We start from the raw sequence: 52,021 nt of genomic DNA, 5'->3' as shown, positions 1-52,021 counted from the left end.
TTGGGAAAAACTTTAACATATTACTTTCACTATAAGATACTCCGTAATTTTAAAATAGAGCCTTTTCCATTAATGTGTTGTTAACTAAATGGGACGAGAAGTCTACTAGGAAATTAGTGGCTTGTTATTATGAGGACTCTACTTCGAAAGTAACTGAATGAGAGGGGAAAAGAGGCTTATCCATAATGCGTACTATATCCCACAATTTGCTATCATCAACTTGTGAAAAAAAGTACCATAATATTGATAAGTATGATCAAGTGGACGTGGACCAAACTATATTGGACAAAAGCAATTATTGTTTGCAATTATACATAGTAATAATTACACAACAATATTTCAAAGGTTGCTAGTTGCTACTATGCCGTGTTACACAGTTTTTGGTTTGTCTAATTGTCTATCAACTGTCATTAGAGTCACAATCGATGAAGAAAATTCAACATACAAGACGAAGCAACAAACAACTTTCAAAACTTAAATCGACTGTAATTAGTACGTGGTCTACTTGTTGGAGAAAAAAGTGTGTAAATGCAGCACATGGCTAGATTGTATCTAGAACAAGTACTTTTCCGGTATGACACTGTAAAATAGGTTACCAACCGGTTTTGTTTCATTTTTGGCAAATACATGTGAAAGGTGGTGTTATTCTGGAATAACCCAAAGGTGGTGCTATTACTGGAAGACCGGCCAAATGTGGTGTTATTTTTGACAAATTTTCCTTAATATTTCTATCAATGAGTTTATCATTATTTTTTTTTTAAATTTTCTTCCAAAATTATTTCAATTGCCCCAGCTTGGTCCCTTCTAACGGCACAGCGTACGGTATGAATTGGAAAGCTGGCATATATATGAGGAAATTGGGGTCTCAATTATTTCATCCAACATTTTTTTTTCTCTTTTGAAATTAAATACCCACCAGGAGTTTTTATGAATATTAAGATAATGTCCTAGGCTCAAACAAGCCAAGAACCAAAAAGGGTAATCAGTGTATGTTTTGAGTAAAAATTGCGTTCAATTCATCATGATGTCCTTCATACTACTATTATTTTTCCTAATTAATTCCTCAAATTCATTTCCAATTTTAAACTACACGAGCTCAGATTGCTACAACTCATCAATATATCCTCTTAAAAGCTCGTATGACACCAATCTCAATAATTTGCTATCAAATTTGGTCTCAAAAATTTCTACTGCAAATGATGGTTTTATTACAATTAAGCAAGGCTTAGAAAATCAAGATCCTACTTATGGCCTTGCCTTGTGCCGAGGTGACATTGATCGTGACGATTGTAACGATTGTGTTAAGATGGCTAGCGAGGAGGTAACAAGTGATGAGTGTCCGAGGGCAAGTCAAGCAATAATTTGGAAGGAAAGATGCATGCTTCGTTACTCTAACATGTCCTTTTTTAATCTCCTACAAGAGAAACCCTACGTAGCGCTATACAACGTTAACAATGTCACGGACCATGTCGAAGATTGGACTAGATTGCTCCAGGATACATTGAGTAGTGTATCGTTTAAGGCGGCTTCCGTCAAGTCTGGTAACAAGTATGCCACAAAGGAGGAATGGTTTTCACCCATGAAAAAGTATTTGTACACTTTGGCTCAATGTGTTCCGAGCTTGACAATGGGGGATTGTAGCAAGTGCTTCGGCAAAGCTGTTGATCTTATTCCTAGATTGTTCGCGCATGGAGGGATTGTGCTAACGCCTAGTTGTACGCTAAGGTATGAAGTTTATCAGTTTTATAGCTTAATAAGTTTGAGGCCACCACCAAATTCGAGCATAGCGCCGGCTACTAACATTATTGCAAGAACAAATCCAGGTATATGTATGTTCTGTTATGATGTGACATATTTGGTCTTTCATTTCAAGAAAATTTATCAAAAACAACCTTTTTAATTGCATATTTGTGAAAAATCACTATAATTTTAAAAAGATAAGTGTTTTAATTTTTTTTTATTTTTTTTTTTATTTTTAAGTAGCAGCTAATGCCAAATTTTGGCATTAACTTTAGACATTGACCTCCCACGTGAGAGCTAGGCATGTGACGAGCAAAACACCATTTCAACTACATCTAAACCTCACCCAAACCCGCCCAAACTCCCACACAACTAGGCCAACCATCCACACATTTATGGAAATCCTCTAACCTAACCTCCACCCAAACAAAGATTCGCCTCTGATTATTAGTGTTAAATGTACTGTTTACGTGGCATAATAAGTTAAGATGTTTTATGACAAATTGACTAAACATTCACATTTTATCTTCATACCTACCCTAAATGGTTATTGCATATATACAAACTTTTCTTTAATCTTATATTAATTTGAGTTTGTTTAGTAGGGGTTAAAAGAAACTAACTCCGATGGTAAAGGGTGTATAGTTTGATGTGAGTGTTAGTTGGGTCTAACAATCAACGTAGGTAAAAATTAATGAAAATCTATCTTGGAAAAGTCAGAAGTATAAGAAAATATGGCTGATATACATCTTAATCTATACTATATATTAAAAGGCGTTCCTTTTAAAGGAACGGTGCCACGTGGCACTCTTCAACGTAGATGGAACCATGCCACAATGCCACGTCATTATTCAAAGTGTATGCGACACATAAGCTTGCAAGTTCATTTAACAAAACAAATAATTTATGGTTTGATCTAGATTCGAACCCGCAACCTCCAACAAATAAAGGTTGTACTCATACCATCTCAACCAACTTTTATTAGTGTTTTAAATTTTATATAATTAATATTATATATTCCTTTCAAATTAGAGGTTATTTAATTTATTTATTTTTCACAAGATTAGAAAATAATACATATGAGGTAAAAAAACCGTAACGCCCGAATCACACTCAGTTGAACATAATTATCAAATTTAAAAAGTACAAAGTACAAGATAGCACTCCGGGGCATCGCCCGGGACACACACTAGTTACAATTACATTGTTGCTATTTTAGCAATATTTCATTTCATTACCACCTACAATTGTTTCTATATTAGCAATTACTAATTACAATTTCTTTTTTTTTTTTTTTTTTTTTTTTTTTTTTGAATTTTACCACCTACGGAGTACTAATTTTGGCTCTCAACTCAAATGACATCCTATGGGGCCCACTAACTAACTTTTCCCTCCTTTTCTTTCTTTCTCACTTGATTTCTCATTCCCTTGTATTGTATTGTACTCCTCTCAAAATTGGAGAAAAACTCCAATTCATGAAATAATTAACATGAATATGTAATATAATTTGAAGTTTTCCCCAATTTTGAGAGGAGTATAATATAGGGAATTAGAAATTGAGAGAAAAAGAAAGAAAACAAGGGAAATAAAGTGAAACTGTAGTTAGTGGGCCCCACAGGACATCATGCTTCAGTTCATAGTCTAGTAGGTGGGAAGTTTTAATGTTTTAAAAACTAGTAGATGGTAATTTTTTTTTTTATAGGTAATATTTGTAAAAAAAAAAAAAAAAAAAAAAACTGTAGGTAATAAATGTTAAAACAACGGCAATTGTAGGTGGTAATTGTCAAATTTTCCTTGAATTAACATTGGAATTATAACTCACTAAGGGCTCAATTGAAGGGGTGACTTAGCTTGGAAGAAAATAAAAGAAAGGAAAATAAAATATGGAGTACTATATGTATATCATTTCCATGGGATTTTTTAGGTTAGAGAAGAAGTGAAGGAAAATTTATTTAAAAAAAACATTTGCATTCCATTCCTCCAAATTTAAAGAATTTGCGAGAAAATAAAAGGTAAAGTGAGTGTACGGAAGAATAGCGTTAACTCTGTCGTCTTAGGTGTTCAGCCAATCTTACGTGTTCAGCCAATATTAATGATAAACATGGGCATATGAACATGTCACTTATGTAAATTGACCAACGTATACCCAATATTAATGATAGAAATATCTAGAGTATCCCTAGATTGACATTTTAAAGCAATCAAAGAGATAAACAAGAAATTGCCGATTTTTCAATTTAAGTTAAGGATACTTAGCTTACTCTTTCAAAGACCTTTACATAATATATCATTATATAATTCTCCAGGAAAGCAGAAGGCAACTGCAAAGAAAGTAGCTGTGGCGACCATTGTGCCGTTAGCGGTTTTGGGATTGTTAATTACATGCATTTGTGTCTTTCGAAAGAAAGCAAAGAAGTACCCTTCTCCAGACGTTAAAAATGGTACTTGTCCAATTAATTCATAGTCTGAATTTCTATTGAGCTTTGAACAATACAATGAAGTTGGCTCATGCCCTTTTATGTTGTTGCTATATACAGTACTTGATGATTTGATAACTGCGGAGTCTTTGATGTTTGATTTGAGGACACTTGAAGTTGCCACGAATAACTTTTCAGATGACCACAAGCTTGGTCAAGGTGGATTTGGCAGTGTTTTTAAGGTAACCAATGGGTTATGAGTCATGACCTTCCTATATATGAATTCGAATATCAAATTAACTATCATATTTTCACATTACTTGTTTGAATCAAGATATACTCCATTTTTGTGAGTGGTTGGTGCACCCGGGTGCACCATGCGCATGATGCACCCGGAATGAACATTTAGGGTATTTAAAAGAACATGAGAGAATGTTGTTTTTGTAAAGATTTTATGTTCTTTGTAACACCTTTTTTTTTCTGTATTATCATGTTCTTTTTAAAAAGACATAATGTTGTTTGAAATGTTATTTGTTTGTTAAACACAAACATGTTTTTTTTTTTTTTTCAAACACAGGTATGTTCAGGAATGTTCTTTTTCAAACACTAATATATTATTTTATTTCTTCATGTTCTTTAAAATATATCTAACGTTCATTTCGGGTGTCATGTTCTTTGTAATGTCATGTTTTTTGTCAAATACAAACATGTTCTTTTGTCTAACACAAGTTTGTTCTTTTTCAAACACTAGTATGCATGTTCTTTTTCAAATACTAGCATGTTTTTTTTGTTTTAATGTAAAAAGATTGTCGTGGTGATAGACCTGTTCACTTCACCTTAAAACAATAATATTTAGTAAATATAATTCTAGTTTAGTAAAAATAATTTTATTTCAATAATTTTAAAGACTAATTATTACAGAGAATCTGTGAAAATAATTTCAGTTCAGCAAAATTAATTTCATTTTAGTATAATTAATTTCAGTTTGGTAAAAATAATTTAAGTTCAGCAAAAATAATTTCAATTTATTAAAAATAAAGTGAAGTGAACAAAGTCCAAGGCTATATATACAAGCACAAATAATGACGAGCGGTTTAAATGCGGTAATTTAAAAACAATAAGTACTATGAAAATTTTACAAAGTGTATATGAATGGCAATCAGTGGTTCGTGGAGGCGGATGTACCATACGCATGTTATATCCCTTCCAAATAAAAAAAAATAGATAGAACATTGTATAGAAATGTAAAGAACCTTTAGTTAAAGTGAAAAAAACATCAATAACTTTATACAAAAAGTGAAACCAGTGATGACACATGTCATTCACTGGTTAAAATTTTGCCCTCTAATTCATCTTTTTTTTTTTTTTTTTTTTTTTTGTTGCCTAATAATAGTCACCTTCTTATTTGGCGATTATATATTTTCCAAGCACAGTCAAACGAAATATTTCTACATGTATATATTTCACATTCAATTAAATTTATATTCAAATACCATAATTCTTTTTTTTTTTATAGAATTGTTAAATTAATGTTGTAGTTATATAATTTAGTAAAATTCGTGCATAGCACACGGGACTTTAACTAGTCTATATTATAATTGTAGAGTAAAGGTGCCTCCAAACGCCCAATGCTTAATTTTCATGCATTTAGTGTTTTTTTTTTATATATATATAAAAAAAAAATTCAAACAAACCATAACTACCCATTCATTGCTTTATTTATTTACTAGATTAGGCTCGTGCGATGCAGGATTTTAACAATAATTTACGATTTTAACAATTTTTTTTGCTTATTTGTGTGTAAATAATTTAAGAAAAATCTAATAGATTGATAAATCAATAAAGAATGGACACCCCAATTCATATAATTTGTATAAAATATACGGAGTAGGAGAAAAAAAATAATGTTTATAAGAACCCGACCTTCCTTTATTTCTTCAATGGAATTTGCATAATTAGTCAATTCAAATATAAAATCTATTAGAAAAATATATAATTAATTTAGAATTTTCAAATTTTTATTTATATTTGAAAAAAAAATAATGATGTCATTATTAATTTTGGAGGGAAATTTTTTTATTAGAAGTTGACTTGTGGAAAGCAACGACATAAACGGTAATTACTTTAGTTATATTTATAGATTATATAATATTTAATTTAACTTTTTTAAAAATAACTACCCATCCCACAGATTTCTTTTTTTCATGGGACTACTAATAACATTTTTTTTGGGTTCAAAACACTACCTTCTTTTTTTTGAAAACACTACATTTTTTTTGTGTGATACTTATATATACATACATACATACATATATACATACATACATACATACATACATACATACATACGTAGTATAATATATGCAGTGAATTAGCACGGGTATACAATTTCTTTATCAACAATTCACCATAGCACTCAAATCCCCAACCCTTCAATTATATGCATTTTTTAGGGACACCTTCCAAACAACCACTTCTCTAATCATCAAAACAAAAACAAAATGTACATCACGCTTTTTTGCATGATTGACACCGAATAAATGCTTTCAAAAAACAAAGTAACTACCAAAGAATTGATGGAATAACCCCTATGACATTAACTGAGTAAGATCCTGTTCTTTTGAGCTCCGGAGCAAAGCAAAGAACATCAATAGGGGTGTTTGCGGTGCGGTTTGGTGCAGTGCGGTTTGTGGTTTAACCATATATTTTAAATTATAATTATTTTTTATTAAACAAAACTTTTATTTTAATTTGTCATTATTAATTTATAATTCAAATATTAAAGTTTTTTAAGTTTTAATCTTATTAAAGCTAATAATCAAGGATTATCTCATATATTTTAGTTCTTTTATAAATTTTATAATAGAAATATAGTATAAAAATCGCAAATTGCATTAAAGTGCGGTTTTTGGTGCGATTTGGTCTAAATTTTATTGGAGACCGTACCAAACCACAAACCGTGGTTTAGTCATTTTCAAAAACCGCACCACAATTTTCAAACTGCAAACCGAACTTTGTACAACCCTAAACATCATATTTCAGCAACGCGCAGTAGAGACCACAAGTCCACAACAGCTCAACTTAAAATAATAAGGTTTAAGTTACAACATCAATATCAACTTCCCGTATTTAAATATATATTTTTTCTTATAATATGTATTTAATATCTTTCTAATACAATAAAATTCTGTGCTTTTTGCACGGGTACACTCTAGTGTTATATAATTGCAAAGAGCATAACATGTTGTACAATAATGTTCTTTATCTTCATGTTCTTTGATTGTCTGTATAATGTACTTTTATTGGTGACATAATGTTAATTGTTTATTTTGAAATATTCATTGAATTTTGTCTTTAGATTATGGTGGTTGAATAAAAAATAATGTCTGTATAGTATATTATATATATACATACATACATATATACATACATACATATATACATATATATATATATATATATATATATATATATATGTATATATATATATATATATATATATATATATATATATATATATATATATATATATATATATATATATATATATATATGTATATATGTATATATGTATATATATATATATATATATATATATATATATATATATATATATATATATATATATATATATATATATATATGTGTATATACATATATTTATATTTAGAACATAAAGCTGGATGTTTTTTGACAAAATAGCTACATGTTCTTAACAAAGCAACTATATGTTCATTATAAAATAATTAAATGTGATGTTCTTTATAAAATAGCTATAAAAAATATAATAATCGGATTCACAGAGCATCGTGCATTCGCCTTCAGGAACAAATTCATATGAAGGATATTATTTTTTTAAGTGGAGACCAAAGAAACAATAAAATAAGTTGAGCAATGATTAAATTAAAGAAGGAGAAGAATATTTAATTCGTTCTTTAAATATTTCAACAATTACTTCTCTACCTTATCAAAAGTACAAGATTACTCTTATGAATAGTGTGATGTCAACTCTATCCTTCAAAAAGCTGAAAATGTTTAATTACCTTTATACCCCAATTAATGTTGTATGAGTAGTTTATGAATAATCAATGTATTGTTTTATTGCAGGAAATACAAGTTACTCATCCTGAGTAACAACAAATGTAACTCAGGGGGCACGGATGTAATTTCGTGCTTTTAAGTTGGGGGTAAAAACGTCCACATGAGGTTTTTTTAAAAAAAACAAAAAAATTAATAATAAAAAAAACTTGTGTAAAATTACAATATATGCCACTTGAGTAACAAATTTCGTTACTCAGGATGAGTAACTGGGGCTTGCTCGTTTTATTGCTAATTTGTTATTATTGATCAATTTCACAACATGGGTTTTAAAAAAGTTCATGAAAGTTAAATCCGAAAGATTTATGAGTAGTTCTAACAAAAAATCAAAAAAAATAAATAGTAACAATAATAATAATAACAATAATAATAACAATAATAATAAACAATAATAATAACAATAATAATAAACAATAATAACATTAACAATAACAATAACAATAACAATAACAATTAGAATAATAACAATAATAATAATAATAATAATAATTACAATAATAATAATAATAATAATAATAATAACAATAATAATAATAATAATAATAATAACAATAATAATAATAACAATAACAATAATAATAACAATAACAATAACAATAAGTATAAAACATATTCCTGGGCCTCAACTATAAGCTTAAGCTTTTGGTTGAGATGGTCTTCTAACATGGTATCAGAGCCAGGTTCACGATTTGGGACCTCTAATGGCTTGTGTATATTGTCAGGCCCAAGTTTGGGACCTTTAATGACATTAAGTATTCTAGGCCAAATTGAATTGGATCAAGTGATCCTTAAGTTAAAAGGGCCCTTACATGTGAGGGGGAGTGTTGAAGTAAATCCCACCAAGTAACACATGTAAGAGTCCCACATTGATTAAAGAAGAGAGAGTTAAACACTTTATAAGGCTAAGGGCTACTCCTCCTATTGCCATATGGTTTTGGGATGGAACCTCCTTGGACTTGTGAAGTGGACTCTCTCTCTTGGTTTGCGGGTGTGGCCCAGACCCGCAGGTTTAGGCTTTTCCGATTTTCCACGTCTTTTTTCCGGCAAGATCACCGGCTAGGTGTCAGGTTTTGTGTCCGTCAATTTCTGGGCGTTTAACAAGCATTTTCCGGCGAAGTTACAGCGAGTTTCGTTGGTTGTTTGTGGGCTGTTTTTCGGTGGCTATTCAGGTTGTTTCTGGCTGCTTTTGGGTGCCATTCTAAGGCGCTTTTCGCGGTGGTTTTCAAGCGGAATTAAAGTGGCTACAAGGTGTTTTTTTTTGGCATTATGTTCCAGACAAGGAACAAATTTGGAGTTACGTGAAGGTATGCACTTTTTTTTTTAACGAATTCAAAAGCTGGCATAATTTATTGCTCCCTAATTTTGTTGTTTAATATTTTACTTAATACAGAAGAAATTCATTATCTCGGAAAATGGGAAAGATTGTGTTTTGTCATCTGAGGGAAAGCTTTGGCGTAGATATAAATGTAGTGTAAAGGCAACACACTTTACTCCGTACGACAATGATGGTGATAGGTTGGCAAATCCACCTAATACAATTCCAGAAGCACATTTCAAAGAGTTGCTAGAATTTTGGAATTTGGAACCAGTCCAGGTAAAGTTATGTTGTTTGTTTCCATTTATATTACAATTGCTTATTTCCCTCTCAAATTGAAATGTGTTAAACTATAAACCGTGTGGTATGCATGCATGCAGGAGGACAGCAAAAAGAAAAGGGAAATAAGTATAGATCAAAAAAATAGGCACACTATGGGTCCTATGACTTTCACGAGGAAACAACATAAATTGGTATGTTTTTATACCATTCTTCCTTCTTTATCTTTCTCACTATGATTATGTAAACAATATTTATTCAATTCTTATTTGGATGTGTTTTTTTATTTTAGCAACAACTAGATGTTGAAAACAAGCCACCATCCTTAGCACTCATGTACAAAGAAAGTCGTAAAAGGAAAGTAGATAATAAATACAAGACATCTTATGAGCCCACCCAAAGTAACATCGTAAGTCCTGTTGTCTGCATATTTTTTTGAATATGATTATTTGTCTAAAATCGGTTATATTTCCATTATAGGACAAGATGGAGGAGGTACAAATTCAAAATGAAATTGATGGAGATGTTGCATACTATGAAGTAATGAATAAACCAAATAACTTTGGCCATAGAAAAAAGCAACAAGGAATATGTTCACTAAGGGGAAAGAGCAGCAATCCAATAATTCCCGATGAGTTCTTAAAGCCCTATAAAGACCAAATTGTGAAAGAAACTGTAGCAGAATTAATGAAGACGCTCAAGCAAATTGATCCTGAAGTGTTGAATACTTTGACACGATCACTTGAAAATGAGTCATCCAATCCAGAACTTACAGATCATATTCCCATTGTACACTCTAATGAGCAACAGGGAAATGAGGTAGTGGTTAATGTATAATATTTTAAAAAGCACTAACTCTTATTATTGAATTATTTCATCTTTGTTCTAGTTGTTTGATACATGATGCTTTCACACATAGGATCAAATGGATGAAGATGAAGAATAGGGATAGCAACTGATGATCTACAAGAACTTAATTTTACCGCTTTTTTGTTGCTGCTACCGCTGTATTGCTGCTGTTTTTTTTGCTGTTACTGCTGTTTTTTGCTGCTACTGTTGTCTATGTTGCTGACTCTTGCTCATTCGGTTTGCTGCCACTGATGTGCTACTACTACTTGCTGCCAACTGATGTCTACTACTGCTAGTTGCTGCCAACTAATGTATGCTACTGCTGGAAGCTTCCACTATTGTCTGCTGTTGCTAGTTGCCGCTAAAGAATGCTGATGGCAGCATCTGTTACAATTTTATTTTTTTTTTGTCCTTACTTTTTCCAAGCTAGAGATAGAACTTAATATTCTTTGAGTTTGGATTATTATATTGTTTGGCCAAACATTAAAATTGGTGTTTATGGATTTTTTTTTGTGAGAATTATGAAAGTATTTCAATCCAAATTGTTTTCTATCATGTGTTGATTACTAATTCATATAGTTGTTATACATATAATTTTTTTTTCTTCTTATATTTAAAAAAAATATAGTAAATAATAATAATAATAATAATAATAATAATAACAAATGTTACCTATTAATCTATAAAGTGTTACATTACTTTGCAAAAAGTGATACATAATGTCAAATAAAGTGCTACTATATGTCGTAACATGATTGAAAAATGTTACTTAATAATCAACAAAGTGTTACATAAGTTCGAAAAAGTGATACATAATGTCGGATAAAGTGATACTATATGATTGAAAAATGTTACTAAAGATAAGTAAGTGTTACATAAGAAATAAATAGTAACACTTTAAAAATGATACTAATCATGTTAAAAGTGATACATAAAAGGGTTTATAATAACACTTTTGAAAGTGTTACCTAACGTTACCCAAAGTGTTACATTAGACCTTAGGTAACACGGGCGGATGTATCTAGGGCTGGCAAATGGATCAGGTCGGGTCGGGTTCGTGTTCGGGTCAGCTGATTTCGGGTCAGCTACCCCTCAACCCGAACCTGATCCATTTAAGTTTTCGAGTTGAGAACCCCAACCTGAACCTGATATTTTCGGGTTCGGGTCAACCCGAAAGTAACCTGAATTGACCTGATTTTTTTATTTGGGTTTAAATCAAGTCATTTTGACCTGAAATTGATCTGATAGTAGCCGGGTTCGGGTCAACCCGAATTTAACTTGATTTATAAATTAAGTTATTTAGCAAGTCTAATTAAAAATTAGATACAAAAATATAGTACACTAAATAAATTACAAACTAGAATTAATGTTTTTAATTTTTTTATAAGACTTTATACAAAGTAGTTCTCAAATAATGTACAATGTTGGAGACTTGAAGCAAGTTGAAGCAGGGGCTATGTATGTTTGTGGCGTGTGAGGATGAAAATCTGCCAAAATCAATAAAAGCAAACATCAATAATAAAGGACTCAATTCCTACAATACAATAATATAACAAACACAAACAACAAATAACAAAAAATACAATATCATATAAATTATGGTTTGAATAACAATTAAAACAGCAAACAACATCAAAATTAGGCTTTGAATAGCAAAGAAAACAACAACAACAAACGTGCAAGAATATTCAAACAAAAAAAAAATCGTATAAAAGCAAACTTCAAAATAGCAATTACTATACCTTAAAAGTTGAAGTGGTAATTCTTTAAACACTTAAATTATGAAGGAGAGGAAGATCTAAGGATTATAAAAACCGAGAATTGTTGATTTAGATCTGAAGTTTGAAGAGTTGAGAGTTGAAGAGAGAGAGAGAGAGAGAGAGAGAGAGAGGAGCCTAAACGGCTGATTGTGTGTGAGGAGGAGGCATTTAGGATTTTAGGGTTTTAGTCTTTTAGATACTAGTTACATATATTATTGGGCTTGGGCTGAATTTAATCAGTTTTGGTTTTTTTATATATTTTTTTAACCTTAAAATGTTCGGGTTATCAGGTCGGGTTCGGGTTGACCCGACCTGATTTTGACCTGAAATTTATTTCGGGTTAAGTGGGTTGTTTTCGGGTTGAGATTTTCAACCTTAACCTAACCCATTTAATTTCGGGTTCGGGTTCGTGTTGACCCATTTAAGTTTTCGGGTCGAAAAATTCAACCCTAACCCGCTTTTTTTGGGTCGAGTTCGGGTCGGGTTTTCGGGTCGGGTTAGTTTTTGCCAGCCCTAGATGTATCACCCAATAAAGTGTTACCTATTGTCTATAATAACACTTTTACCACTTTGTGTAACACTTTTAGGGTGTTACTTAAGGTTAATTATGTACTAGTGAAAATATAATTTAAATATACATACTTGATTTGTAGTTAATAAATTGTGAGTTATGAAATTAATATGTAATGTTATTATACGAGCGTAGAAATTTTAGGTGTCGATAAAAAATAATTTAAATATAAATTTTATTTAATTGAGTAGTGTAAGTATATATGTTAGCTTAAATTTTTAATTTTTTCATTATTAATTTGAATCCACTTGAAAAAGATGTTAGATCGGCCACTTGACATGTTGTTTTTATCACGCACGCACGTCTACTAATTTTTATAAGAATTATAGGGGTTGGACCCTTATAGCCCCAATGAAGATCATCCTCTATAACTCCTCCCGACTTTAATCTCTCAAATCTCGAGTTCCAAATTTTTTTTTTTTTTAAATCCTAACAAGGTTCGGACAATCAAGATCTTGTTTACGACCTTGTCTTGTGTATTGTTGAGGTGGTATGTATCTTGACGAGTGTCATAATTGTATTCAAATGGCAAGCAATTCAACCATATTATATAATATAAATGTGCAAGAGCAACACAAGCAATATTATGGAAGGGACCTTGTATGATTCAATGCTCTAATCAATCATTTTTCTCTGTTTTACAAGAACAACTTTTGCAAAAATTATTCAACTTAGATAACGTCACTAACTAAGTGATATTGAATAATTGGTATATGGTGCTCCGGAACTCATTGAATGAGGTAACATTAAACGCAGCTACTAACAAGTTTGGTAACATGTACAACGCAAATGAGGTGTGACTTTCACCTAAGAGAACATTGTACAATGTACTCTAGACTTGTCAATGAGCAATTGCCTCCAGTAGTGCTTCTGTACAACAATATCTCAAATAAATGAATATTTTCAATGGGGAGGAATAATGCTAATGCCTAGTTGTACTATTCGGTATGTGATTTACCAGTTTTTTCATAGTAATTTACCTAGTTGTACTATTTGGTAAGGGTTTAAGTGGGTGGATCCGGGTTAGGGTTTGGGTTATGGGTGGATCTGGTTTGTGGTGGTGGGTCGTTGAAGTTAGGGGTTGTGGGGATTTTTGGTGGTGGTGGTCGTTTGGTTAGGTGGGTCTTGTTTTGTGTTAGGTGGTGGATGATGTTTGTTGTGGTGGTCGTTTCGCTGATGACATGTTTATTTTTAATTTTTTTAAAAGAAATTTCCGACGGAAATTCTGTCGGAAATTTTTGACGGATTATTCTGAATTCGTCGAAAATTTACGACGGATTTTTCTGGTGCATGAAAATTTTGCAACGACGGAATTTTTCGTCGGAATTTCGTTGAAAAAGTGTTTCCGACGAAATTTCCATCGAAAAAGCTAAGGTCGTTTTTCCTACGTACCCTTTTGCGACAAACATTTCCGACGCAATTCTGTCGGAAATGGAGTTTTTGACGGAATTCAGGGTGTTTTCGACAGAAATTTCCCGTCGGATTTAGCATGTTTTCTTGTAGTGGGAAAAATGTCCCCTTCGACAGAATTCATTCGTAGGAAGAGATTTTCAGGCAACGAAAAAATCCGTCGGAAATTTCCGACGAACACAATTCCATCGAAAATTTGCGAGGGAAATTCCATCGTAAAAATTCATTTAAAAAACACCTACCAACAGTCCACACCACCAGCCACCACCTTACACCTCCAGCATCCCTAACCCGTACCCAGTCAACAGAACCCCTACCTACGTAACAGAACCAGACCCACCCCCTACAATCCTGCTAAGCTAGCACACAAGCTTGCGACACAAGGCTCTTCTGATTTCCTTGGCGCGCAAGTAGTGGGCGTGTGTGTATATGTGGGGTCCAGGTAGCGTGTGATAATGATTAATTGAATACTAATCCTATTAATTCCAAATAGGTTTATACTTTTAAGGTGGTGTTTTTTAGTTTAATATAAATACCAATGAATCATTAGATGATCATACAATTAATTAGAGGATGTAAAAGTATTGTGTAGAACGGACTCACGTGAGTCCAATTATGAAACAGAAAAATATCTAATTCCTAACGAAAATTAACTTATTCCTGACTAGAATGATTTTATTCATGATTAAAAATATCTAATTCCTGACGAAAATTAACTTATTCATGACTAACAAAATCTTATTTCTGATATAAAATACTAAAATTACTTAGTGATTTTTTCGGGTTTAAATTGTCAGAAATTAGATTATAATATTGATATATAAGTATCAGGTATTAGACAATATTGATCATACTAAAAAGATGAAAACAATAGTTGGAGAACAAAACTGGGAAATGAGCACGGAGCATGGAACCCGAGATCAAATTTGCAGGAAGGAAAAAAACAGCTAATGGAACCCATTACCACACCAATTTCAATGATAATATGCATAATCACCACACAAATTAAAATCATCCCAGTAAACTAAGTACTTGTATAACATTATACATACAGTAGCCCTCAAACATGATGCAAATATAAAGCAACTGTAATTTCAAAAGACAAATCAGTACTCCAACAACAAGCCTCAAGACTGGAAATGTACAAATTTTTAGCCCAACAACAAAAGAGAAGGGAATGAAACACTGAGAGGCGACACAACAACATTGGGAATATTTAATTCTTGGTTCTTTCCCTCAAAGAAATGAACCTTAGAGATAGGAATTCGGGTCTTTAATTGATGGGTTGTTCGGGTTTGAATTCGGGTTGCTAGGTTTTCTTGATGACAGAGAAGGGCATGAAACGATGGGGGCGAAGGTGGTGGTGGTGGTCAAGACGCCGGAGATCGGCCGAGACGACGATGAAATGGGAGGAGAGGGTGTATGCATTATAATTCGGACTCACGTGAAACGGTCTCACACAAAACCTTTTCTTAGAGGATTAACATTGCCTTTTAAAAATGAGAAAATAGATCTAAACACATAACCTTGAGAGATCTGGTTCGATATTCTATTCTAAGCCAAAACACTCAAGGCGGTTTTGATCGTTTGTGTATTGACTATCAATAGAGGGATTTGCACTTACAGTCCTTGGCTCCCTTCGTATTTACAATTAAGTTTCAAAGGTATAAACTTTAGAGTAGATTATGTGTTTTGATTAACTTTTTGAATTATACATGGATCCAGCCATATAGTTATTTCCGCGCTGGTAATTAAATTAGAGTAAAATCCGACAATTTCTTGATTGAGAGTGTATAATTTTGAAATTTAATGGTTGTGTCAAAATAAAGTTTAAAAAATACTCCCTCCGTTTTTTTTATTTGCATCACTTGAGATTGCACAAAGTTTTAGGAGAGTAATAAAATATTGTGAGTTGGTGAATAAATTATTATAGTAAAAGTAAGATGGTGACCATGAAAGAAAATATATGTGAGAGAAGATAAATATTTTTATTATTTAAGTGGGGATCATGGAAAAGAGAGAAATACTAAAATAATTTGAGTAGGTTTAAAGTAAGAGAGAGAAATGAAAAAATATAGTATAAAGTTACCAAATATAAAATACTCCGTATATGCATTTAAAAAAAACACCCACAAACGGAAAGTGATGCAAATAAAATAAAAATAGAGGGAGTATAAACTAGCTCCATTTTGATATAAGTTTAAAATTGGTTGGGAAAAACTTTAACAAATTACTTTCACTATAAGATACTCCGTAATTTCAAAATAGAGCCTTTTCCCTTAATGTGTTGTTAACTAAATTGGACGAGAAGAAATTCTACTAGGAAATTAGTGGCTTGTTATTATGAGGACTCTACTTCGAAAGTAAAATAAAAGAGAGGGGAAAAGAGGCTTATCCATAATGCGTACCATCTACTTAGAAAGAAAAGTACCATAATATTGATAAGTATAAGTGTATGACCAAGTGGACGTGGACCAAACTATATTGGACAAAAGCAATTATTGTTTGCAATTATACATAGTAATAATTACACAACAATTTTTGAAAGGTTGCTAGTTGCTACTACGCCGTGTTACACAGTTTTTGGTTTGTCTAATTGTCACAATCGATGAAGAAAATTCAACATACAAGACGAAGCAACACACAACTTTCAAAACTTAAATCGACTGTCATTAGTACGTTGTCTACTTTTTTTTTTATCTTTTTTTTTTTGTTTTTTTTTGACAAAGAGGTACGTTGTCTACTTGTTGGAGAAAAAAGTGTGTAAATGCAACACATGGCTAGAATGGTACAAGTATTGGGAACTTGTGTTTAAGGGCCGGTATGACACTCCTATGCCCCAGCCTAATCCTTTTTATATTATGTGAACTACTAATCAATCTAATCTAATATATATATATATATATATATATATATATTTCTGAAAATAATTACAAGTAACAATTATTTTTTTAAAAAATAAAAAAACAGATTCTTAATTAAATAATCGTCAAACAAATTTTGAAAGGTTTACCATCATAATTTTAATCATAATTAAAATAATCAAATATCCTGTCAAAAAAAAAATTCAAATATTGAAAAAGAATTTGTCACATATTTTTTCCCCAAATAATGCTCTCAAAATCTAACAAAAAGACAATGTATGTAAGTCTTTCAATTTTTATTTTTTATTTATTTTTTTTTCAACATAAACTAACTCTCAAGTTCATCAATGGTGGCTATTCAAAAAAAAAAAAAAAAGAGTTCATCAATGGTGTTATCTTCAACACTCAACAATGGCATATTATTCAAAAATCATATGACTAACAAAAATTAAACACGAATTCATACGACTAATAAAAATTAAACATGAAATCATAAGATAATACATGTTTTTTTAAACCATTTATGTATACATATAATTAAATTGATTTCAATCTCATTAACTAATTTTAATTGACGCATAAATTTGATGATTACACCATTAATATATTGATTTCATATATACTTTGGTAATTTAAGGATGCGTTATGGACAAAAAATGAAGGTTGAAGGTTGAAGATGGGGTGTGCCATTAAAAAGGTTGAAACTATCAATATAAGTATGAAGCTATTAAAATAGGAATGAAACTGTACAAATGCTATTAAAAATATATATATTTTGAACGACTATTATCAAATTTATGATTAAATTATTTGGATGATTGTTTTTCATATTATAATGTGGAAAAAAAAAAAAATTTACTCTCTAAAAGTAAGAAAACAAACAATAATTTGCTGACTAGTTGTTTATTGGGCGTGTGTTAAATGATGTGTAAATTAGATTTTTTAATTTTTTTAAAAATGTAATATTCAAAGGCTTAGATTAAGCAACATACAATATCAACGGTTCAGATTTAATATCTTATTGTAGTTGCCTGTAGTCATTTGTAGTCGTCCGTAGTCGACAACTACGCTAGAAGCTTCGTGTTTTTAAGATATTATTAAACCTCGTTTAATATTGGAGCTTGCCCATATAGAAAAAGAAGAATCTCATACTTTCAAATCTAGTTAATATCTTATGTTACATTGCCCACAATTACTAGTTTAGGAATTTTCTCTCTCGTTTCTAGTATAAGAATTTTCAAATGAACTTTTCGAGGAAATATCCACCACATTCACATCCATTTGAATTTTGAATTTTTCAAGGAAGTCTCATACAACATCTACCTTAAAAGTCATCTTTCATAAACATACAGTGAATCAAATCATAAAATGGCTAACTTTTTGTTCAATATTTCCAGTCACTTTTCAAACTTAACGCTTACTCCCTCCATCCCTTTTTAATAGTCCTTTACGGGCAAATTTTAGTTCCAAAATGTTCACCCCATTTGCTTTTTCTAACAACCATTAATATTAATTTTTTACCAAAATTCCCTCCAATTTGCAACAATACTTGTGCAAATTTAAATTTCCTATGTAAATTTTGATTTCTCATGTACTTTTATTACTTTCTCTCTCTACTTTTTTGCATACCTTATGTCAATTTACTTTTTTAATGTACATTAACTATTCTTATTTGTGTTTATTAATTTCCGTGAAAAGTGTCCATAAAGGTTCATCAAAAGGGGAGGGAGGGAGTAATATTTTTTACAAAAACTTTTGCATGCCCCCGGTTTACAATAATTTTATTGTATATCGAACATTTTGCAAAAGGTGACCATTTTTTCTTATAAAAGTGACCCTTTTTTTTTTTTTTACAAAACTGACCCATATTTTTATAAAAGTGACCCTTTTTCACTAAAAATGACCTTTTTTCATAAATAACCCTTTTATTTTTCACAATAGTGATCACTTTCATACATAAACGTTACCCTTTCTATCCACAAACGTTACCTTTCATACATAAACGTTACCCTTTTTACCCGTAAAAGTTATCCTTTTCATGTATAAAAGTCACCCTTTCTACCTATAAAAGGGTGAAGTAACTCTTTAATGCACGTACAAAAGTGACCAACCCCATAATATCACATAAGAACTTACAAATAATACTTGTAAATTTTTTTTTTGAGTAACACTGAAAAATTAATGAAACTAATTAAAAATATACGAATAAAATGATTATAAAAAAAAATCAAATCGGAAATAAATTCAAACAAAATAAGTTCAATTTCGTCGTTTAGATTAGTAGAATTGTCATCTTCTTCATAAGCTTAACATTTACCATATTAATCTAAAACTGAAGAAGAAAAAAAATACTCAAATTTGGCTTTAGAAAAACGCAAAAAATTGAGATAACAAATTTGATGGAAGAAAAAGATTGCTTGAATCACCAAAAAAAAAAATGGAAGAAAGAAGTACAATAGTTCATCAATGGAGAGGAGGGAGGAAAAATACAGAATCTTTGAAAGTAGGGAAATGGGGTAAAAGAAGTACTGTGAGGGGATGAGAGAAAAAGAAAGGAGAGAGAAAATGGAACATTGAGTAAAAAATGAGTTACTTACAAACCCACACTTGCTTTATATGGTCTGATTTACAATAGTTTTATTGTAAACCGGTTTTTTTTAAAAGTTTGTGTATTTTTTATCCCATACATTGATTCTAGATGTAAAAATTAAAAAGAAGTGATGGAATACCAATACTCTGTGATAATATCTTTTGTATTTTAATATTGTATGGAGTACATGTATACAAATGGACATTGAATTTAAACAGCAGTTTATGCCTCGAAAAACATTGTCACTTCTTTGTGGAGTATCCCTACCTTATAAAAAGTACAAAACTACTCTTATGAATAGTGTTATACCAATTTTATCCTTTAAAATGTGTATTTACATTTATACCCTTATTAATTATGTACAAGTTTCTTAAATGAATAGTGATTGGACAATTATACCATCTAAAATATTAATTTACTTATTTGCCCTCATTAATGATAATTATCTCTTTATTTTATTTTATTATTTTATCTCTACCTTATAAAAAGTGGAAACTTACTCTTATGAATAGTGTAATGCCAATTATACCCTTTAAAATATGTATTTACATATATACCCTCATTAATATGTACAAGTTTTTTTAATGAATATTGTTTGGACAATTATACCCTCTGAAATATTTAATTACGTACTTATTTGCTTTCATGCATTAATGTTAGTTGCCTTGGATATTTATACTCATAAACATAGTTGTGTACATATTTTTTTGTCACTAATTTTGCAAATAACTAAATTTGTGATTTTAAGACCAAGTCGAAAGAGTAACTAGATAAGACTAGCTATGCGCGCGCATCGCGCGCGTTAGCTGCCCTAGTATCTATAAAAAGTACAAACTACTCTTATGAATAGTGTTATGTTATACCAATTCTACCCTTTAAATGTGTATTTACATTTATACCATCATTAATTATGTACAAGTTTCTTTAATGAATAGTGATTGGACAATTATACCATCTAAAATGTTAATTTACTTATTTGCCCTCATTAATGACAATTATCTCTTTATTTTATCTATTAAAAATAATGTGTGGACATTTATACCCTTAAAATATTTCTTTATATATTTTCTCTCATTATGCTGCTAATAACTAAAATTTTAATATAAGTTCAAAGGGAAATAGATTCCGGATATGACTAACTATACCGCTCGCATCGCGCGCGTTAGCTGCCCTAGTCTAAGAAACTTGGCACTTGGTGATTTTTTATGACACCTTTTTTTCCTCCAATGGCCATTATAATTTTCTCGTGCTCAAAAAAATTATCATGAATAGCATTTCCAGATTTAAACTAGTCAAGTATTGGTTTTCAAAAAAAAAAAAACTGCTCAACTATTGATGTATAGAATAAACTATGAAGTAAAAAAAAAATAAAAATAAATAAAATAAAAGAAAAGACTTATAGAAATTAAAACCGCGGCCATAAAATAAAACACAAACTATTGCGTCAGTCCGGACTGACGAGTCCGGAACTCTAGATTGACGAAATGCGGATTTTGATATCCTCAATTGGTTGAATATGATATCCTATATTGGCTGGATCATATCCTCTACTGCTTAGATGATATCCGTTAATTGGCCGTTATTGGCTATATATGATATTCTTTAAAGGATATCAAAAGGCCAATAGAGGATATCAAAAGGCCAATAAAGGATATCAAAAATCCGCTATTTCGTCAGTCCAAACAGACGTAATACCTTCTCAAAAGATATAAGATTATTTTAAATTTAAGACACATTGCATAGATGCATGTAACAAGACTGTATATGATACTTTTATTTGGTAAGAAATAGTCTAGTCTTAGGTTCAAACTTTTCAAACATTAGCGCAATGAATATGTCAAATTTTTACGTAAGATAATTAAAAAAGACAAAGTACACGTCAAATTTCAAGAAATTTAAATTGATCATACATAGTTTATCAATATAGTTATACACTGGATGATGATAATAATGATAATAATAATAATAATAATAATCTCTTCCAAGAACTAAACAATGTACCTTAGTTTTAAAATGTTAGGTTAAATTTTATTATTACTTCAAATCTTTCATATGTTCAAATAAAAATTTCATGGTTTTGTCACCTTCATATATCTCCACATATATAATTTAAATCAATATAAACGATAACTATATATATTTTGTACTCCATCTAACAAAATAAAATAAAGCACAAACTTAAATAAAGGATTAAAGGATCTTGCTAAAGAATACATCAAGGTGTTAGATTGGCATTTGAAATATTTTCTAAAGTGGTATTAATTTAAAAATGTATGTCAAAATCACACATCGATCGATGTAATTAATGTTATTTTAATTTAATATTTTTACTTTTAATTTTCTTATCGGATGCCCTCAGAGCATTTGTTAACTTGAAAAACAGAGGAGTAATAATGCAACTAGTTAATTACGTTGAATGTGTTTTTTATAGGTAAGGAAATTGTGGTATACTGATCGACATCATCTTTTACAAGTCAATCTTATCCAATTTACTTGTAAAAGTGAATGCCCCAAGAGAATGAAAAGATATTCATGTGAGATCTTTTGGTCCTTCCACATACTTCCTCCGTTTTTTTTTACTTGACCTGCTTTGACTTTTACACTATTCATTATCCCTCCTTTGACCGTCTTTTATGAATGATATGTGATGAAAAATATATTCATGTGGGATCTTTTGGATTCGTACTGTCATATTATATAACTTTTATAAATTTTCCTTATGAAGAATTAAGGTTATTGATCGTTAAAATTTTACATTGATAAACGTAATAAAAAAAATATGTCAAACAAAAAAGAACACATGAAGTATATATATATATATATATATATATATATATATATATATATATATATATATATATATATATATATATATATATATATATATATATATATATATATATATATATATATATATATATGTATGTATATATATATAAGTAGGAAGGATTGTATTTCAATACCTTGATTGCACAACTACTTTAAAGGTATGTTCCTTTATTTATTTATTTTAAATATAATTGACAGCGGTCCCAGTCTTTGAGGTCACAATAGGCTATAAATATAAGATCAACTTTTTTTTTTGAAACAAAATATAAGATCAACTTGTATCGCCCAAAACAAGTTGAATTGTAACTGTGAATTAAAATGGCTTCTTCAAAGGTCTTTGTTATTACCATTATATTTGCTGTTCTTTTTTTAGTCCCTAGCGAAATTTCAGCTCGTCAGCTAGCAGAACCTTTCTCAACTAAAAAGACGCGTAAGCTTATTATTCTTTGCAATGCCATGTTTTTTTTAGCTCACACTTCTCTATTAATATCTCTAATTATTAACATTGTAAAATTGTAAAAAGTAGATATTAGTAAAATATATATTATAACGATTCAAACAAGATCCTACATGAATATGTTTTATCGTATCTATAAACCACAAAAGCGAGTCAAAGTGTAAGGATTGCAATCTCATACATAATGCCTTTCTTTTTTTTTTTTTTTTTTTTTTTTTTTTTTTTTTTTTTTTTTTTTTTGGAAAGCTATATAATGCCTTCTTAATCAATTATTTATTTGTTTTTTTTTTTCCCGTTAAATCAAGTAAGAAAAAAATAATATTAGCTTGCGTTTACTTGAGGCTTTGTCCTTTTGGAGAGCTCCCTTTTTTTTTTTTTTTTTTTTTTTTTGACAACAAGAGAGCTCCCATTTGGATACTCTATAAACGTAGAGATACCTTGATTAACCTTCCATTAACTCCCACTTAATGGGATGTTTAAAGGGGGTAATTAACTCCTCTTAATATCTTATTTGAGGCTTTGTCCTTTTGGATTCTCCGACCTTTGATATTTTACTTGTTTGATTATATATTCCATGGTTTTGAAAATCAGTTTACATTTTCTAATACATGCACATGATTACATCCAAATACATTAAAGCTAAACATATTCCTTTCTTTGAGCATAAGTTTATATGACTTCAACCTCTCATCCAAAAGTGTCTTTGTATGAGCTAGAGTGCTGGTGTGTGAACCTTAGGAAACGTGCCGGCGAATACAGTTAGGTATCACGGTTACGCCGGAATTTCGTTTTCAAGTTATTAATTTGCATCAACACACACCATATTTATTCCATTGATCTCACGTCGTCAATTAAATTGTCTAAAATTATGTGCCGGTCAAATTGTAAAACTTGAAAAAAACACAAAGGAAATAAAAAGATGAAAAAAAATTAAAAGTACTGTAAGTAAAAAAAAAAAAGAAAAAAGAAGTGATATTCATTTACTTTAAAATTAATGAACTTTTAAGTTTGGATCATTCTGCATTTATAATTTCTGAACTTTTTCGGGGCGTTTGGAATGTGGGAATGGGAGTGTGGGGATTAAAATGTGGGAATGTGATTGGAAATTGATTGTTGGGAATATAGAAAAATATGACAATACTTTGTTTGGGTAGTGAATGGGAATAGATGAGGAATAAATAGCAAAAATACAAAATTATCTTTACTAATCTTTCTCCTCTATTTTTTTCATGAATGGAAAAAATGTCATTTTGCACTTATTCTCATTCCTACCTATTTATTACCTACCCTCCCTAGGTAATAAAATGGTGGGAATTCACCCCCATTTATTCTCAATCTCATTCTCTTTTTTAATCCCAATCTCATCTAACAAACAAGAGATTTTGTTTTATTGGGATTAAAATTCCCATTACCAACCTCAATTCTCATTTGCCAAACACCCCCTTCATGTTTTGACTAGTTTATTCTTTTTGTTTATTTTACAGATGCTGTGATGCGTGCTGGTAATCCTGTTGTGTACTATCCTAATCCACCGGTTCAAACAGTGCCTGGGTATCCAGCTATTCCGTGTCAAGGGTGTAATTGATGCAACCTAATGTTCTCGATTTAGAGATTTCCAATTTCATACATTTTATATTTTTTAGGGTAATGGTATAGATGCCCCTTAAACTACATATAAGTCTTAAATAAATTCCTAAATTTAAACAATATTATAGAGCATATTTAATGCTTAAATATATATAGTCCTAAAGGCAATATATAGTATTTATTTTTTTTTTTAATTACGCTTTTACTTTTTATTTTTCCGATTTCAGTGAACCATTTTCATCATACCCCACTTATCTCACAATAATTACACCATTCACTCAGTATTTCTTACACCCATCCACCTTTGTATTACATTCATCAATCTTTTTGCGGTATATCTCTTACATTATCAATATTTTGGAATGGAATTCGTACTAGAATGTAAAACAAATAAATAAGTAATACGTAATATTATACTATCATTTTAATTAATTAATTAATTAATATTTCTCCTTCAATGTTGTATGTCTTGGACTCTTGGGTGTATCATGTAGTGTTTCTCACTTCTATATATTGATATGAATGATATCTATCTTGTTTTTTGCATCATAAATAACATACAAGCTTCACTATTTATGCTAGTACATACACTTGTAGCATCAGTTGTATTAAGAAAAGGAATTTGTATATCGGTATATTAAAGAAAGTTTAACTTGTGGATCTATTGAACCTTCAAAAAAAGAATATATTATAACACTCTTCCCATGAATACCCTCGTACTACAGTTACAATTTGAGAAGACACGTTAAGGGGCCGTTTGGTTGGGGTTAATAATCAAAGGGAAAGAAAGAATATATTATAACACTCTTCCCATGAATACCCTCGTACTACAGTTACAATTTGAGAAGACACGTTAAGGGGCCGTTTGGTTGGGGTTAATAATCAAAGGGAAAGGGAATGAACATGCCTCAATCCCTTTGTTGCTGTTTGTTTGTCAATTTTTTCATTCCCTTTACCCATTTTTATTTTTAAGTTTACCCCAAATCCTTCTATCTTGATTCCCCACCCCCCTAGACTTTTCCATTCCCTTTCCTAAGCCACCACTACACACACCAGCCACCACCTTACCCACTTACCCCCACCGCACAACTACCTCGTCTGAGCTCACCTAGCCCTCGTCGGAACTCGCCGGAGCTCGCTCAGTCCTCGCCGGTAGGAACCGCACCTACCCTTCTCCAAATCGCAACCCATCGCACCTCCCATAGAAGAATTTTCACCTCGCCGAAAAAACTTAACTTGCCCACGAAAACCTAGCCTCGTCCCCTTAAAACCGCCGGCCGTCGCTGCCCTTACCCTCGAAACCCTAGCCGCTAGGGTATCGAGGGTAAGGGCAGTGACGACCGACGGTTTTAAGGGGACGAGGCTGGGTTTCTAGGGTTTTTCGTGGGCGGGGGAAGGTTGTCGTGGATGGGGGAAGGCTTCCCGGGGGAATGGACACTACTACAAAACTTGGAAAAATGACCCCCAATTAAAGACCCGTTATTTAATTAACGGATCTGTTTGATATAAGAGATCCAATATTAATTATAACGGGTCTCTTATGTGTATTAGGGAAAAAAGAAGAAGAGATAAGAGACCCGTTCTCTACTTTTGAGGGTCTTACCCTTGCTCCCCCGACCTTTTTATCCCGTACTTTTTTTTTATATTAATATATCCCTTATCAAGTCATTCACCCATTCTCTCCTCTGATCTTAAAAACCTCCGCCCAAACCAAGCCCAACCCCAAAATAAATCCCTCATCCTCTCACTCCGCCGTCACTTGCTCTTCCCTTCTCCATTAAATCAAAACATTGCAATGGTAAATAGGGGCTCTTTCTCTCCCCTCAATTTGCTTACTTTTCATCCTTACATTTTTCTGAAGTTCAAGAAATCATCTAGTTAACGGGAGATGTGGAAAAATAAACAACATAAACCATCATCAATCGCATTCAACTTTTTCCCAATATCGAACCCTATTCAACGTATACTTCAGTTTTTCAATGGCATAAAGAAGTTCAACCTCTTATGCTAATAGATCTGGAAATAGGAAGAATTGTTGTCTTAAATGATGAGCGGAATTCCTATCAAAATTGAGGTAATCGATCTATAGATTGATATTTTTTTTATTTTTATTATTATTATTGAATGTGTTTTCAAATAATTTTTCTAGTAGAATTCTTAATTACAACTACCCATTTTCGTTTTGGCTGAAGTCCCCTTTTCGGATCTCGCCTTTGGGTAATTTTGGTTGATTAATGGAGGTTCGGCCGAGATGATGTTGCGGGTAGTTCATTCACTTTAACAATGCGTAGTTGCAGGTGTTATTCTACATTGTCTTATTATGCTCATGGGTATATGTTGTTTATAAGTATAATAGAGTTTTGGTTGTAGTGTAGTGTTATCTCAATGAATAAATGTTACTCCGTACATAATTAATTAGCTTTTTTTATTTTTCTTATTTTTGTTGGATCAATATAATTATATGAGTACTATAGCTTTTATATAATTTCATTAAGAGCAATTTCACTTTTTTTAATTTTTTTTTGTCAGATTTGCGTGATTTCGTCTTAAGAAATGCTCAATCAAAAGGAGATGAAGATGGAGTATTCAAGTCTCTATTGATGTAACTATAATTGTAAATTTCAGTAAAATTCATTTTTTTTTCTTTTTTCTGTTTCAATTTTATGTTGGATAATTTCTTTTTGTATCACATCAATTATAATTTAATCTATTCATTCTATTGCTAATTTCTGTGGTCTTAAATTGTAACTTACAGTTTACATCATCTGATTTATTCGCCAATTTTTATGCATACAAACAAAATTTTCAAAATTCAAATGTGAACCTGCCAAACCACAACAAATAAAAAGCAAAATTATTTTTTTTTAAAAAAGTTGGAGAATAAAGAGACCCGTTATTTGACATACTAGGCCTGTTTGATACCACCAAACAGACCCTTGCCTCAAATAACAGGTTTGTTTTTCTTCTAAATTATTAATTTCGTACCATATATAACAGACCCGCTATCACTTACCACGGGTCTCTTTGTCCTCAAAAACAGACCCCTCTAACGAACGGGTCTCTTTATCAAACACACCCCTGAGATAGAGACCCGTTGTGATGCGGTCTCTCAGACATATTTTAACGGGTCTCTTTGCCAATTTTTGTAGTAGTGGAATGGGCGGCAAGAGGTGTGGAGGGTGCGCCGAGGGCTGACGAAGCCCGTCCACGTTGTGGGTGGCGGTGGGGTGGCTCGTGGTGGCTTGAAAATGTGAAGAAAGGGATGTGTGGTGGTGGTGGTGGTGATTCCCCTTAGTTTTTTGAAAACCAAACAACATATTACTTGGAAAGGGTTTCATTCCATTCTTCTACATTCCCTTTGTTCATTCCATTCCGATTCCCCCGCGCGAACCAAACGGTCCCTAAAAGTCTTAAAACCTTTGCCTGGAAAAGCCTACTGGGATACAAACCACGACCAAAAAGAAAAAGTGTAGATGCAAATACATTATTTTCCCACTATATTATACTCCGTAATTCTCATATATATGACGCATACCAATGTCATTTACTTCCTCCATTTTAAATTAGGTGAAACTTTTTTTTTTCTTTTTATTTTAAAAAAATAATTAAAAATCATATTTGTCAATATGTAATTTCAACTTTATTTTAAAAGAAATCTAAAAGAACATTAAATTTCATTAATTAAAGTCATACAACATCTACAATTGACAATTGACGATAATGAAAACGCATTCAACAAAATCAAACAAAAATTGACTGGGGAAGAGCAAAGAATCCTAATACATAAATATAACAATTTGCTACGTAATTTTGTGTGAAAGAAAATTCTTATGCTGATTTTGCGAAATCGAGCAATAATCAATCGTAAACCCTCACAACTAAAGACTGAATTAAACACTAATAAAACCTTATTTTGTGAAGGAGTTCGAAAAGCCTTATATTTCGAATGAGATGGAAAAGATCTTGCCTTTCGAGAGAGATAAACATTTTCTTTTTAGGAAGACGTTATTATAAGCTAAGAAACAAAAAACTGAAGAAAAATAAAGATTTGGGGCTTTTCCACCGGTAAATTCCGATGGAAACCCCTTTAAAATTAATAAAGGTGGCTAAACAAAGAGAGAAGAGAGAGAGAGGGGACTTGGTTTTTTTTAGATCACATTCGTAATTTAAGATTACGTAAATTAAACATTTGATATCTTGAAAATAGTACATTAGTCATCAATAACTTAATATTAAACCAGACACCGGGAGTGTCACGTGTCACATCCTGGTAGGGTTGTTTATAAATACTCGACCCAATTGTCCTGACTCGTTGACCCGACACGTTTTAAGCAGGTATTTTTTTTAATTTTTTTCAAAATTTTTGGGTCAGGTACCCGACTCGATTAAAAATAAGTATAGCGGGTCGGGTCATGGGCCGCCTTATGTAGCTAGATGGGTACCCGCTGACCCGTCAAGCCCCCTTATATATATATATATGTTATAATTTCTTTTTCTTTTGGTGTTAGAGAGCCACAAGTGCGGGCGTGAGAATCGATCCTAGGATCTCCTGGAACCGGGAGGGAAACTCTAACCACTTGAGCTATGCTTCACTCTCATATATTATAAATATATATGCTGCAAGTAGGATTTTATGTTCCTTCAAACCTCTGGCAGCCACCATCAGTCTCTCTCTCATTCCCTTTCTCAATTCTTACACTCTAAAAACTTAAAAAGCTCCTCTCATAATTTATCAAAAATAATCCTAAATCAACCACATAATCAAATCAAAATTTTGAATACCCCATAAAGAAAGAAAATGTAAGAACAAAACACACTCTTTATTGTTCGCCGCGGCAGAGTGGGAGATGGCACGGAAGCACGGCGAAGAAAATGGTGGCCCGACGATTGTGGTGCGACGGAGGAGAAGAAATAAATCTTGAGGGTAGCCGATGATTTAGGTTCTTGAAGATGGGTTTGAGATCTTTCATATAATTTTCCCATTATTTAGAATTAAAAGGAAAATTTAACTTTTACCACCTTCAAATAACAACATAATTGAATTTACCACCTCAAAAAAAAAAAAAAAAAAAAATTACTTTACCACCACAGAAAAAAATAAAAATTTAGTTTTACCACCAATCACCTCCAACTAACGGATTCCGTCCATAAATCCGTTAGTGGGGCCTACTTTGCACACGTGCCACCATATTATTGGGTATGTTTTAAAAAAAAAACAAAAATTTTTTTTTTAAAAAAATCCCCATCCATCAACCGGTGGTTGCTGCCACCGTCGGGACCCCCACCGCCGTACTAGCTACGACCAGCCCCACCACCTAACCGCTACGACCAGCCCCCGCTACCTTACCGCCACGACCAACCCCACCACCTAACCGCTACCACCGCACCGCACAGCCACAACCATCGCACCGATTTCGACCCCCTTTCCACCACTTTCCGACCTATAAACCCTAGCCACCACCTAACCGCTACGACCAACCCCACCACCTAACCGCTACTACCGCACCGCACAGCCACAGCCATCGCACCGATTTCGACCGCCTTTCCACCGATTTCGACCTCCTTTCCACCAATTTCCGACCTCAAAACCTTAGTCACCAAATTCCGACCACCCATAAAGCCCCTCCTAATTCCGACCACTCTTAAAACCCTAGCCACCACCAAATTCCACACTCCTAAAACCCTAGCCACCACCTTATTCCGACCACCTCCCTAACCCACACACCAAATTCCGGCCCCTCCTTAGTCCCACACGAAATTCAGACCAACCGAGGTGTTTGACATGGAAGATTGGGGAAGATGAAGAAGAAACGTCAAAAAGCTAGGTCGGCCTAACTAACGGATTCATGGACAAAATCCGTTAGTTGGTGGTAAAATCGATTTTTTGGAAATTTTGTTGGTGGTAAAGTAAATCTTTTGTTTATTTGTTTTTGGAGGTGGTAAATTTAATTAAGTGGTTATTTGAAGGTGGTAAAAGTCAAAATTTCCGAATTATAATTCTTGATTTTGGCCATTAAAGTTAAGAACTTGAATAGACAAAATTTTGAATGAAGGTATGGAAATTCATGCATTGTATGTAAAAATATGATAGATCGTTAAGCAACCAAAAAGAACTTTGCTCATAGAATCATAGATCTATCTTGTGATAATTAAAGTACTTGATTGTAAATTTTGGATTTTAGTATAGTTTGGTACTTGATAATTGTTGGTTAAAGTGGAAGATTGTAAATGGTTGATTCATTTTGTTTTGATTGATTAAATTTTTATTTAAAAAAAAATGTTGGAGCGAATAAATTCGGGTACCCATGTCTTGACCCCAACACGAGAAAATCGGGTACCCAAAACGCGTGTACCTTGGTTTCTCGGGTCAGGACATGGGCCGAGCTTTGAACTACTCGAAATTCTGGGTATCCGGATTTAACCAGCCCTATATTCCGGTGCTGTTTTTCCCCTCTAAAACTCCCCTTCTCTTTTTAAATTTTTTTTCCGTTAAAATTTGATTCTATAATAATAATTCCAAATATTTTATGTTATCTTTATTATGAAAACATTTGTTTTTGTCAATATTTGATTTTGATCCTATAATAATATCATTCAAATCAATCAATAACCTAAATACTAAAACAGACACCGGGAATGACACATGTCACATTTCGGTGCTGTTTTTTCTCTACAAAACTCTCCTTATCTTTTTAACCTTTTTTTTTTTATTAACATTTGATTCTATAATATATAATATAATTTCTTATATTATGTTGTCTTTATGACAACTTTTTTTGTTAATATTTGATTTTGATTCAATAATAATACCATTCTAAATATTTTATATATATTGTCTTTATGACAAATATAATTCTTATATTTTATTTGGTGTTCATAATTTTTTAATACACATTTATCTAAATAATTATTCCAAATCCTTTTTAATTGTCTTTCAAATGGAGTATTATTAAATTTTGTCAAAAAAGTAATAATAAATTGATTCATATAATAGATGTTAAAGAAATTATTTTAAAAAAAACACTTTTAAAATAATAAGAAATTTTGTTGCACCCCAACGAGTGTCAAGAATGCATTCAAATGGCAAGCAACCAAATAAAAACTATGTGTCCAAGGGCAACACAAGCAATACTATGGAAGGAACCTTGCATGATTCAATACTCTAACCAATCCTTTTTCTCTCTTTTACAAGAACAACCTTCGCAAGCATTATTCAATAGAAATAATGTCACAAACCAAGTACAAGATTGGATTACATTGATCAAGCATCAATTGGATGAGGTAACAGCGAACGCAGCTTCTAATACGTCGAGTAAGATGTACGACATGAATGAGGTATGGTATTCACCTATGACTACGAATGTATTCACTATGGCTCAATGTACTCCCGACTTATCAACGGAGAATTGCACCAAGTGCTTCAGTACAGCTAGAGCTCAACTAAATCAAATGAATCGCGTGGGAGGAATATTGCTGATGCCTAGTTGTATTCTTAGGTACGAGGCTTATCAGTTTACCCATATTTCAAATTCAACAAGTACCGTGACAAAAAATCGAGGTACGTTGTTCTTCAATTTTACACAGGCTAACTAGTTTGTTGGAGTGTTGTATAGGGCTTATTGTGCACCTATGGTTATGATCTACTCCTTTTATTTCAAAATAATTGATACAATCAAATTTAACATACCTGTCAATGTATTCTTTAACTATTGATACTCTTTTAATTCCGTCCTTCCTCCACTCACCCCTACCCCCGGACCCCCACCCAAGCCACCCACTGCACCTAATTGTTTGCCCCATATAGACGTACTTTACTTTATTAAGTTTTAAGTAAATGAAATCAATAAAAGAGAACAATGGTAGATAGGACTTAAACTAAAGTGGTGGTCCTCCTTGTGTACATTCGTAATATATAGCAATCTTTCTGGAAAGCTTCAAAAGCAAAATGGGCTACACAAAGAGGGACCATTGGACCAAGTAGTTAACATTATAAAACTTTTTATTAATAATTATTTAAAATATTTTATACTTTGTATGATACTACTTTTAATCTTGCAAGAATTAGTATATCCTCCATCTCATTATGCTATTCTTGTTTTGACTTTCATGTTTATTTATAATAATGTATTAAATTTTTTTATTAAAATTTAATATTTTAAAATTATATGTTGAGATGAATATAACAATATTTAACATGACTATATTTTTTTATTCCCTTATTAATTAATGAGAATATAAGGTAAAGTTTTCCATTAAATAAAGTCAAAATCTGAATTTAAAAAGAGACTGAAGTAGTATATGACTAGTGTAAAAAGTCAAAATGTTTCAAATTTTCCAAAGATGAGGAAGTACTATTTCTCAACTTTTGTAAAATCTTTGATTGCCATGCATATTAAACCAATTGAAATTACTGATGATTTTTATTTACTATACTTCTCAATCTGCAGAAAAGAAAGCATCATCAACAAAGAATATAGTGGTTGCAGTCATTGTACCAATTGTAGTTTTAGGAATAATAATTACCGCCGGCATTTGTTTCTTTAAAAAGAAAGCAAAGAAGCACTCTTCTCCCGATGTTAAAAATGGTAAGATCATTTTTAATCGTTTTCGTCACCATTCTTCTTATTTTCAAATTCATACTCACTCCATTCTAATTTTTTAAAAAAAAAACAAAATACTTCTTCTGTTTTTAAATACTTGCTCCATTTTTTTATTTTCTGCTGTTTTTAAATACTTATTTCATTTTTTTATTTAGAAAGCTTTTACAATATTTAAGTCATTTTTTTTAATCTAATAAACCCAATATAAATCATATTTTATTAATTTCATATTATATTTCCTTCAATTTTCTCAAATAGTTTTGCTTTAAACAATTTTGTTTTTTCCACCAACCCCACTACCTCTATATTTTATTAATTTCTCCAATTCTCCTAAAATATCACGAATGGAGAAATGAAGCAAGTATTTAAAAATAGAGTGAGTACAAGTATAACAAATAATGATAATTGCTTCTCCTTATTATTCGTTTCCATTCCATTTTCTTTCCTAGAGTCGTACCAAACATGTATATTCACTATGTTTCAAATAATCATTGCTTGTAATGAAGTATGTGAGATTTGTGTTATATATGTTGTTACAGTGCTAGGAGATTTGACAACTGTGGAATCCTTAATGTTCGATCTTAAGACACTTGAAGCTGCTACAAACAACTTTTCGAATAACCAAATACTTGGTCAAGGAGGCTTTGGTAGTGTCTATAAGGTAATCAATCGATTGTGACCTTCCTCTAAAACAAGTTTTCATTTTTCTTATTTTGTTAAAGTAACCATCAATTTGATCGAAATGAATACGAACGTACTTTATATATATATATATTTTTTTTGAGGAAAGTCCTGAAGATTAATGAAGCAGACAAGATTCAATAATAGTCGTCTCTGTTACTAGTCTTTTTTTTGTTAATTAATAAATTGTTGAGCCCATTAGCAAATCCGATCCACATGTGAGTGGAAGTGTTGTCTCATATTATTGAAAAAGTGTAAAAGTGTTGTAAAGTGTATCCTACATTAAAGGAAAGAGAAAGTTATGTTCACTTTATAAGCCTAATGGGATACTCCCTTCATTGTGATATGGTTTTGAGGTAGAACCTCCTTGTTCGTATAAAGTGGACATTTATGATAGGTGCAGCCCAAATTTGTTAATCACAAACCTAATATGTTTTTAAGAAGTAATTTTTTTTTATTTAGTTCCATTCGTAATAGTCTTTCTGTTACTTTGTGAGGTTTATTCTACTAGATTTTCAACAATAATAACTTATATTAAATCATCATTGTTCATATTTATACTGTGATACATTTTTATTTTGATATATGATTGCCTTTATCGTAGGGAACTTTGGCGAATGGACAAGAAATTGCAGTTAAAAGGCTATCAAAGATTTCAGGGCAAGGAGTGGAAGAATTTAAGAACGAAGTGGTGTTAATTGCCAATCTTCAACATAGAAATCTGGTTAAACTTTTGGGATTTTGCTTGGCAGGAGAAGAGAAGTTACTTGTGTATGAATTTGTTCCAAACAAAAGCTTAAACTACTTCCTATTTGGTAAGTTCACTTTTGATTAATTGGTTTTGATGATTACAGATTATAGAAACAAGCTAAAAAATTAACTGTTAAATACGGGTCTGGGCCTCACCCGCAAATCAAGAGATAGAGTCCATTTCACAAGAACAAAGGAGGTTCCATCCCAAAACCATATGACAATAGGAAGAGTAGCCCCTTCGCCTTATAAAGCGTTTAACTTTCTCTTCTTCAACCAACATGGGACACCTACATGTGTTATTTGGTAGGACATAATTCAACACTCTCCCTCACATGTAAGGTCTCTTTTAACTCAAGGATCACATGATCCAATTCAATTTGGCCCAGAATACTTAATGCAAGGTCCCAAACCATGAACCTGGCTCTGACAACATAATTAATGTTTTCCCCATTATTGCTAATTAGCAGATCTTTATTAGCCTGAATTTAAATTTTATTATCTTGTTGTGTAGCCAATTGTACGTACTATGTGATCTTTGAATGATCATAGTAACTATTCTATGGTTAAAACTTTACTTAGTCCTAATCTAATTAATAACACATTAATAATCATTACTCTATGGTTGAAACTTTACTTAGTACTAATAATTCTAGTTAACAACACATCAAAGATTATGTATCATTCTTGGTAGATGCGCAAAAGCAAGGAGAACTTAATTGGTCTACACGCTACGAAATTATAAGGGGCATTGCTAGGGGATTGCTTTACCTTCACGAAGACTCAAGGCCAAGAATCATCCATCGTGACCTAAAATCTGGAAATATTTTGCTCGATGCAAATATGAACCCAAAAATTGCAGATTTTGGTTTAGCAAGAATCTTCAAGGTTGAACAAACAGTGGAAGACACTAGCAGAGTTGTTGGAACATAGTAAGTCTTTTTGTTCTATGTCTTTTTTGTTCGCGTCTCCCTCTATCAATTTGATTGTAACCACATTATTTAAGTTTAATCAACAATGTATACAAAATAACATATTTTCTTGTAGTGGTTATATGGCTCCAGAATATGCAATGCATGGGCAATTTTCCGTAAAATCAGATGTATACAGCTTTGGTGTGTTGGTTTTGGAGATTGTAAGTGGCAAGAAGATTAGTACAAAATTCCACCAACAAGGCGATGGAGACCTCTTGTCCTATGTGAGTATGAACACGAGTTAATTTTGTTTCCTAAGTTTAGAGTAATTTATACTCATTTATTAGGTTCAAAAATAAAAAAACATTACATATATAATTTGCCCTAATATAGCCGCAATTTAAATGTGTATTAGGCTTGGAGAAGTTTGAAAGAAGGAAAACCCATCGATTTCATGGACACAACACTGAAGGATACTTACTCGAGTGTAGAAGTGTTGAGATGCATTCATCTAGGCTTATGGTGTGCACAAGAGAACACAAATGGGAGACCGACCATGTCAACTGTTGTTCATTTGCTCAACAACGATACATCCAGCAACACAATGCCAACACCTCCACACCCTCGAAATTTTTACAATAGTAGTAGTACTGAATCATCTCTTTTGTCAAGATTAAGTGTACAATCAACGACATCAACAAGCAATACAAGTGAGTCAAAACCATTATGTGATCAAAATCAAATCACCATTAGTGAGATGCTTCCCAGGTGATTTACTCTGGCTATTGAAGACACATGTTTGATAGTGAGATATGGGATGTAGTTAACTTTGATAGCCATTCACATGTTTGATTTGTTGTATAATTTCTCCTCTTTTTTTTTTTCTAGTATTTTAACTTTATACTCGAATAAGTTAAGAATGCATAATTGCATAAAGAGTATAATAACACATTTTTGGCAGAACTTTTTGGACATGCTGGTAATTTTTGGCGAGTTAAGTCACATTTAACTCATTGGATTCAACACAATGTTAAAATAATAAAATAGAGATGAGAGAAGGGAAAGAATAATAAAAGTTGTATTCAATCCATTTAAAATTGTACTATATTGCAACATATATATAATGCAAAAAAATATAACTAAAAATAAGGAACATAATCCCATGATCATTGATCATGCTAACATTAACCCCCACTAAACTAACCCACTACTATTATGATTTCACTAACATTAGGAGTTAACTAACCACTAACAATTTGAAGCAAATATTCCAACACACCCCCTTGCTTCAAATTGGATTACAATGACTATTCGATTTTCATGCTTGATCTCGACAAAATTTTCTTTTGCTTTTACAGCATTTTGTGATGCACATCTCATCACCCACACAATTTTGATGGTGCACATTATCACCAACATGATATTCTCGGAGCACTTCTCTCCGCACAACTAATCCTCGACATTTTTTTATTGATGCACTTCTCATCAATTACTTGATCTTGTTGATGCACATTATCATCAACTTATATTCAATGGAGCACATCTCCCCATTAACTCTTTTTGACATTTCGTCCAATTGACCATGTCATCTTGCATCATACCAAACATCTTTGGTATTATCTTGGAAACCGTCTCTACGTTGATTACGACTTCTACACTCGTAAACAATTTTGCCCTCTTTTTCACAAGATTAAAATCCTTTTTCATGGGCTAAAAGGGAACCCATCAACACACAAAACTAACCATTACTTCCATGGTTAAACACAAACACGCTCAGTTAAAAAATTCACTCGATTTTTTTAATTGCTCACAAACAATGAAATCAAACTGCGTTGCTTGTTTCCATACTCAAAATTTTTTTTGATACTCTCTTTCTCCCTCTTTTTTTTTCATCTCTTTCCCTTCCCTTTTTTTTTTTTTTTTTTTTTTCTCTTATCCCGGATCTAACCTGAAGCTCTTGATACCATGTTGAAATAATAAAATAGAGATAAGAGAAGGGAAAGAATAATAAAAGTTGTATTCAATCCATTTAAAATTGCGGAAAATTCAGGTTAATCCTTTGGATTGCTGTAATTCGCACATCTAAGGGCACAATAGTCTTTTCACATTTCATTTTTAAGGATGTTAAAGTCTTTTCCTCGTGCTGATTTGTAAAAAATATCCACGTACTATGCCAGGTAATTGACCCTGTTTGTTGCCCCATAAACGGTTTTCCTCCAAACAATCGTAAACGTCCTTACCGACATCAGTCGCCGTTAGGGTTTGTCATAAGTTCATATTGCCTTGGGTATACCTAAGTCGATTTCAAATTAAATCGATTTCAAATTAAATCGATTTCAAATTACATATCTAACTTTGATTTAATTTTTGTATATATCACCGTTTTGAAGGAATTGTTCTTTATAACACAGTTTTGAAGGATTTCTTGGTTATATCACCGAGGTATGGATCTGGTCCTGTGCCTATAATTTATGAATCGCACAATGTATTCAATTTGTATGTGATTGGTATGCATATAACTGATTATGTAATCTTGCTCATTCATGGACAGCATCACGATGGGTAAGCGATACCGATGCTAGAACGGAGGTGGTGAAGCAGAAGCCATTTCTGGCGGACAAAATTATGTGAATTCAGAGTCGGTGGACAATAGTGTATGTTTTCAATTGGTCACTCGAAAAATTGTGAAATCCTCTTTATATGTTGAGTGACCTAATTTTAATTCATTCATGGCCAATTTTCAAATTGTAGTTCAATAATCATTACAATCTGCTGATGTGATGAACTGTGAATAAAGTTGTATGATTAGTTTTGTTTACATTGTATTCATTGCTTAATTTATAGTCATTCTTTGTGTAAAATGAAAAATTGTGTAATCCTTTATATATGTTAAGATACCTAATTTTAATTCATGCTTGGTTTAATTTCATATAATAGTTCAGTAATCATTACAATCTGGTGATGTGAAGAACTATGATTAAAGTTGTAGGATTAGTTTTGTTTACATGGTATTCATTGCTTAATTTATAGTCAATCCTTTTGTATATCATGCATCTTGAATCGCATTATATTTTGTAGCTCAGTGGAGTTATTTTGTGCTTAATGTGATTAGTGTCTAATGCAGGTATCCCTTGAGGGATTGCATGATTTGAATCACAAATCAAAAGACTTATATCCCGCATTGTTTAAGGTAGTGTTATGTCATAGTAAATTCGTATTCTGTTCAGGTCTGATGCTGTGGCAAGTCTCAAACTAATTGATTAATGGGAAATATATATTGAACAGGATAATTCATTAAGTTTAGGTGGGTATGTCAAAGGCAGAGGACAAGTGATTCGTGAATATTCTTTAGCTAGTAGGAGGGTGAGTAATGATAGTATGAGTACATTGCAATCTGTATATGTATTAGAATGTGAGTATAATTGCATATATTTGGCTGAATTACTGAATACCATGTCATTTGCATATATCAGCCTCCAAATATGAATTGTCGGGTTGAGTCCTTTGGAAGAATATGCCAGAAATTTGATGAGAGGAGAATGAGATGGGTTTGTGAGATGGGTTTTGGGGGACTCCTCCATTTGTCATCGCAAATGCATCTACCACGACAATTAGCTTATTGGGTAATGACACGAATTGATCCAATACGTAAGTTGTTAATTGGTACAGATGGCAATGTTGTGCCGTTCTGCAAGAATCAAGTAAGGTGGATTTTAGGAATCCCAAATGGCAATAAGGAGGTGCCATCAACCAAAGAAATGTCTGTTGAGGTACGGGGAACTGTTCAAAGAATTCTTTTAAAATACGGGAGAACATGGGAGACTAAACTAAGCTAGCTACACCCTTTGGTAGAACCTACACATCATTAGGGATTCCTGTAACCGTTGAAATGATGGATAAGTTGGAGGGTCATTTTGAGGAGAATCAAGAAGAAGAATTCAAGACATTGTTCTTGATTACTGCGCTTCAAATGGTTTTATGTCCAACGCAATCATCCAGACTTGCACATGACCTATTACCTGCTGTGAGCTGTGCGATGGATTGCATTGACTATGATTGGTGTGAGTTGGTACTTACAAAATTCATGGACAATGTATCCAGCTTTGCTAGAAGATTCTATGCAAATGGATTTGCAGGAGGGTGTGGTGGATGCTCAATATTTGGGGTTGTAAGTACTTTATCTTTATTCAATGTTTTTGAATCATCAAAGATGTTGATTTAATTTAGTATATTAAAAATGGTTTTAATTTGTGCTTAGATATTCTACCTTGATCGACTCAATCTGAAACCCTTGAAATGGGATATATTCCCCAGAATTAAGGCCTGGGGAATGAAGCAGATAGGCGAAGTAGCTAAGCTAGACCGTTACAACTCCGGTGATTATGGGAAATTAGGGGTAAGTCACTAGTACATTGGTCATTGTATTGTCTCATCATAGTTTTTGTATTAATTGTCATAAATAACACGATACATAGTTGTTAGATGTTGCTTACGGTGAAAGACACCCTAAACAAGCTAGGGACACGGAAGGACCGTCCGAGCTGCCAATGTACAAAGTGAGTTTTCTTTTAAAGGGTATACCATATTTGCGACTTGATAAAATATAGTTTGTCCTGTTGTGTTATAGTAAAGGTCGTTATTGTCTTGTGTGTTTATTTATTGCAGGACGTTTCAAAACTGGTAGTGCATAGTCGTGATAGAAGAAGGCGGGCTGACTTGTGTACTTATCGTGGGATTTCAAAAACCGTACACTCGGAAAAGGCATCCATCGAGGAAGGAGATGGTCAGGAATTTGTGTAATTTGTCAAATCTGAACGAATAGTGTAACATTATATGTTTTTTTAATTATCAATTGCAAAACTCTGTTTATGGTGTTCGGGTGTATAATATAATTTCGATTCTACGAATTTTGTATTTTGGACGATGCAGACCTTATTCTGTGGTAATGGATTGTAAATGTACTAGAGGACCAACCTATAAAATTGGCAGGATAACATTCATGTTGATTTTTCTAAGATCGTGTATGGATCTTTATTATATAATTAAAGGTGTAAAATCGTCATAGTGTTAAGAAGTAAATGGAATTAATTCCTTAAATGGTAAGTTGAAGATGGGTTACAATTGTAGATTAGTGTTGAAATTAGTCCTTTGAAGTTTGATTAAATGAATCCTACATATAATTTCATTGAATTCAACTGTGTCGGGGGCCTTGAGGTTTTAGTTTGTTCAATTGGCCTTAAGGGTCTAGAAGTACTCAATTGCAGTTAATATATGATAGATTATTGAAAATGCATGGGCCTGGATCATGGGCCCATTTTATAATGTCAACTACACTAGGCCCACTATATTTCCTTTAGACTAACTCATAAGTATAGGGGAAAAGTCATTCAGACATTCACTAATTAGTCTATTGGGCATGCTGGTAATTAAAATAGCTGGAACAAAACAGATTCCATGATCTGATGTTGGTTTTGATATTGAACAAAATTAGTCTGGTGTTTATTATTTTTTTTGTTTGGTTTTAATATTGTACAAAATTTGAAAATGCTTAATTTATTATAGGGAATGTTTTTAAGGTACTAATTAACCTGGGTTATTAGTGTTTGGAATTTACAATAGTTCCATAACGTTAATTGCAGCACAATTTTGGAAGACCAACAAGAATTAAGCTTTTAAAAATATGCAAGTGTACGTGTGAATAAAGGTTGAGGGATTTGATCTGAACCCCTTTATAGTTATGTTTATAAAGGTAGTGATGTAGCATTGTATGAGTGATTATTTGGTTTCCTTGGATGATAGGTAGATGACGGTGCAAAAAAAGGGACTACGTATCACACACGTTATTTTGCAGAGTCGTCTATTTTAATAGTATTTCCCATAATAAACCATAAAACATTATGCAATGCACCCTTTTAGTATTGCGTTTAAGTTTCTTAGGACTTACAATCTCACCGGGTAGATGATATTAAGTTTTCAATTTATCGTCGTTTTCCGTTATACTGAATAGCATGTACCACTCTTCCAAGAAATTTTCTGTATGTAATTACATAATATTTACAACAAATAATTCAATAGGAGTTGAATAAGGATTTTAAAATATCTTACATTGTTTTGTAGTTTGAATGTAAAATTCATTACTTACATGGTTGTATCAAATATTAAAGTGAATTCGGAAAATACGGAAAAAATTACGACCATGTTTGGGAGAAAGCTTATTGGGGGAATATAAGCTTAGCTTATATGAATAACTTTAGCTGATTGACTAATCAAAGTAAACAGGCTAATTCAATTTTTTGGGTAGTAAGCTTATTGAAAATACTTATTCCACTAAATTTTCTCATTTCGAAAAAGCTAATTATAGGAGCCTTTTCAATTATCCGATTCATTAATTATTGTGAAATGACTCTTAGCTACTCATGTCATTTACAATCCTATTTAAACTACTTACCCCAAAATTAGCTTATTGGTCATTTCACATATTCAATCACCTTTAAGCTAGAAGCTATTTACCACACACATTTATAAACTCAGTTAATACAATAAGCAAGTCAAATCATTTAATTAATTCAGCTAATCAAAATCAGCTAACTCAATTAGTTTCATCTTTCAGCTTTCTCCCAAACAGGGCCCCCCATATTTAAGTTAAGGAAATCCCCATTTAAATTGATTTGAACTGATCTGAGATGAACTACATTAAGAATAAATGAACTGAATTGAACTAAACTGATCTTAATTATCACGTACTACGGTAAGTCGGTAAGAGAATAGTTCTTTAATTTTGTTTTGGTTTTTTTTTTTTTTGAGCTAGGCATATTCCATATGATTGTCACATATCCCACTTAATAACTATTATATATTTATCTTGTATTTACTAACCCATCTAATAACTACCATCCAATACAATATTTACTGCGCACCTCCAAAATCACTACAGATTTGATTTATATTGTAATTGTACATTTCGTAGTTAACGTAAAAGTGCAATTGAGTACCACTATAAAGGTACCTTCATATTTTTACTAAACAACATGTACTTCAATAGACAAAGTAGATCAAAAATATAACAATAATTTTGACTACTGAGGTACTGACTAAAGTAATAACTCTATAATCGTGTTGGTCATTACTCAGAGACTGATGTTGGTGGATACGTAATTGTCCATTTTTTGCTACTCCAAAAATGTGTTGCGAAGAAAGTGGTTACTTGTTAACGAAGTATGTGCAAATATGTATTTATGATTTGGACACGTTATGGACTCTGGAGAAAAAAAAAAAAGGAGGTGTTTTAACATGGTAACCTTAAACTAATGGGGTTTTTACATTGTACCCTTCTAAAGCCAAAGTTCTACTAGAGTACTAGGTGCACTTGAGTTTTTGTAATTTTCTACATTGTACCCTTGACTTGTAAAATAAATTCCTCTAACTTAATTTGACTCAAACCGACACCAACTAAATAATCTATTAGCCACTTCTATATTTATATTAGATGGGGGAATCACCAATCTTCAGTATTAGCTATTTATTGGAACTTTTGTTTGATTGTTTGAGATGGAAGATAAGAACTTTTTTTGCTCCTAGTTTATTTAAAAGAGCTTGTTTAAGAGGGAGCACAAGTTGTTTGTACTTTTAATTTTTTAGCAAACATGCTAGTTGTGTCTATGCGGGTGCTAAAGAAGTCATTTAAATGGTGTTGGTTTGAGTCAAATGCATTTAGCGTCATTTATTTTACTATTCAAGGGTACCATAAAAACTCAAGGGTACGTATAGTGTAAAATAAACTAATAACTCAAGGTCACCTTGTAGAAATTTGAATTCAGGAGAGTACAAGGTAGAAAACCCAAAGACTCAAGGGTACCATATAGAAAAACCCAAAAAAAAAAAATCAACATTATTAAACTAGGATTAATCATAGTTTAGATATTATCAGCATAATTAAGTTGATATTTTCATTAGACCCTTTAACAGAGAAATCTTGATATATAATAGAATATGTATAATTTTTTTAAATATTGTGGAAAGAGTTCAACTACATCTTTGATTTGTGCATTGCGTACGGCCAATTCGTACGTTTGAGATCTACACCTCCAAACTAAGGGACGGTATTGAGATAGGTATTGCCATATCAGATAACTTTCATTTGAGATATTACTGGGAAAAGATAAACGTGAGACAGTAAATGAAGATAAGATAATTAGTAACATTACGGTAATGTATTCCTATTATGTATACTAGGTTAGTTCCCGAGCCACGCACGGTACTTTTCACTAATTGATTTTAAAAACATGACTAAATAAAAAATGATAACAATATTATTTGTAGATTTAATATTCACATTTTATTATTTCAGCCCGTAACTTCTATTACAGGGTTAAAAAATCAAGAACGTAATATTATAGATGTATATATTTTTGTAAGAAAGATTTTGGTTTTTATAACTTGTATGTAAAAATATTTTTTCCTTATATGACTTCTTTTTTCAAAAATAATTAAATAACAAGATAATTGACGCACCAGGAAATGACACGTGTTATTGTTGGTGTGTATTTTAGTATATATTAATATAAAGTTTATTTGCTTAAAATTATGAATGAGAAAATACAATGATACGATTAATTTGTTCATAATGTAACAATATTTGCTACACTTTCAAAATTTAGGGCCCGTTCCCATTTACTGAACTCAGCTGGACTGAACGGAACTGAATGAACTCAACTGAACTGAACTTAACTGCACTGGACTGAACTGTCCTGAACTGAAAGGAACTCAGCTGAACTGAACTGAAATGATCTGAACTGAATTGAAATGAACTGAAATGAATATTTAATAAGAGAAGGAAATTAGGAGCTGAACTGAACTGAACTGAATTGAACTCAGCTTAACTAAACTGAACTGAACTGAACTAAACTCAGCTTAACTGAACTGAACTGAACTAAACTCAGCTTAACTGAACTGAACTGAACTGAACTGAATTTCATTGTAAGAGAATAGGCCCTTACTCCACGGTACTAACAACTTACATACGTCAATCTTTTTTTCTCATTCACTTTAAGAGAACACGACAACATAAAATTTTAAGCAACAACTCCATTTATCACTACAGTAATGCAAGTACTTATTTTAATACTTCAAATAGTTACAAAATTAATACAGTATTAATCAAACTAACAATTAGAATAGTAACATTACTGATTAATAATATAATTAACGATTCATCATATATGTAAGAAACAAATAAATACATATATCCGCCATTTCGCCCAAACATTTTTGGATCCAACAAGAGGGATAAACTCATAAAATTCTACTTATTTCTACTAACAGATGACAATCTCCGTATCAATGTCTGCCTATGACTTAAATTCGTATAATAAATGGCTGTTATCCGATATTAATGATACTGTCTCCATTTCCTTTATCTAATTGTAGACTTATTGACTAAGTTACGTACTTGCCATCTACCTTCAAACCACGAAATCCCTTATATATATAGGCATGCAATACAAAGTTCCTCTTCACAAACTCGTATTCATATAACCTTTTACAAAATTTGTCAATCAAAATCATATTATCATCATGGCTAGACGTACACAAACTCCTACCGGTACTTTCGCACTATTGTTTTTTGCCCCCCCTACCGGACTTGTTCCAGAGATGGATTTCTCCTCTTTTCATTACTTACTCAAAGACATTGCCAATCCAAACACCTTCATTGTGTTGTCGTCCGAAACTGTTTCTGAGTTAGTGCTCAACCCATCTGCCCCTATCCACAAACAACTCAATAACCTCTTAATGCGTAGGGGTGCGGGTGACGGGGTAATCCGCCCAGCCCATCTTCCAAACTACCATGATATTTTCCCCTTAGCACCACAATTTCACTTATTCTTAAGATGGTGTCTTGGCGAAGCTTTCAGCCAATCTTATATTAGGCCTGCTCTTCAAGTAGTAGATCCTATTCCAATGATCAACTTCAATGCCCCAGTTATAGAAATTGACAACCTTGGAATCCAGTTGTGTATGGGGACTTACACAGATGCTTTCCAAGTGTTGAAACTTCCTCCTACCCCTCATATAGTACATTTGATGATATGTTACGTGGAAGAAACTCTTTTCGTGCCCAGTTACACTAACCTGGATATCAACCCCTACCAGGGATCAAGAGCCGCAACACTAGTTAATCCTCCTTTCTTTGCGATGCCTCATGACACCCTTTTATGTTGTTGGAATGTTAGGGGTCTTGCTAGACCATCACTAGTTCGACACTTCCACCATCTTTACAATACCTATAATCCAGCAATTGTTGTTCTACTGGAGGCGCGTCAGAGTGTAGAAAATGTTCAAGCCATTGTCTCCGCACTACCTGGAAAGTACAGCGTGTTTTTTACTCCCCCCGACGGACTTACTGGTGGATTGGTTGTATTGTGGAGAAATGAAATCATCGCCCTTGACCATAGGCTCAGCCTAACAGAGTATGTGATAGGGGATGTTTATTTCAAGGTAACTTGTTGCAGATTATTGGATGTATTGAAAGTATTATAATATGCAATTTGGATTATTTTTACAATGTTTACATTTGGAAACTAAACAACTTTAACTTATACGCAGGGTCAACCAGCTACAAGGCGTTCTTTGTTTTGATTGGAAAAGTGAAATTACCAAGTCCAGGAAGTTGAAGTTGACAAATCCGTGTTTCGATTATGCTTATTCGTGTCCCTTACTATCATTGTACTATTATCTATTCCAGTTTCTATTTATTTGTTACTCTACTTAGCGTGGCCATTTGATTTACTTTGTGAATCAGTTTGTGGCTACGTGCTTCTCCCCTGAATTCGGAGTCTGTTTAAAGTTGATTAGTAAAACTACAATCTATGATCTTCATGTAGCTAAATGAAGTCAAGAATATGATGTTAAGTTGTTTTACATAATACATACTGGACTTGGTACATGTTATTGTTCACGAAAGTACAATTCCCTGCTAATTTGGTGCTAAATTCCATATTATGTGAAATAGGAAAGACTACTTGTGAACTGGAAAACAAATGTTATTTTTCATTAACAAGTTAGATGCGCAATCACTTAATCTTCTATGATCAAACATAGTTGAACATTACCTGTAAGCATTAGCAAGATGATAAAAGGTTTTTTTTTTTTTTTTTTGTAATGTTGAATTATAAAAACAATTCATAAATGCGCAAATATTAAGAAAGTTGAGCGTAGACAATTCTTAGTTAAATACTTTATTGCATATTCATTCGCACTTAGGATTAGTCACCGGGTAGTAGGGAGCAACAACAGCAAATCCCATAACGCCATAACTCATAAATCAACTATTTAAACCTCTCATAGCCCAGTACATTGCAATGCTAATCACTAAAACAATTGTAACCAAATTGTTCCAAGAAGATAATTTCATATTATGGTTACACAATGCCTCATTGACCTTAATTAGTCTTTGTAACTCGGAGATAAGTTCAGAATTTTCTTTTGATAACGACTCATTAGTCCTTTGCAGACTGTCCATCTTGTCTTCTGTTTCCATCTTTCGACTCTGGCACGATAATTCCTCCTCCCACACAAAAAAAAATTACAATCCCTCGTCTTATCCTGCCAAATTATAAATCAGCATCAATAACCAATCTTCGTGCTGTATATAAATTGTTTCGTATGTATGTTAAATAAACAGAAAACTATAAACAAATTATTATAATACCTTCCAAAAAGGACATCCGAAGAATCTCTTGCCAATGTTATTACCCCTCCGGACGGTGGATATCCTAGCTTCCTCACCGTGCTTGCAGGTTACTTTTGTCGCATTTGCGGATGTTGCGCTACACTGCGAATCCATTGACAATCTACTTGTTACAGAAGTTGAAATTAATTTGTAGTTGTTGGGAAATGAAAATGCATATTTATAAATAACCAACTGTATAGCGAGCTACCCCTTGTGTCGGTTAATTATTACTACTAGTGTTCCTTGTTTTACACGTTTTGAACGTAATCCAGTAATTATGATTAGTGTTCAATAAAGGAAGTGATTATCATTAAGTATTCGACTATTCTTGGGTGAAAGCGCTGTGGTCTAATAATCATAAATTGAGCCTGTTGTCATAGTTGTTATCGGCTTGGTATCTTAAAATGTTAAACGTGGCAAAGGCAAGTACCTCTCGAACCGGTCATGAAAAAAGGTTTAATTATTTTTTGAAAGTATTACATTGTACTACAAAATATATATAAATATAAAATTGTATATGACAACATAGTGACTAACACAATCGTTTAGTAGTTGAATTACCTTTTGTAAAAAAAAAATGACACTTAATTTCTGATTTCGTATTATAAACCAATAAAACATGTAAACCACGTGCAATATCAAATCTATGTTGATAGTGTAAATCTCGAAAATGTATCGGCCCCGGTTTACTAAGACTACAGGACCAATATTACTTGCAAATTATTAGTTTGGGAATCAGTTTTATGACTTTAGCTCTAAATTAATATAATGTTGTCCATAATAACTGATGTTTCGAAATAAATGAACAAGGCCTTAAATTGATTAACAAGCTAGCAAACATCTCATGTTGCATAAATATTGATGCATCGATATTCCCGCATTGAATTTGAGTTCAAATTATCAAAAGTTGACTTCTTATGTTGACTTTTGATTCTCATATGTGGTTGACTTTGCTACTTCAGGTTATGACCATGATCAGCGTTGATTAATTTAGAAGATTTTGAGGTCAAAGAATTAAATAGGCATCTGAAGTATTGAAAATAATGGAGCGTATTGTCCTTCAAGTCCCATTCTCTATCAAAGTCAACGACTTGGGCCAACCAACCCCACCCATGTAAGAGAGGTTTTTAATAATTATTGACCTTCAAGCTCACTAAGTCAATATTTACATTTGGGGTTCAGGTTAATGTTGTTGTGAAGGCCTTGTATATTGTAACACTAGGCGATCTTGTCAACATTCACCTACAATATTTGACATTCTGATAAACACTATACTAGTACACCGTAAGTTGGATAATTGAAATTGACACTTCCTTAGTTGATTTTGGCAAATCTCTATATGATATGAATCATAGCAATATGTGATGTCACATGAAGGTATGCCAAAATCAATTAATAGTGTGCCAAAATCATTTCCAACTAACATGTTATGATGTTTTGAAGACTAACTTAATCAAATTAGATCAGACCACATTAGAAATATTCTAATATCTTTAAGTGATTTAAACCAACATTAAGCATTTACTAGTTACCACAGAATTTCCAATTGGCTACAACAACATTGTGGCCAAAAGTGCTTAGTAAATGTAAACCCTCATATTAATGAGACTCATTACAACCACCAAATAATTTTTCTTTAAAAAACAAAAATATTTTACGAATCCAAAATTATAATTGATTAATGAAGGTATATATTCAAGAAACGCAACGCCAACTTAATAACCTCCAGCTCAAAGTAATGTTGTATTGGAAGAACATTATGTGATTTTGATAGAAGATATTTTATTCAGATATAATTTTGATGCGTTTACAATTTTTACACTGTTAATTTCATTTGGCACTTCGATCGTCGTATAGTCTCCAGCAATGGCTTTTGTTCTATGTTATTAAAAATTACTTATCAGATGTTAATTAGCAGACCAGCAAAGAACGTTAACTATTTTGATGCAATCGACTTTATCGAACTATTAATAGGAATTGACTTTAAATTGGTTCCTATATATGTAGGGCTGCTTTATTTTTTGATATTTCTGACTATAACATACACTAACATGAAATACTATCAAGATATATGCACAGATTTTTCATTACTGAATAAAAAACTGTTAAGTGCAACTGTCCTATAATGTGGATTTTCCAAAAATGAACATAGTTAAATATAACGACAAAATTGACACAAGATTAGTGGTCGCTAAGAATCTAATTTAGTCCAATATCTGATTTTAATTTATAATTTGTGTAAATGAATTACTGCATACAGTTGTTACACAGCTTTGTAATTGTATTCATAATTTCCTATATGATAAAAATAGAACACATTGATATATATAGTGACTAATAATTATGTGCACAAGGCATCAAACTAGATACGACAAAACAATTTTAGACATAGGATGCAAGAAACTTAAACATTAAACACATTTTGAAATTTGATGCATCAACTCCAAAATCCAAAGTTACATTCAATTTTATCACAAGTTTAGTAGCTACCTACCTTACCCACATGATCAATTTTTTTCATTTTCCTTTCCAATTCGTAATGCAGCATTGCATCCATAAAGTACTACTTAATATTACAAACTGTTCCCATAATGTTTTATACCCACATGGTGCACAATGGCATATTATAATTTCATTGTACATGCACAGTTGAGAAATGAAACTCTCCATGGAATTAGATTTAACCATCAATACAGTGAACATGGAAAAGCGGAGTCTTCAGATCGCCATAAAACTCGACTCTTACCCTACGGCCTGGCTGAAAACCTTCATCTTTGATCATTCGACCAACACCCTTATGGATCTTACAATTTACTATGTTCTTATTCTGATCATACTTGATCATTAGTTTCGCATTCCATGATTTTGTGTTATGTACCAGTTGCACTGTTGAGGATGGGGGAAATCCATTAAGGTATTCCCTTGCAAACTTTGCCGGAACATACTGCGAAAAAATACGTAATGATAAAAATCATATCCATCATTAATATTCATTATGCTCAATTTACACAAAACGAAGTTAGTATCAAATATCTATTTTGCACCCTAATAAAAATTTTAACACCAAAGACTTGAAAAGTTACATACCAAACGTCCCACTTTGATGTATGGATCTGTAAATTTAGCATTGAAGAAGGGTAGATTGTCTTCACTGTAGTCGTTAATGTCGAATTCTTCATCTGAAGAATCGCTTTCTGCATCATCACTATTGTCTTTGAATTCTACACCATTTCGGCATGTTCTAACCCGAAAGTAACAACTCCCAAAGTAGAATAACTCAACGACATCTCCATTCCTTATGTCATTCACTTCCAGGAACTGCTTCCATCCATCGACAATGAAAAATTTCCAAGTTTCACCCGTTTCAACCAACCTCACAGTTACTGGAAATTGGGAACTTTGGTATCCTCGTAAAACTAGGAATTTGCCAGTAATATTTTTCAGCAACTTTGCAAATCTATCCGGAACAAGCTACAAAAGTTTATGGATAATTCATGTATCAAAACCCCAGTTCTGAGCACAATAATCTTAAATGTTTTTGCTACGAAATCAATTAAGATACGCATGTGAACTATATTACATCCAACATCAGCAATGCCGATAATTATTTGTATTACTATTTAACTACAATTGTCTAATTTTGAATTAATATTTTAATAAATGATCGATCCTTATTAATTAAAGTATGTCACAATTAAATACATTATTTTCAAAAATTATATATCGTCCTATGACTAATGCTCATCAGTAATGTATTACATACCGCTATTTCATTACCACAACACCCATTATGGTTTTGATTATTTCCCATCCTAAATGATAATCAATTTCGTTTATGCTTACTCCATAATAGCTATATTATGTTTTATATTATTTCCCATCTAATAAATCCAAATACACTTGCAATATATCACGACATTTTTTTGTTAAAAAAATTAACTATGCATTGTTCTGCGATTGGATTACTTTTATTCGGGCTTTAATATTCATCATTATATTCAGTTGGTAGTTAAAAATTAATAATCGCATAATTACGAGTATTCACCCATGTTATAGTCTAGTAAACCAACAGTAATATTAAATTAAATGATTTACTATTGTAATCCAGTCTTTAATTTTTTGGTTCATTATATTATGTACATGCATAAGAGTATTTACGGATAAAGATTTAATATTCATGGAAAATTAACAAGGATAGTAAAAGTAATTTAATCTTAATATTGGCCCAATAATTTAAATATTATTCAATTTCATTAACATGTTAGATTAAGGTGTAATAAGCTTACCACTTGCTCTCTTGTCCATTCGTTAACCATGACTTGAAACCAAGGTGTTTTCGAACCTTCCATATTAGCTCTTATTTCCTGCAGATTAAAGTGACTTGAAAATTAGTTGCATGTGGAAAATTGACATACGGTGTGCAATTTAAAAAACAGGCAATTTCAACTTATATTATTTTAGCCGCTTGAACACAATAATCAAATACCCTATACTATGCACACATATGTAATCTCTAAAAAAAAAAATAAAAAATTATGCACCCATATGTAAGTGACTGATCAACACAGATCAACTACAGTAC

The 52,021-nt window shown here is 32.1% G+C and overlaps 2 protein-coding genes and 1 long non-coding RNA gene across 3 annotated transcripts; 2 read left to right on the top strand and 1 right to left on the bottom strand.

Annotated features, from left to right (window-relative positions):
- The first annotated feature begins 653 nt into the window (after nucleotides 1-653).
- Nucleotides 654-10,464, top strand: LOC145612081 (cysteine-rich receptor-like protein kinase 25). Its single transcript, XM_081667450.1, has 7 exons — nucleotides 654-1,823; nucleotides 4,047-4,181; nucleotides 4,278-4,399; nucleotides 8,265-9,559; nucleotides 9,646-9,849; nucleotides 9,951-10,043; nucleotides 10,330-10,464. The coding sequence occupies exons 1-4, from the start codon at nucleotides 1,022-1,024 to the stop codon at nucleotides 8,289-8,291; spliced, it is 1,086 nt and encodes a 361-aa protein (XP_081523576.1). The 5' UTR covers nucleotides 654-1,021; the 3' UTR covers nucleotides 8,292-9,559; nucleotides 9,646-9,849; nucleotides 9,951-10,043; nucleotides 10,330-10,464.
- Nucleotides 10,465-12,017: 1,553 nt separating this feature from the next.
- LOC145612083 (uncharacterized) lies at nucleotides 12,018-12,579 on the bottom strand. Its single transcript, XR_014106530.1, has 2 exons — nucleotides 12,441-12,579; nucleotides 12,018-12,185 (listed from the first exon to the last, which is right to left on the bottom strand). It is a non-coding gene; the product is annotated as an uncharacterized LOC145612083 (long non-coding RNA).
- Nucleotides 12,580-31,934: 19,355 nt separating this feature from the next.
- LOC145612080 (cysteine-rich receptor-like protein kinase 10) lies at nucleotides 31,935-36,499 on the top strand. The gene is made up of 7 exons (XM_081667449.1): nucleotides 31,935-32,324; nucleotides 33,214-33,351; nucleotides 33,906-34,027; nucleotides 34,652-34,862; nucleotides 35,492-35,729; nucleotides 35,845-35,995; nucleotides 36,127-36,499. The coding sequence occupies exons 1-7, from the start codon at nucleotides 32,084-32,086 to the stop codon at nucleotides 36,481-36,483; spliced, it is 1,458 nt and encodes a 485-aa protein (XP_081523575.1). The 5' UTR covers nucleotides 31,935-32,083; the 3' UTR covers nucleotides 36,484-36,499.
- Nucleotides 36,500-52,021: the final 15,522 nt, after the last annotated feature.

The sequence above is a fragment of the Chenopodium album genome, chromosome 24 (assembly GCF_948465745.1).
Source record: "Chenopodium album chromosome 24, dcCheAlbu1.1, whole genome shotgun sequence".
In the NCBI taxonomy this organism is placed as follows: domain Eukaryota; kingdom Viridiplantae; phylum Streptophyta; class Magnoliopsida; order Caryophyllales; family Amaranthaceae; genus Chenopodium; species Chenopodium album.
This window is presented reverse-complemented; position numbering and strand designations above follow the sequence as displayed.

Bases quoted from the DNA above. Each gene is read 5' to 3' on its own strand.
- LOC145612081 (XM_081667450.1), top strand. From the start codon at position 1,022: ATGATGTCCTTCATACTACTATTATTTTTCCTAATTAATTCCTCAAAT. The intron at 1,824-4,046 runs GTATATGTATGT...ATAATTCTCCAG, and splicing joins TATTGCAAGAACAAATCCAG to GAAAGCAGAAGGCAACTGCA. The intron at 4,400-8,264 runs GTAACCAATGGG...GTTTTATTGCAG, and splicing joins GATTTGGCAGTGTTTTTAAG to GAAATACAAGTTACTCATCC.
- LOC145612080 (XM_081667449.1), top strand. From the start codon at position 32,084: ATGTACGACATGAATGAGGTATGGTATTCACCTATGACTACGAATGTA. The intron at 32,325-33,213 runs GTACGTTGTTCT...CTCAATCTGCAG, and splicing joins TACCGTGACAAAAAATCGAG to AAAAGAAAGCATCATCAACA. The intron at 34,028-34,651 runs GTAATCAATCGA...CCTTTATCGTAG, and splicing joins GCTTTGGTAGTGTCTATAAG to GGAACTTTGGCGAATGGACA.